This window comes from Cryptomeria japonica, chromosome 5, assembly GCF_030272615.1.
Source record: "Cryptomeria japonica chromosome 5, Sugi_1.0, whole genome shotgun sequence".
Taxonomy (NCBI): Eukaryota; Viridiplantae; Streptophyta; class Pinopsida; order Cupressales; family Cupressaceae; genus Cryptomeria; species Cryptomeria japonica.
Window position 1 is genome coordinate 413,173,939 of NC_081409.1, and position 72,089 is coordinate 413,246,027.

The 72,089-nt window shown below is 35.4% G+C and overlaps 1 protein-coding gene across 12 annotated transcripts; it reads left to right on the forward strand.

The window, feature by feature from the left end:
- The first annotated feature begins 13,232 nt into the window (after positions 1-13,232).
- LOC131076471 (histone-lysine N-methyltransferase, H3 lysine-9 specific SUVH6) lies at positions 13,233-41,004 on the forward strand. 12 transcript variants are annotated; one of them, XM_058013671.2, is made up of 6 exons: positions 15,415-16,083; positions 16,213-16,271; positions 36,634-36,676; positions 36,983-37,077; positions 37,657-40,295; positions 40,450-41,004. In XM_058013671.2, exon 5 carries the CDS (start codon positions 37,683-37,685, stop codon positions 40,254-40,256), a length of 2,574 nt encoding a protein of 857 aa, XP_057869654.2. In that variant the 5' UTR covers positions 15,415-16,083; positions 16,213-16,271; positions 36,634-36,676; positions 36,983-37,077; positions 37,657-37,682; the 3' UTR covers positions 40,257-40,295; positions 40,450-41,004. The 12 variants fall into 12 exon arrangements, with proteins under 12 accessions (XP_057869648.2, XP_057869646.2, XP_057869655.2 ...); XM_058013667.2 differs by having other exon boundaries at positions 36,634-37,077; XM_058013668.2 differs by lacking the exons at positions 36,634-36,676; positions 36,983-37,077 and having other exon boundaries at positions 37,645-40,295.
- The last annotated feature ends 31,085 nt before the right edge of the window (positions 41,005-72,089 follow it).

Below are 72,089 nucleotides of genomic sequence, written 5' to 3' on the forward strand. Positions count from 1 at the left end.
AAGAGAGATGAATTTTCTTTTAAGCACCAAATAGAAGTTTGAGGTTCATTTTATGTACTCCAAAATAAAATGTGAGGTTTATTTTAACTTGTACAAGAAGGGAGAGTGGATTCTTTTTAACCAACTTTTGTTGAAAGAAAGTAAAAAAAGAAACTTAAAGCCTCTAAACTAATTCCTTCCTCTGCACAAAAAAAAGATTAGAACCTACACACAGCCAGTGATCAAAAGTTAGTGTGGGCTTACACAAGCCTAAATTTTGATCTTGGTTACAAATTTTACATTCCTGATCCTGAAATGCCTTGAAATTTGACTAAGTCTGAAATTTGGAGGATCTTCCAAAAACTAGATTTTGCATTATAACTCCTAGAGGTCTGAAACCCCTCTCAAACATCCTGACAATATATATGGAACATAACAACATTTTCTCTTCTCTTTTCTCTTTCTTATACTTAAATGTTATATTCCATATATTTGTCTCCCACAAGCCTAATTTTTAACTTTGCTACAAATTTTTGCCTCTACCAACTCTATGCGCTAAACTATAGAGCAGATGCGCTAAGAAATAATGTCTATGCGCTAGACAATCAGCTAGATGCGCTACTGTGAGGCCTGAATGCACTAAAATATTACTCCTATGCGTTGAAATAACAGAGAGGGATATGCACTAAAAGGAAGATCAAATGCGCTAAAAGATGGTTTCTATGCGCTAATATGTGTCATGGATGCACTAAAGTTTAGCACAGATGCGCTACAGAAAGTTCTGAATGCGCTATTATGATATTTTGGCATGATTTTTGTCTTCTACCTGCATGAAAAACGATGTTATTTTTGGGGACATGCCCCACAGTGGGTGCCAGAAATGTATGCGGGAAAAGCGGTTCAATGAAACTTAAAATGTGAAAATGTTCAAAGGGCTTGTCCACACACCCATGGGACTTCTTGGTGCAAGTTATGGAGTCATGAGGAATGAATCAACTTCCTAAGGAGGGTTCCATGGTTCTCTATCTCACAAGGTCCCTCAATCAAATGCTTTTGCTCTTAGATCACTGAGCAAAGTGACTTAGGGATGACAAATACAAGAACGAGGGATGCTTTAGATTGATTTTAACATGAATGCATCCTATTTATGCATGATTCTACAAATGAGTTAAACTAGATTATAAGATGACAAGGTTAGTAGCAATACTATCCTAACATGATATACTAGTTATATGATTTAAGCTAATGATAATAGAAATGCTCTAAAATGCTTATTAGATTATTCCTATTACAAAGAGAGGTTAGATGCATACTAAAATTGAGTATAAGTGTGATACTAAAAGCTTGGATATATGAAAATGCAGAAATGAGTGCTCTATTTATAAGAAAAATAGGGTAATGGATGGTCAAGATTGGAGGAGTTAATCAAGGGTCGGGATTGAAAGTTATCAATCCATGTTAACAATTTCCACCAATGAAATGGTGACAATTGTCAACATAAGATTGCTTGAGAGGAGAGGTAAGAAGCATGAAATGCTTGAGAAGACCTCATGATTACCTTAGAAGGTAAGGTTAAGGTTAGGTTAGGGTTATCCAATGGATAAAGCTTTTACCCAAAGGGTAAACTCTTGTGCAAGGGTTAAAGGAATAACCATGGTCAAAGCAATGAATGCTTGATGAGACCCCTAAGTTAGAAGAGGGTTGGTTTAGTCAAAAAGTCTCTAACCATGCCACTAAGGGTTAGTTAACCATTAATGGTTTGAAGACTTTGGGGACAAATTTGTAAGAGTCCTTCCAAATTTGGGGTATTCAACGAGTTAGCTTGTTGAAGGCATAAGGCTTTAATGCCTTTTGAAGACTTTACTCCAAATTTGAGAATTGAACTCCTCAAATTTAGGGAAAGGAGATAATTGATGGGCTTAGGTTAATTGATTAGGATTAGATGGGTTCTAGAAGAATTTAGGAAGAGGGTTAGGATGCAAGTGGGAGATGTAGGAAAATGCAAGTGGGTGAGAGATAATAGGATTTAATTAAAATAAAATTACTTTATTTCAATTTGGTTGCAAGTTGGAGATTTAAATAAATTAGATTTATTTAATTGGGGTAAACTATTTAATTAAATGTAAATTTAATTAAAAAGTAGAGAGAAGGGACTTAATTAAGTAAAATTATTTATTCAATCAAATGATAAAAAGGAGTTTAAGTGAATTTAAATAAATAAATTAAATAATTTATTTAATTAAATAGAAGAATGTGGGTGATTTAATTAAATTAGATTTAACTAAATAGAAGAATGAGAATAAAATGAACATTAAATATTCATTTAGGAATATGGTCATTTTTATACGTCTACACTATTTAATTGGTTCAATTTTTTTTATATAAATAATAAATAGTTTAATTTCTTATTATTTGTCATTTGATTGATTTGTATATTTTTACCTTAATTTTTAAATTAAAAATTAATTATGGGATATTACATGAGGAGTAAAAAAATTAATTATGGAATATTACATGAGGAGTTCACTCTAGAGATTTAGTAGTTAATGTAGGCAAAAGGAATTAAAGCAAACCTTTCTCTTCGTGTTTTGGTAAAATTTTCTCTATGTAAATTTAGAGGGTGAGAGCTAGGCTATAAATAAACTCATACTCTCTACACAAAAATTTGTGTGCTGTCTAAAGTAATTAATACAATAAAAAAAAAAACTTGTGAGGAACTAATAAAAATAACTAAACTACATAAAATCTCACTTTAATGCTTAACATTAGAATCATCATTTTCTTTTTAAGTGACATTTCAATTATTATTATAAATTTTTGTTTAAGAAACCTCTATATTGATCTATTTATTAGATGTCTTTTGAAAATAATATTTTCCTTCCTAAATTTGAAAGAGGTTAAAAATAACAATAGAATAGGGAGAGTGGTCTATAGTGGAGTGGGTTCAATAGTGGGGATGGTAGTTGGGCACAATTAGTTCAATAGTGGAGCACAAAAAGTGTCATGTCAATACTTATCCCTAAAAAGATTCTAACAAATTTGAAAAAACAACCAATATGTGATGCCATATCAACACATCAATAAACACGATTTGGTGCACAACTATGAGTTTTACAACACCTTGACAAAAAAGGTATGTGATGTGTCATCATATTTGACCATGTGAGCTTGAAACCAAATTTTTTTAGTAGGGGACTTGACAAGTAAGCAACTGTACAAAATTTAAATAAATATGAAATATCCAAAGTGGATTCTCAAAGTTATGGTTGTCCATTATAAGACCCCCTTCCCTAGTCTTTACCTAATTTTAAAACTGCCCTTAATTTTTTTTTCTATCTTTATAATTAACTTCTATTTTTATTGTTAAAAAGTAATTCGATTGATATAAAATAATATATAATCTCATAAATCCATCAAATATTTTTCCTCTCCATAAAATATATATAGGGGAAATGACCAGTAGTTGAATGCGTTCTAATTCTTGTGATAGAAATTGATTTGATACCCCCATGCTTGTTGATTTAATGTCCAATTTTTGTGCAACATTGCACCAATAGTTGTGACTTTAAAGTTGTTATTGGTGATGATGAGCACCAATATTTGAATAAAATATACCCTTTGTTGTAAAAAGAAACCAATCTTGGGCCCCATTTGCACACCTATAGGTCTCAATTTTTTTTTTGGTTGTTTTGGACACCTTGGCAAAAAGCATGGTGATGTGGCATCATATTTGATGATGTGACCCTGAAACCTTAGTTATAAGTTGTCAAATAAGCTACTCTAAAAAACTAGGAGTGATTTGAAATGTCCACATAAGATTTTGAGAAACATGAAATTAAAATGTTACTCCATATTCCATATTAACGAGTATAACAAAACGTCGGTTCCAATTTGCCGGTAAAAAAAGGCATTGCAACTGACTCCATGATTCACCAGACACGAGTTACAGTGATGACTCATTCGAATATTTTGTACGCCATCCCCTACACTCGACGGTGAGATGTAATTTCACTCCACAGAGGAGGCTTCAAAGTTCAAACATCCTCACACGGGCCTAGGGTTTTGTTTCCCATGAATTTATGATGAACAGATGGTAAAACAACTATCAAGAAGTAATTAGCGAGAATTTATACGAGACTAGAATGCAGTGCAACTATCAAGTTCTAAAATTTGTACCCAGTCTCAATAGGAAACCAACCCGAAAACAGGAAATACTACTAATAAACAAAGTTTATTGCATTACATGCATTGAAGCACGCTGCAGAGTTTTATGGAAATAAGCTAAACAAGGAAATCAGTAAAATTATATAACAATTTAGAAACTGCAGAACACCGGCGTGGAAAGTCGGATCTTTCTGGAAAAGGTTTGTAATAATGTTAAATGGTATAAAGGGAGAATGGCTTTGTTTGTGACAAAAATGGTTATGAAGTGAAAATGCAGTTGGTGTGAATTGGAACGACTTTTTAAGTCTAATTTGTTTGTGCGTTTGCGTTGTAGAGGCAGCTGAAAGAAACTATCGGCATTGCTCTACTCTTGTTTTCTTTAACTTTGATGAAGGTAACTTGCCAATATTTCTTGGAATTTTTCTTCAGTTTTGTTTTCAAACTGCAATGGTGTTATGTTGTTCGTTTCCTCCATTGTGAAATGGAGGCTTTCCGCGTGGACTGAAAATTGCTTCGGTTTAATAAGTCGTTTGATGATCTGTTGCTACTGTCATGTTAGGGTTCATAAGCCACGCCAATTTGAAAATAGTAGCCCTTCTATGATAATTTTGGTTAGTAGGGAAGGGTACTACTACTGGACATAGCTAATTTCGGGCACATAGAACTCTCTGTGTTGAATTTAGAGGGGTTTTTAATTAAATATAATATTTGAGTTTAATTACAAAGTTTCTAATATCTCAAAAACCTAAAACAATATATTGTCCATGTGTTGAATTTAGAGGAGTTTTTTATTAAATACAATATTTGAGTTTTTAATTTGGGTTGTGTATTGGAAGGCGGTGACAAAAAAGAAGTTTAGGGCAATATTTTTTAAAAATAACTTTATTTATTTATTTATTTTACTTGGATTAAATTTATTTTGGAGAGGTTGATTCAATTGAATGAAAAATCAGTTATTTTGATTAAATTTATGGTTGATCATTAGGTTTGTTGCATATAGTTTTGGAATCTAACAATTTTACACAGTTGAATTCAGAAATTATGTCTATAATTTTTTTTTAACAATTTTGCAGTTGTATAATAATCAACTACTAGGTCCTCTCCCCTAGTACAATAATCAGCCAAATAAATATTGATAAAAGAACTGCATAAAATGCAAGAAGTTGTATGCTAAGATAATCCTCCACAGTTCTCCTCCCCAAACAAAAGAGGATCCCTTTTTCTCAATGTAACATGACCTCTGAGTCATATTCAGAGACGCATTCTTTTTAGACTCCTTAGTATTTACTACCTTCCATTACCTATTTTTTTGGGGAGGTGAGAGACTCCTCTTCCTCCATCTCTCTAACCCTTTCCCTTACCATTAAAGTGAAATAATCGAAGAGAGGATCATTCTTACGTTCTAATAACTCTACACATTCTCTGCATTCGCATTTGGCGATTCCAAAAATTTAGCATCTCAACATTGTATTGGCTACTGATTGATCTTCTTCTCTAATTTTGATACCATAATATGTGGCTCTCCTGAAACTTACCTACTTTCTGCACCAAGGTATCCTCTTTTTCTCTGTATTATTTCGGCAAGGGTGTCTGATTAGCTGATGCTAAGGACAAGCATTTTCCACCATATAGATCACATAGAATACCTTTTTGTGTTCTTACGTTTAGCAACGTAATGCCTTACGTGAAAGCACTTTCAACAACAACAAAACAACAAAATATATTTCGAAGTGTAATAGTTGCCAAATTTCTGTTCCTTCCTACTTCCAAGCAAATTTCTTTGAACAAACCCTTAACCATAACAGAAAAACCCTAAAGTTTTTTAGTAAACGGATTGAAGCTTGGAAACCGGGGTTTCAAAATCAAAGCAGCAGAATGCCAAAACCATGACCCTTCTTCTAACAACTTATTGGATTGTTATCTATTAAAGCATGTTAAGAGCCAATTGAGTGGTGGTGGGTCATTTTTCAAAATCTGTTTTAAATATTTCAATTTTTAAAAATTTTTACAGTTGTTTATTTGTCAAGCCTCTTACTTAAAAAAATGGGTTTTAAGTTCATATGGTCAAATATGATGCCACATCACATGCCTTTTTTGCCAAGGTGTCCAAAATGGTCCCAAAAAGAAGTAAGAACCATAGTTGTGCACTAAGTCATGCTTATTAGTATGGTGATGTGGCATCACATAATTGGTTGCTTTTTCAAATTTATTGGAATTTTTTTGGGGATAAGTATCGACATGACATTTTTGACACTTTGTGTTTCACTAATAGACTAATTGTGCCCCACTAATAGATTAATTGTGTCCAACTACTATCCCAACAATTGGACCCCACACCACTATAGGGTCCTCTCCCTTAGGGCTGCAACTATTCTAGCTCCAAAACCGTAGTAGGTTAACACATGTTATACATTGCTGATTTTGCAAACAACGGCTATGATTTTTTTACTTGTCAATAAAGCGGTGTATGAATCAACAGTTTTGGAGCCAGAATAGCTGCGTCCCTCCCTTAGATGTCGCTCTATTATTTGTATGGTCTATGGGTGAAGGTAATGGTGGTTGTGGTTTTCTTGATTCAATTTGTCAAGTTTTTTTTTGACATTGTTAATGAAAATGTTGAATTAGTGTTGTCATTGTCATTCTTGGCTGTGGCTAAACTGGCTCCAAAAAGTCACAATTTCCACATAACACAAAGGTTACTCGAAAATTACAGATCTTGGTTGTGCTCAACAAAACTAGTCGCATCTTTCATTTTTTGGAAAGTGCATAACATGAAGGTTAGTGATCCATTTTGGAACCAGATTAGCCGCGATTGTCATTCTTATTCTTACGTGATCTAGAGGGTCATTCACTTTGATTCTATTTAGTTCATTGTTCATAAAGAGATGGAATGCATATATTATTTATTTTTCCAATTCAATTGCTTCTTAAGGAGTGCATGTTCCTTTACTTGGAGCTTCTCTCTTTGTTATCTTTGTACATTTTATTGTTTTATTAGCCTCAATATTTTTGGTTGTCCTTTAGCTTATTCTTTAGTAAGATTCACTCTCCCTAATTTAATCTAGAATAACATTTGTTAAATCTTCCTTCAATTTAGGGTGTAATGGCTACCTTCATTGAATTGAGGAAGAAGGATGACTTGTTTTATTTGTTTGTTTGTTGAATGTTGTGTGGCATGTGATGAAATTAAAGACTTTCTTTTGTATTGCTTTCTTGATGTTTTTAATTTAAACGATGTGTTTAATGCAATCAAGTTTACATGAATATAAATTTCTTTTTTCATTTTAAGTTGTGATCTAATTATGTACTTTATTAAATATTAAATCATTTTTTTATGAATGCAAAACTACCTAATGACTTTCCTTAATGTAGTTTTCTATATTTTTTATTTTGTTGAGTTTCAATAAATAATGTGAAGTAATCTAATGGAAGTGAAAACACCTAATTTAACAATATTAAAACCGAAATCTATATTTAGTAAAGAAACAATGTAATCATCCTTGAACTAAGAGAAAATGCCAATTTTACTCTCCCAGGAGAGAAAGTGTTTGCTAATTCCTAATATAATTACATTTTCAATGCAAATAAAGAGCTTGCGAAATAACGAGTGGCATCAATGCCTAGCACATGTCCTAAAAAATCCAACATTGTGTTTATCATTCTTTGCAATAGTTGGGCCCTCTGCTTAATTATAGCGATATTAAGAGAATATTGTAGGAATAATGATTGAATCTTAGAATCTTGGATAATAGAAAAAAAAGTTCATGAAGTCTTGTATGAGCTTTAAGATGCTTATGGTTGTTGAAATGCATGAACTTGATCTTGAAAAGGTGATTCATTGGGAATAAGAGCTCCAAGCAAGGATGGAAAGAATGTAACTACAAAAGAAGAGGATGAGCTATTTATAGTTTTAGAATTGACACCATAGGTGGGGTTGGTGGGGAGAGAACTACAAAGTTGGCTAGAAGTTTGATGTAGAGAGAACAAGAGAATGAATTCAAGATCAATGAGGAACCATTGACTAATTAGGAGAAGAAAAATAGTTCAATAGAGTGGTACTATTTCAATTAGACAAGATAAATCTCTATCGAAAGAAAAAATGGAGGTTAACTAGTTAAAAATGAAAAATTAATTAATAAAAGATGACAAGGTCACCCCTTTTAGAAATAGGGTTGCTCTTTTTTTTAGAGTGTTGATCACTTGAGTGATCCTAAAATTTAAGGATAGGTTGCTAAGGAAACTCTAATTTCTTTTGGGTGACCATCTCATTGAGGATTTGAAAAAGGGTTTTTGAACATTGATGAAGTCTTGGAACTTAGTTAAAAGGTTGGACAAGATGGTTGAGGGGCTAAAAATGTTGGAGGATATGTCATTGAGCATGAAACTATTTAGAGAAGTGTAACTCATGCCTTTGAGGGTCACAAGATGTGATCACCAAATCATCATTAGACAACCATGTCGACCCATGCAACTTTGAGCTCTTATAGCAATTGATTAAACTTCTAATGTACCATTGAATTCGATAAATTATAGTTGTCAATATTTTGGTATATTACCATGTAAATGGTTATTATGTTTTGCCAACACATCACTAAAGATATGTGAGAACAAAGATTTTGTGGAACCATCCAAGGTTCATAGACAAGATCAAACTACACCCTTAAGGAAACATGTATAAATAACAATTTGTGCCAATTGTAGAACTTTGACACATGACTTCAAAAAGTAATGTGTTCAAACAAATCACACTGAAAGCCTTTAAATGAAACAAAAATTAACGAGATAAGGGCTTGCACACAAAACACAATAATGAAAATAAGATAATGCATGTAACAAAAAAATTACACATGAAATATAGTGTTGGGTGATGCAATATTGCATTACCATTGAAATGCTCGACCATTAGCTTGCATTTGAAAGGATATCCTAGATGAATGCTCCTATACTATGTAATGAGTTGGATAAAGTAGTTAAAAGGTACAACAAATTATGCATATTTATTTATCCTTCTTTACCTCATTCCTATTTGAAAGGTTAAACTTGGCAACAATTATATGCTACTTTGAAATGGATTAAAATAGGTAAACTATAAATGAAACATACCTTTCTATTCTACATTTTCATGTTTTGAAAGATTAATGTTGATAATCAAATGCATGTTAGTTATTGGGAAAAATGCAAGAAGATGAGTATCAATTTAGGGGAAGTTTTCTCATGAGAAAAATGCCGCTAGGAATGATGATCCAATTTTTTAAAAATGGGGACTTGTTACGCTTTGGGTGCCTGAGCCAAAAATTCACAAAACGAGGCCCCATTTTTTAAAGTATATTTTTTTAAATAACAGGGTCCTATTATGTAAAAAATGTGGCCTCGCTATTTTAAAAATGGGACCCCATTTTCTAAAAGTGTTTTTTTTAAATTCCTACAAACTCATTTTCACACACTAAATAATGGGCACTCATTACATTTAAAATAACGGGGACTCGTTTTAGAACAGGTCCCCATTTTTTAAAATTGAAAACTAAGTCCACCTCGTGCATCTGGTTTCAAGTCAGGATAGGCATGGAAAGCCCAACCCTTAGCCTTGGACCTAAAAGTACAAGGTTTGATCAATGACATAACAAAATATAGACTTTTGGCATATGTCTAATGCCCTTTTTTTAAAGAGTTTTTTTACAAAATTAAAGCCTATTATAAATTACGTTGTGTAGATTCAAAAATGTATTTTTTTAAGGATTTGATTTTTTAAAAATTAATTTGTAATGAATTTGTCTCGAAACTTGAAATGTCAATTTTTTTTTTTTATTTAATAACTTTATTTGTTTTAAGTTTTTTGAAAAACAAATTATATGACATCAATCTATAAAGAATTCTTTTAGATTTTGTTTTTCCAAAAAATGATAAGTTTAGGTCTAATTATAGTGGTCGTACATAAGGGCTTTTTAAAATAGCAATTAAGGTCAATAAAAATTTAATAATTTTTTTTTTTTAAATTACAAAAAATATTTTCATCAATCTTTAGTGTCTTACAAATATTTTTCCAAGTTAATTATTATTTTTGTTTAGGTCAAAATATAGTGGCCATACACGTGCATGGTATGGTCCTAAAACATGCATTTTTAAATAGTGGTTTTTAGAAATCCCTTTTGAAAGCCAATTTCTATCATCTGGGTATTAAAAAATTACATATTTGAAAACTAGACTTTGAGTGTTGCATTTCATATTAGTAACCGTTTTCGAGATTCAGTCTTTAAGTGCTTCAAATTTTTAGGTCAAATGGGGCAAATTCTAAAAATCAATGAAAACACTTCCACTTTTTGGCCAAAAAGTGGACTCAACTTCTTGCACACACCCATTGCATTGGTTAGTATGAATGCTCATACATTTAATCATGCATGCTTAATTAAATGTGCATATGCACTTTTTCTTAGAATGTCTTGGTAGGGTATCACCCTTTGCATCATGTTAAAATCTTATGGAGTGGCTTACTTGTAGCTCGGTGTTACTTCTTTAGGCACCATTCATGTTGGTGTCCATGACTTGTAGTTAGTTTTATCTCATAACATGCCATATGGGGTTGCATGCCTATTATCCATTCATGTTCTTTTATTGCTCATTTTCTCTTGTGCATTTGTTAAAATGTCTCTTCCCACATAATTGTATATAGTAACCTGTAGACATTAGATTGCGATTGATATAATGTTTTGTTTTAAAAAAAGTTAATAGATTTTTCTACTAAATTTTGTCCATGATATTTTTTTAAGCCATATTTGACTTATTGTGTCCTAGCCATTAATCAAATAAATGTTTATTATTTATTTAATTAATTTATCTCACCTTCTGATATATTTTTCCTATTTATATAATTAATTAATTAAATTATATTTATTTAATTAATTTGAATCTATTTTCATCATCAACTCAATAATTAAATAGATTATTTAATATTTATTTAATTAATTTACCTATCACCTTGTAACACGTTTATCTTATTTACTAAATTAATTTTAAATTTATTTATTAATTAAAATTTATTTTCTTCTTCACCTTATTGATTAAATAAATTATTTGTTTAATATTTATTTAATTAATCCATTATCAATCTAGTCAAATCAATTAATTTAATATTATTTAATTAAGTTATCTCTCCACATCACCCTTCTCTAATAATCAATTAAATAATTTTATTATCATTTGATTAATTATTGATAGCCACATGTTTAGCTAATCTTTGTCTAGATTCATTGAATATATACATGTGTCATAAAAGTTAGACTAGTTTTGTATTTCATCCATCCATTTCATACTACACCTTTAAATCTTAACCATTCGCATAAGGATATGGCCTAATGCAATCCTAAACCTAACTCTTATAATCCTCATGTGACACTTTACAACTTTTAATCCAAATTCTAATCCCCATTCAATCCTAACCCTCCATTAACCAATCTATCTGAACCCTTGATTTCACATAAAAATTCTATAAATGAGAGGCATCTCATCTTATTTGCATATCTTCTCTCATCCTATTGTTATGTTGCTACATTTTCATCTGATCTTCCATTATCATATCCTTATGTTATCCATCATTCATCATCTCAATTCTACTATCATGCTTTGGTTTTATAAAAAAACACATTCATACATCAAATGAGCAAATCAAGTCCAAAGCTAGGGTGCACTCTACTTCCACCGAGGGAGAAGGGTTTTAGGTAAAGGTATTGTGTCTGGTTTGCATTATTTTCTATATAGTAAAAAATTATGTAGTGTAAACAAGAAAAAGAAATTCATGTAACCACTTGGTCTAGTAAAAATCTAGGTTATGCTTACAATAAAATAAAAAAATAGCTAAACTACATAGAATCTTACTTTAATAGTCAATATTAGAACCATCATTTTCTTTTTAGACACTCATTTCAATTATTATAATTAATTCATTTAGCTTTTTCCCTCATTTATCTTAACCACTCTTTATTTTATTATTTTCTCTACCTACCCTTCAATCTTAGTTGACCATCTTTTATCCCACCTCTTAATCTCAACCCTTCGTTTTAGGATATTCTCTATATAAGAAGCTTCCTCCTCTCATTTTCTATATAGCAATCTTGGAGCATGCTTACATTCTGCCAAATTGACTTCAGTCTACATCACATCATCACAACCACATTTGTTCGCTATTGAGCTCTCCATTGAGTTCTTGTGCAAGCATACAAATCTAAGAGCAAAATATCAAAATCAAGATCAATGGAGACAAGAGAACAATGAAGATCAAACCCATGTGAATGTGTGAAGGTATCATTTGGTTAATTTTATGATTTTACATGTTTTATGGTTCTTCATTGATGTGTTGTTGAATTTTATTGTAGATCTAGGGTTTTGTAGTTGGAACTAGGGTTTGCAATATTGAATAGTTCAAATTCAACATAAACATTATCCATCATTCATCATCTCAATTTGATTATCATGTTGCTAGTTTTATAAGAACGTTCATACATCAAATGAGCAAATCAAGTGGAGCTAGGGTGCACTCTACTTTAGCTGAGAAAGAAGGGTTTTAGATAAAGATATTGTGTTTGTTTTGCATTATTTTCTATATAGTAAAAATTTAAGTAGTGTAAACAAGAAAAATAAATTCATGTAACCACTCATCTAATAAAAATTTAGGTAATGCTTACAATTAAATAAAAAATAGCTAAATTACATGAAATCTTACTTTAATAGCCAATATTTACAAGTTTTAATCTATACATTATTCTAATTTATTTGATATCTCTTAAAGAGAATTTTTTCTAAATTTTAAAGAGGTGAAGAACAACCATGAAATATTCTCCACCTAATTTTGAAACAACTATTGATTTTTTTTCCATCTTTATAATTAACTTTGTCTTTTATTATTAAAAAGTTGTAACTCGATGGATAAAAATAACCAATATAGTTAATGTAAAGACAAATCCAATCGTTCTATCAAATATTTATTATGTACTCTGTAAAGACGAATATAACTAACGCCAGCTATCATTTGCGGGAAAAGCTGACGACTCCATGATCACTCGAGTCAGAGTCACGAGTCATAAATTCCAGAGAGCTTGGCGTGTATGTACGCCGTCGCGTACAGAACTAATTTGAGTCTCTTTAAAGAATTTCATTCCACTGCCGAATGTCTGTAAGCAGATCAGTATATGACACACGGAAGATCTCAATTAAATAGGGGCCTTGGAGCAGGTGAAGAAGCATGGGACGCAGTGCCCGATGAATGCTTAATGGTGCACTGTACACTGTGCACTGTGCATCGTCATATATATTTTGCCGCCTTCCTTTTTCTCTCGTAACGCAAAATATCCCGGGAAGGGGCCCTTGGGTTTTGTTTTTCATCAATTTACGATGAACAGATGATCGGACTTTGATACGTTTTAGCGAAAATAGGGAAAATTCAAACATTCAAACATTCAAACAAGTCTAGACTGGAGTGCAACTCTCAAGTACTAAAATTGGTCTTGAAAGCATTAAGAGTCCACATTCAACAGCTGTTACCTCGCTGATTTTACAAGGGCATATCTAAAAATAGACATTTGTAATTAAAATGCATTTGACGTTTGTTTGGAAAAATTTGAGGTGGTGTTCATCGTAATTTCCGAAGAAACGGCCCACCGTTTTAAGTTGGGTTTTTGTGGAAAAGGTTTGTAATGATGCTAAATGGTATAAAGTGAGAATGGCTTTGTTTGTGACAAAAAAAGGTTATAATGAAGTGGAGAATGTAGTTGGTGTTGAATTGGAACGGCTTCTTTACGTTTGTTCTTTCTTTGACGTATTTTTAGTTAGTTTTCTTGGAATTGCTTGAGCGTTTGCATTCCAGAGGCAGCTGAGGAAACCATCGGCATTGTTCTACTCTTGTTTTCTTGAACTTTGAACAAGGTAACTTACCAATATTCCTTGGAATTTTACTTTAGTTTTGGTTTAAAGCTGCAATGGCATTACGTTGTTCGTTTCTTCCATTGTGAAATGGAGGCTTTCCGCGTGGATTGAAACTTGCAGCGGTTTATTAAGTCGTCTCCTCTGTTGTTACTGTCATGTTTGGGCTCAGAAGTCACGCAATTGAAGACCGTAATCCTTATTTGATGCCTAATTTTGGTCGGTAGTGTATGATTCGCTTAATTTTGCCTTTTGCCCCCTGTCCGCGCGTCACAAAGCTTCTACGTAGTACTATAAAAGTTTTTACATCTTCGCTTAGCTTTATTTAACCTGAAGATTAATTGAATATTCTTGGAATTTTGCTTCATTTTTGGGTAAGTTTTTACATCTTCGCTTAGCTTTATTTAACCTGGAGATTAATTGAATATTCTTGGAATTTTGCTTCACTTTTGGTTTAAAGCTGCAGTGACGTTACGTTGTTCGTTTCTTCCATTGTGAAATGAAGATTTTCCTGCGTGGACTGAAAATTGCAGCGGTTTAATAAATCGTTTCATCTGTTGTGACTATCATGTTTTGGCTCAGAAGCCCCCCCAATTTGAAGACCTTATTCCTTTTTGCATTGGTAATTTTGGTCACTAGTGTATGGTTTGCTTAACGCCGGAACACTATCACAGCCATTCTTGGATTTCAAATGCTCGTAACCCTACATTCGTATTTGCCTTGACACCCTGTCCGCGCATCACAAGGCTTCTACGCAGTATTATAGAGCTTTACATTTAATCTTCGACGCTTTTCCTGGAATCGTTTGTGCGTTTGCATTCCAGAGGCAGCTGGAGAAACTATCGGCATACGTCTGCTCTTATTTTCTTTAGCTTTAAACAAGGTAAGTTGCCAAATATTTCTTGGAATTTTACTTCAGTTTGGTATAAAGCTGCAATGGTGTTACATTGTTCGTTTCTTCCATTGTGAAATGAAGGCTTTCCGCGTGGACTGAAAATTGCAGCGGTTTAATAAGTCGTTTATTCTGCTGCTACTGTCATGTTTTGGCTCAGAAGCCCCGCCAATTTAAAGACCGTACATTCCTTATTTTATACGTAACGTCGGTCACTAGTGTATGGTTTGCTTAATGCCGGAACATTATTACAGCAAATCGTGGATTTACTTTGCTCGTAATTCTACTGTTCGTATTTGCCTTGCACCGTCTCCGCGCATCACAAAGCTTCTACGTAGTACCATAAAACTTTCCACATCTTCGCTTAGCTTTATTTTCTATTTATTTATCCTAGAGATTAATAGAATCTTATATTTGTTGAGGACTGAATCTTCTTTTTCGAAAGGAACATTACATTACAATTTGCTGGAGGAGCCCTGGCCACTGACAGAGCCGTCGCTCAGGACTCTATGATTCACGAGACTCGAGTCATAATTCCAGAGCTTGGCGTGTATGTACGACGTCCCATACAGAACTTATTTGAGCCCCTTTAAAAAAATTCATCTCAATGTCGAGTGTCTGTAAGCAGATCAATTTATGACGCACGGAAGATCTCAAAAGATTATTATAATGGGCGCCTCCCAGATTGATCCATCCTTAGTCATATATTTGGCGCCCATGTATTTTGCCTCTTCCCGCCGTCCACACTCCCTTTCGTTCCCGTACCAATTTTACGCGAAGCACTCCAAGGAGGCTTTAAACATCCTCCGACGGGTAGGCTGAACCTCGGGCCTCGCTCCCCATGGATTTAAGATGAACACATGGTAGTACTTTGATACGTGTCCGGAAGTAATTAGCGAAAATTAGATCAAAGACTAAACGAAGTGTAAATATCAAGAACTAAAATTGGTCTCGAAAGCGTGCAGAGTCTACATTCAACAGCTGTTACCACCCTGATTTTACAACCAGCATATCTAAAAACTAAACAATTGTACTTTAAAATGTATTTCTTGCTTTTGTTTGGTAAAATTTGAGGTTAATCTGCGTCGAAATTTCCGAAGAAACGGCCCGCCGTAGAAAGTTAGATCTTTCGGGAAAAGGTTTGTAATGATGTCAAATGGTATGAAGTGAGAACGGAGTTGGTGTGAATTGGAATGGCTCTTTACATTTAATCTTTCTTTAGCGGCTTTAGTCAGTTTCCTTAGATTGTTTGTGCGTTTGCATTCCAGAGAGAGCTGAGGAAACCATCGGCATTGCTGTACACTTATTTTCTATAACTTTGAACAAGGTAATTTGCCAATATTTCTTAAAATTTTACTTCAGTTTTGGTTTAAAGCTGCAATGGCGTTACATTTTTCGTTTCTTAAAGTTGTAGCGGTTTAATAGATTTTTGCTTTTGTAGTTACTATCATGTTTTGGCTCAGAAGCCCCGCCAATTTGAAGACCGTAGTCCTTATTTTGTACTTTAACTTTGGCCATTATTGTATGGTTTGCTTAATTCCGAGATACAATTACAGCCATTCTTTAATTTCATATGCTTGTAATACTACTGTTTGTATTTGCCTTGAACCACCAGAAAGCTTTACGTAGTACTATGAAACTTTTCACATCTCTGCTTAGCTTTATTTTTTATTTAACCAGAAGATCAATTGAATCTTAAATTTTATGAGGACTGAATCTTCTTTTTCGAAAGGAGCATTCTATCGAATGAAAAAAAGCTATGTTCGTGATTAGCTTTGTAGCTGCTGATTATTATTTTTCAGATAAGCTAGTACAGTAATCAACCCAAAATATATCGGTAAAAAAGCTGCATGGAAGGCAGGTAGCTGTACGCTAACATAATCTTACGCAATTCTCCCCAGAAGACACATTCTTTTTGGACGTCCTACCTTCTACTAGCTTTCATTCGCTGATATTTTGGGGACGTGAGAGGCTCCCTCCCCTCCACCTCTCTCTCATCATTATCTTATCTGACTTACCTTTGAAGTGAAATAGTCTTCCGATGAAAGAGGATCATGTTCTAAAGTGTCTACTGTCTAATAATTCTGCACATTCTTTTGAGTTTGCATCTGGCAATTCGGAAATTTCTGTATCTCCTCTCTCGTATTGGCTGTAATAGGATCAATCCCTAATCCTTGTGGGGAAGCTTCCTCTAGCAGCATATTTTCTTCCCGATTCTTTGTTTTTCCAACGGATTGATCTTCTTCTCAAATTCAGATAGCATAACATGTGGGTCCCCTGAAATTTACCTTCTTTCAGCCGAAGTATACCCTTTTTGTCAGAATTATTTAGGGCTGGAACCAAAGTGCATCCAACTAGCTGATGCTAAGGACAAGCATTTTCCACCATAAAGATCACTTAAAATTGCCTTTTTGTGTTCTTACATTAAGCATCATTATGTCTTATCTGAAAGCAGCTCCAACAACGATATTTTTTCGAAGTCTAATTTCCTTTCGTACTTTCGAAGTTGAATGCATCAGAAATTGGAGGAGAATACTTGGAAGCCTTACCCATAATGGACTAACCCCAAAGTTTTGGGTAAATGGGTTGAAGCTTAGAAACCATGGTTTCAAAATCAGAGCAGCAGAATGCCAAAACCAAGACCGTTTCTCTAACTGCTTATTGCTGGTATCGAATGAATCAAAATCAACCGCAAAGGAAAGCCTACATGATCTACCAGAAAAGGACGCCAAGTTTGTTCAATTCAATTGTTAAGCACTGGAAGAGACAGGCACAGTGAACTGAATCTTCCAAATTCCAATAAGCCCCACTTCACAGTGATGCCCTTACTCCTTTTGCACTTTCTACACCAGCTCCAGAATTGATGTTTTAGCTATCATGTCTTTGCAATACGTCCCTCTTCTTTCGGAAGCCCTGTTTGCCGCCTTCTCCTGTGTTTTTTTTCATGCGATTTCTGCATAAGATAGAGCTTTTGCTCCTTGGTGTCATTCATCAGGACACAATACTTTTTCACTTTTCTCCCATCCTTCATTCGTTTTGCCAGGTGTTTTCAGGTCAACTTTAATGCCTTCTAGATAATTCTGCTGAAGAGCCCGTAGATCCTCCTCAACAGTATTTTTCTCCTCCACAGCCCCAAATAAGATGCATAGTATATGCCGCATTGGTATCCTTAGGCTGTGCTGCCACACAGCCACCATCTATTGCCAAGTGGCCCATCATTCTGAAAAGAAATTTCAGGGTTCACCTTTATGAACTCTGGCTTCTACTCTCATCTTTTTAAAAAAAATTATTGTTGTTGATTATATACTATATTCTGCGATTACAAAATGAATATTGAGGGAAAATTACCCAAGAGATATAAGTTATAACTGACATATTAAGATGTTTGATGGTGAGCAGAGTTGGAACACCTTCACTGGTGAAATGGAACAAATACAATAATGACAACTTGATGCAGCTCTCCACACACACACTCTCAATCTCAAATTTTTAAAACTGAAATTTAAATATCACACATTGGAAACAAAGGAGCCACAAACAGACTCAAATCAAATCATTTTTCTTAAAAAAATGTTTTACGAACAAAATTCATGGCCACTCATCACGACTAATACCATTGATAAAATAACCAATTTCTTGCCTCGCAAAGCTCAAATATAATTCCAGCTTAGGCTGGGGTCCCATGGAGGGGGGCTTCTTCTGAGATTTTTTAGGAATATTTTGAAGTTGGCCATTCCATTAAATTTGTATTGCACTTAAGCATAAAAGTTTAAGGATTTTGGCAGTCTCATCTTAAGTTTAAATTTAAGAACTCTTAAATTTAAGCAAGCTGGTTATAAATAAATTCCTATTCCTACTTTTTTGGGAAAAGATTCCAAATAATCCTGTAGCAGAAAAATAATTTTTTCATGGGATCACCTCTTCCTTTAAACTTAAGATGAGACTATCCTTAAATTTAGGAGCCTAAAATTTTAAGCAGAAAGTGCAATACAAAATTCATGGGACCCCCAACTTTAAAATATTCCTAAAAAATCTTAGCAGCTGCATCTCTACTTTTTTAGGAAGCCCCCCTCCATGGGACCCAGCCTTATACAGGCAATACTCTGCCTTAACTCTCTTAATGCTGCTTCCTTTCCTCTTGGCAATGACAACACACCTCCTTAGCTAACACCCTTTCTACACAGCTTCACACCCACATTCTTATCTTTACACAACCCACCATTTTCTTTCCTGCACTACCATTCACTACCTATGATGCACATTGGCCACTACCCACACATCTCCATCGGCCCCCTTCCCCTATGATGGCACATTGGCCGCTGCCCACACATCTCCATCGGCCCACTTCCCCTTTTTTTTCCTATGCACCATGTACTCTGTTTTATACTCAGTCAAATTAGTACTTTGACTTCAATGCAGCTAGATTTGCTCTTCTTTTCTGCGTAGCCACTTTTCTGTGCCTTAATGGTTGCTAGCACATGCCCCCTCAAAGATTGGTGCCACTTCCTATTTACCGTTTCAAATGAAATACAAACTAAATTGGCTTTATGCCATTTGGCATAGGTCAGCAAGATGCTAGCAGCGGTTATGGGATTTGGCGTTACACCTGCCAATTCTCTTAAAACCTCCTCTACAAATCCATTTGTGCATGTATCTCCATTCCGTTGAGGCATTCTGTCAATAGTTACGTTTTGGGTCTATGCTTCCACATTTAACATATTTACTGACAAAAAATCCCACTCCGTCATGCATTAATGGATGTCTAGACTTTGTTTCAAAGTTCCCATTTTAGCACGAGCTGGTAGGATGCTCCTACACCTAGTAGAAAGTTTGTGATCATAGGCTCACAAAAGTGGAGTAGAGTGATAGAAACACCCTTTGAGATTGCGAACAATCTAAAAATCCATTTGTGCATGTATCTCCATTCCGTTGAGGCATTCTGTCAATAGTTACGTTTTGGGTCTATGCTTCCACATTTAACATATTTACTCACAAAGCATTTAAAATATAATACCTGACAAAAAATCCCACTCCGTCATGCATTAATGGATGTCCAGACTTTGTTTCAAAGTTCCCATTTTAGCACGAGCTGGTAGGATGCTCCTACACCTAGTAGAAAGTTTGTGAGCATAGGCTCACAAAAGTGGAGTAGAGTGATAGAAACACCCTTTGAGATTGCGAACAATCTGTAGTGAACATCGATGTGACAATTGCACATGAAGCTATTTTTTTTTCTTCTTCCAGCATCTTGCCGGAATTGCTATCACCCTCCTCCCGCAACTTTGTTTACCATTCTTCTCTCCTCTTGTGGATTGACATCCACCATGTGTCGTCCTCCTCTGCCAATGGCTCTCTCCCCTCTTCTTCTTCTTCATGGATTTCAATCCACCATGAACCAACCACCTCCACCAAGTTTCACTTGCACAACCTTTCACAACTTCCACATACAAATACGCAATATCTACATTCCACCTTGTCACTATACCATCCTCTTTTTCACATACTTCAACACACAAATCCATCTCAAATTATTTATTACAAAATTCATAAAAATTTACCTCATTACCTTCTATTGCAACTTTTGCTCCACCTGCAATCAATTTATCCCATTATTTTTCAATCTGAATTAGTAAATCATCTTTTTTGTTTTCACATGTCTCCTCTAAAGGATTCTCTCTTGCTGCAACCTCATTATTCTCACATCCATTTCCATAATAACATCTAGAAAATTTAAAATTTTCATCATTTACCTTCACCATTGCAATTCTTCTTTCACCGTCACTCATCATATCATTCAAACATAAATCAAATTTGGTTTTAACCTCATCAAAATCTGATATTTCTCCTTTCTTTATCGCTTCAACATAATTTTGAGCCTCTTCATATCCATTCATTCCATTCAAATCATTCACATGCAAATTAGAATCATCAATAAAACTCACAAATTGTAAGTTTAACCTATTCTTTTACGGCTGCAACTTGGTTGTTATGTCCTTCAATGGCCTCCATTTCACCCAATTGTTTTGTTGCTGCTGCAACCTCTATATCTTCATCCTCCCTATCTTCTAATAGACATTCCCCAACTCCAAATTCATCAATCTCTTCATATTCATCCTCTTCTTCTTCCTCTGAGTCACATGCATGACAGTTTGCTACTTCTTTCTTTCCTACATTCAAAACGTCCTTAGAATGATAAGGATCGACATCACCCCTTTTGTGATGAAGGGCTCTTCTCTTTTCCAACTCTTCTTCTAGCTCTTTCACCTGCTGCTTCAACTTTGTGAATTCTTCTCTCATTTGATCCCTTATTCTCTCTCCAAATTTCTCAAGTCTAGGAATTGTCAAAATCCGTCTAATGACAAAAGTCATCTTTCTCTTTCTCTTATCCATGCTCAAAGAATCAAAAAACCTTAACACAAATCCTCAAACCCTCATCCCTCTTTTAATGTTCACAAGCATTATTGTAAACTGCCTCCTTCGATGATCTGTTTATAATCACAGGAATCTCAGCTCCTCAAACCCTTTAGAATTTTCTTCTTACCGCTTGCACATTCATTTGCAAGCAAAATCCATAATCTCTCCACCCCCAAGTCTTAGTGCAAACTACCTCCATCGGCGCTTCTGCCTGCACACTCAGGAACTCTTGCTCTGATACCACTTATGCAATACGAAACTCTCCACTCACACAATCTCTAAACATAAATTCAAATATAACACATTGGAAACAAAATAGCCACAAACAGACTCAAATCAATTTTCTTCATTTCATTCAATAAATACAAAATGTTTTACCAACAAAATTCATGGCCACTCATGGTCCAATACGACTACGACTGATACCATTGATAAAATAACCAACTTCTTGCCTCGCAAAGCTCAAATAGAATTCCAGATTATACAGGCAATACTTTGCCTTAACTCTCTTAATGTTGCGTCCTTTCCTCTTGGCAGTGACAACACACACCTTCTTAGTTGACCCCCTTTATACGCAACTTCACACCCACATTCTCATCTTTGCACAACCCACTATTTTCTTTCCTACTCTACCATTCACTACCTATGATGGCATATTGACCGCTACCCACACATCTCCATCAGCCCCGTTCCCCTTTTTTCCTATGCACCATGTACTCTGTTTTAGACTCAGCCAAATCAGTCCTTTGACTTAAACGCAGCTAGATTTTCTCTTCTTTTCTGTGCAACCACTTTTCCTTGCCTTAATGGTTGCTACCACAGGCCCCCTCAAAAATTGATGCTACTTCCTATTTACTATTTCAAATGAAATACATATTAAATCAGCTTTATGCTATTTGGCATAGATAGGCAGGATGCTGGCAGCGGTTATGGGATTTGGCGTTGCACTTGCCAAGTCTCTTAAAACCTCTACAAATCCATTTGTGCATGTATCTCCATTCTGTTGAGGCATTCTGTCAACAGTTACTTTTCAGGTCCATGCTTCCACATTTAGCATATTTACTGACAAAGCATTTAAAATATAATACTTGACAAAAAATCCCATTCCGCCATGCATTGATGGATGTCTAGATTTTGTTTCAAAGTTCCTATTTTAGCACGGGCTGGTTGGATGCTTCTGCATCACAACTCAACCCCAAATTCTTCGTTGCCAGAAACGTAATGGGAGCCTGTTGTTTCTCGTTTCAATGGACGAAACCAGTTTCAACGCTGTGGAAATGAGTTTCTGAGCTGTGCAATGCATTGCCAAACGTTTCTACACAACATGCATAAAGAGTTTGAGTTTTTTCTAATTTTTTACCAAATGTTTCTGCACAGCATGCGTAAGGAATTTGATTTTTTAGTTTTTTCTAAATATTCATCTGAGTTGATTGAGAAGCTATCCATTAGATTTTGGCAGAGATGTTTTCACACACTTTTAAAATAGTAAATTTATAAAATATATTTTTAAATTAGTATCTAATTTTAAAATAAAGTACTTAATATTATTTGCAGTTGGAATGTAGGGAGTTGAAACGAGTACTTGTTAAACATCAATTTTTTGATGATATAGACGAATATCTTTATTTTGATTAAATATCCATGTTTCTTATAAGCAACTTTTAAATATTCCGTTTCTTGTCACATTGCCATTTCCGTTACGATTTTTTGTTTCTTGTTTTTGGCAACATAGCCCAAATTACATGAAAGAACGTTAGGCTTTTTCTTTTCTTTTTAACATCAATAATAGCAAGGAATTGAAAGCAAAGGTGGAGGTAAACAGAAGTTCCTTAACGAGGCGGCAGTGGAGGTAAACAGAAGTTCCTTAACAAGGCGGCATAACTTTGTTTGCAAAAGGAGGGAAGAAATATTTGTTTTTACGGATGTAACACCCAGTTAGCCCCAAACGTATCATTGAGCTGACAAGATCAAAGAAACATCTGAAATCGACTTCGCCATAGTCACTCCATATAAATCATTGCTTCCAGAGGCAATAACTTCTCTGATGATTTATGAAGTCAGATAAAATTTCTTTTTGATGCAGATCTCTCTCTCTCTCTCTCTCTCTCTCTCTCTCTCTCTCTCTCTCTCTCATATATGTATATATATAACATGGTTGATGGAATGGTGTCGCATCCAAAGAGCACACGACCATTAGAGTTGGAATCAAAGTAGCATACTGCCCCAACAAAGCCACCACAACCAAACACCGTTACAATCTATATATAACATGGTTGATGGAATGGTATCACATCCAAAGAGCACACAACCATTAGAGCTTGGAATCAAAGTAGCATACTGCCCCAACAAAGCCACCACAACCAAACACAGTTACAACGTAAACGATGTTCACAAGATCACAAAAGGACATAATCAAGTTGGATAATTTTAAGTTTCTGCTCCTCTACAAATGCCAGACAGTTAATGATTTCAGAGTTACCAGATTTGTTTTTGAGACTGATATGTTGATGCAACCATGACTCGGAGGATCCTCAAAGAGAACAATCTGGATCATGCAGCAAGAGTAACACAATAGAAGCAACACAACATGAAGTAGAAAAAGCGAAATCAGACGTCCGCAACATCATAGATTCATCATTGACTAGCCGACAACATCCGGTTTACATACAGGCTTACAGGCCTAGAACAATTTACACTCCAAAAAACAATCCATCCGGACCTCCAAGAGGTATCCAAATTACATAACATGAATCCTTATCATTCAATCTCTCTCTCTCTTCCCCACAAAGGATCAAATACAACAATACATATAGCATCCGGAACACATTGGGGCCGGCCACAAAAGATGATATTCTCTAAGACGGGAAAATGAAACGTGTAAAATAGGTCGGACCCAAAGCGTGAAGATCTCCTCCGCCAAAGACAATAAGGAAGTGCGGACCACCAAGGAAGGTTGACCAAGGGCCTAAGAACATTGTACAAAGTGCCAATTAGATCCGCAAGCCAAGAAATCACTCCGCAAGAGAAGGAATCTCCAACTAGCCGTTAAGCTCAAAAACTGCTCTAGGAATCAAGAACAACCAATCCGGAAGCAATAACTTGTCGGAAAGGAATCCAAATGAACTAAGAATCTAGAACAAGGAATAAGAACACGTCTGGAAGCCATGAATCTGATCTGCAACGGAAAAGGAACAACTACCAGAGAATGCTAACAAAACACAGAAACTGCAAAATTGAACTGAACAAGAACATAATGAAAGTACATATTTTTGGTTGATCCAAGATTGCTTATAGACCGGGGATGCTCCTGCATCAAACATCCTAGGTAGAAAAAGATGTTCCATGAGAGGCAACTCATGAACATCGAAAAGGATTCAGAATGTAGACCCCATGCTCATTTATGATCGAAATGTCCTCTTTATCTGCAAAGTTCTTCCTCCTTACCCCTTCCGGTAACTCGGCTGAATTCTCCAACTTCTTTTCTACTTCTCCTTGTTTTCCTTGCTTCACACCAGTACTCTGTCTCTTATTACCACCCTCTTTCTGATCTAGTTCTTCCACCAGAATTCATCTTGTCTACTACCATAACTTTAACCTTACTGCCATCTGATACCATCTTGCTAATTGATCCATCCACAAGATCCTTCTTCAGATCCATGCCACCATCTGGTGTAGCTTCTGCAACTCTTCACAAGACTCAAACTCTTTACTTCCTTCTCGTTCTCCTTCAAAGAAACCAAAGTGAACTTCTGCCCATTCTTCTCAATAGTGATCAAGGTTCTTGTATAATCATAGATAGCTCCTTTGTCATACTGCCAAGATCTACCCAACAAAACATGACAAGCATTCATTGACACAATATCACACAAGACTTCACCTTTGAAAGGCCCAATATTAAAATTCACCAAGCACTGCTCTCTCACCTCAACCACATGATCATCTTGTAACCAACTCACCTTGTAAGGACAAGGATGCTCAAGCCTCTTCAAACTAAGCTTCTCTACCATCTCCTCTAATGCCAAATTATCAGTATTTCTAGTATCCACAATAACCTTACAACACTTACCTCTGATTTGCATACAGTTCGGAAAAGATTCTTCCATTGAGTAGGTCCGGTTTCTTCTTTTCTCTGCTCCACCAAGACTTGTCTAAACGTAAGGGATTCTCCCTGCTCCATTGCTATCATGGTCTCATTTGCAACTCCAGCATCCGGTTCCTCACGTGCTATGGAATTCCCTGTCATTCTAGTCTTACTAGAACACTCATAAGATCTATATCCGGTTTCTCCACATTTAAAACATTTGCTCAAGAACTCCCTGGTACTATTGCCATTCCCTTTCCTTTGTGTCTTCTGATCCGGTTCTTTACTCCACTTAGATCTTGATTCTTCTTCGGTAGTTCATTTCTCCATACTGCTACTCATCTGCCCTTTATTCACTGCATACCTCTCTCTGCCCTTAGGGTTATTCTACTGTCTTCTTTTCACTTTATCTTTTGCCTTCAAAGCATATTGGTAAGTCTCCTCCACTGTAAAAATCTTCAGCATACTCATCTCATCTTTTGAATGTTAAATCGAAGTCCATTTATGTATCTAGCCACCTTCTCCTTATCCATCTCTCTATGTCGAGATCTGATCATCACCTTGTAGAATTCCTTAGTATACTCTTTCACACTCATGTCCTTTTGCTTCAAGTTCTGCAACTTCTTGAACAATTCCAACTCATAGTCTCCCGGAATGAATTTAGCTTTCAACCTCACAACCATCTGCTCATCTCACCATTCTCCACTCTATCTCTCTGCAACTCTTTCCACCATAAAACAACATGCCCTTTCAACTTAATTTGTGCCAACCGGACTCTTTGCGAGTCCTTAACATCTTCAAACTTGAAGTAGTCCTCCAATTCTTCGATCCAGTCTATCAAGTCTTCCGACTTCAATGAACCTGAAAAGTTAGAAACCTCAACTTTATGAACTTTGCTTACTTGCGCCACCGCTCTAAGAAATCTTTCTTCTCCCTCATCCACCAATCCTTTAGATTCATCGACCTCAAGCTCTTCTCCTGCCTCTTAATACTCATCGTATGATTCCATATTCCTCCGCAAACCAGCCAACGCATTTTGGATCTCATTCTTGAAATCCTCCATCATCTACTCTACCCTCCAAGGGTTCACCCTTCTCGGCAGCATCTCCTTTGCTCCAGTGCAACTGCCTCAGCTCGGTGATTTGACTACAAAGTTCAATTACCTCTCCGTTGGCGATCTATTGAACACACTTGCAGCTTGCCTCAATTCAGCGATCTATTCACCCAAAGGAATGCCTCAAGGTTCGCAACCAGCTCTGATACCATCTAACGCAGCCATGACCTAGAGGATTGTCAAAGAGAACAATCTGGATCATGCAACAAGAGTAACACAATGGAAGCAACACAACATGAAGTAGAAAATGCGAAATTAGACATCCGCAACATCATAGATTCATCATTGACTAGCTGACAACATCTGGTTTACATACAGGCTTATAGGACTAGAACAACTTACATTCTAGAAAACAATCCATCTGGACCTCCAAGAGGTATCCAAATTACATAACATGAAACCTTATCATTCAATCTCACTCTCTTCCCCACAAAGGATCAAATACAACAGTATATATAGCATCCGGAACACATCCGGGTCGACCACAAAATATTACATTCTCCAAGATAGGAAAATGAAACATGTAAAATAGGTCGGACCTAAAGCGTGAAGATCTCCACCAAAGACAATAAGGAAGTGCGGACCACCAAGGAAGGTCGGCCAAGGGCCTAAGAACATCGTACGAAGTGCCAATTAGATCCGCAAGCCAAGAAATCACTCCGCAAGAGAAGGAATCTCCAACTAGTCGTCAAGCTCAAAAATTGCTCCAGGAACCAAGAACAACCAATTCGGAAGCAATAACTTGTTGGGAAAGAATCCAAATGAACTGAGAATCTAGAATAAGGAATAAGAACATGTCTGGAAGCCATGAATCTGATCCACAATGGAAAAGGAACAACAATCGGAGAATGCTGACAAAACACAAAAACTGCAAAACTGAATTGAACGGGAACATAATGAAAGTAAATATTTTTGGTTGATGCAAGATTGCTCATAGACCAGGGATGCTCCTACATCATACGTTGATGCTCTGAGTGTACATATGAATCTTTGTGGGCTTTCTAATTGACAAGAAAATTGAATTTGTACCATCTTGGCAATAAAGCTTATTGCCCTTCCCACTAGCACTTCCAAGTCCACTCAGGTATGGTTGACCTGAGTGGGCTTTCATTGTTCTTCCCTAGCACTTCCAAGTCCACTCAGGTATGGTTGACCTGCAATACAATTAGCCACAGAAGAGGGCAGGTGCTCTTGGCTTCTACCGCTATTTTTTCCACTAAAATTTCCACCAAGTCCTCAATTCTGATGGAGAGAATAGAAATATTCTGCAACATGCATATTTTATAATCATCAATCTTATCAAATTCTTAAGATATCATGGAACCCACAACTTCATTGGGCTACCAACAAATGACCATTCTTGAGTTCGACAACATATTTATAGGCTGAATTTCTTAGTTTCTTGGAGCTTGGGTTCTCCCTCACCTTCCAACAAATATCAGTTTCATTTTAAATATCCTTGCTTCATCCTTTCTCTTGTGCTTCCAGTGTATTTCCCATGACAGAAAACCATGTGACCACGATTGATGTCTTCCATCTTCTAAGATTCCTGTTTCTCATGCACCACCTATAAAAGAGAGAAATGAGGTGAAACCTCACTACAACAACAATGTGATAGCCCCATGGACAAAGAAGCTTATAATTTTTCTCACTTAGTGCTCTGTCGAAAACCTTAAAACTGTTGAGACATGGACCAGCTAAGACTCGAACCTAGGACCTTCCATACGCTGCTGGAGTGCTCTACCACTGAGCTACTGGCCCCTCTTGGACTAGTCCATCACCGGTCCGGGTGTGGCTTATTTCCAACACCAACACCCCCCCTTAAGCCACACCTCTCGTGTGCTTGGGGCTCCTAGCCTGGACCTGGCTCTGATACCATGTTGAGACATGGACCAGCTAGGACTCAAACCTAGGACCTTCCATACGCTATTGGAGTGCTCTACCACTGAGCTATTGGCCCCTCTTGGACCAGTCCATCATTGGTCCTAGTGTGGCTTATTTCCAACACCAACAACTCCGAGAAGTATGTACTCTATTCAGCACTCACAAATCACGCATCAAACAAAGTGAACTCTTGGGTGATCAACAGTGGCTCATCCAGACACATCACAGGATTCAGAGAAGTACTAGACTCCATGAAAGAGGAGAATGATGAAGAGGTAACCATCGGAGATGACTCCACACACCTTGTCAAAGGAGTTGGAAACTGCACCATCAAACTAAAGTCAGGTGTATCATTACAACTTAGAGGAGTGCTATATGTTCCAGGCATTAAGAGGAATCTTGTCTCAATATTAGCACTGGAGGACAATGAATACAGAGTGACTTTCATGGACAACAAAGTGCTGGCTTGGCCAAAGAACTCATCTATCAAGAAAGCTAATACAATTGGTCAAAGACAAGGCTACTTATATGAGCTATGCACAGAGCCTAACTTAGCCCTAATTCATGAAACTACAAATGCCAATGAAATATGGCATAGAAGACTAGGCCACCTAAATTTTAGAGCTTTATCATCAATGGGAGACCTTGTCACAGGTCTACCTAAGCTAAAGCAATATCATTCAGGGGCATGCACAGGATGTGCCCTAGGTAAAAATACTAAGGGTGCTTTTTCAGAATAGTACTAGGAAAACAAGTAAAAATTTAGAGTTAGTTCATTCTGATGTATGTGGACCTATGTTTGTAAATTCATTGGGGGGATTTCTGTATTATGTAATATTTGTTGATGACTACTCTAGGAAAACCTGGATCTACTTTCTGAAATGTAAAGAATCAGAAGAGATCCTTAATAGGTTAAAGAATTCAAATCACTAACAGAGAACTATTGAGGAAACAAAATTAAAACCCTAAGAACTAATAATGGGGGGTAATACACATCAGAATTGTTTAAAGAGTTTTGTAAAAATTCAGGGAGTAAGAGGGAGTTAACAATACCTTACAACCCTCAACAAAATGGGATAGCAGAAATGAAAAATAGGACAATCGTTGAAGCTGCCAAAGCAATGATTCTTAATCAAAATCTAAATATCAATCTTTGGGCAGAAGCAACTAGCACTGCAGTATATATTCAAAACAGATGTCCTCACTCTCATCTTGAAGACAAGACTCCTGAGGAAGTCTTTACCACCTTAGGATTTTTGGATGCCCTGTCTATATCCATGTACCTAAGGAGAAAAGATTAAAATTAGAGCCCTCTGGAAAAAGGGGAATCTTTGTAGGATACAATGAAACCTCCAAAGCCTACAGGATATACATACCTGGTCAAAAGAATATTGAACTAAGTGGGGATGTGACATTTGAAGAAAACCTAGACTTCAAAAGAGCCCAAAGCTCTCTAGATCCTGAAGTCTATATTCCCAACCCTAGCTTAGATAGAGATCCTACTCCTGAGCTTCAGAGGGAGAACCCTGAGGAAACTATGAGTGAAACTCTAAGTCCACCTAGAGAAAACCTCAAGAAAAGATCACTATGGGCCACCAAAACTGTAGAAGAAGCTCAGAAGTTTGCTGCTCCCTTAGGAACCTTTAGAGAAAGCAAAAGGCCTAATAAATTTACTAGCTATGTTGCCCTTATGAATGACCTCTCTAACGTTGAACCAAACAATGTATCAGATGCACTTGAACATCAACTGTGGAAGGATGCCATGTCTGAAGAGTATCAATCCATTATGAAAAATGATGTTTAGGAGATTGTTCCTAGGCCAATCAAGAAATCTGTGGTTTCATCTAAATGGTTATTCAAAATCAAACATGCTGCAGACGGTAGCATTGAGAAACACAAGGCCAGATTTGTAGCCAGAGGCTTCTCACAAAGGGAGGAAATAGACTATGAAGAAACCTTTGCACCTGTTGCCAGGTACACATTAGTAAGAGTTGTATTAGCCATTGCAGCAGCAAAAAGATGGAAGGTACACCAAATGGATGTTAAGACAACATTTCTAAATGGTGAGATCTCAGAAGAAGTCTACCTAGAGCAACTTGAAGGGTTTGAAATTTATGATGCAGAGTCTCATGTGTGCAGACTCAAGAAAGCTCTCTATGGGCTTAAACAGGCTCCTAGGGCCTGGTATGAAAGAATTGACACCTATCTCTCAGGACTAGGCTTCTCTAAAAATGATGTAGATCCTAACCTCTACTACAAAAGAAATAAAGGTGATATGCTAATGTTGATTTTATATGTTGATGACTTATTAATCACAGGAAATGATCATCTTATAGATCAATGCAAGAATGATCTATCCAAAGAATTTGATATGAAGGACTTAGGGCTCCTTCATTACTTCCTAGGATTGGAAGTATGGCAGAATTCTGACAACATTATACTAAACCAAGGAAAGTACACCTTGGATATTTTGAAGAGATTCAGAATGCAAAATTGTAGACCCATGACCTCTCCTATGGAAACCAACTTACATAAACTTAAAGAAGCAGCAGCAGAGTCACAACCCACTGATCCTACTCTATACAGACAGATGATTGGGTCCCTGATGTACCTGGTAAATACAAGACCAGATATCTGTTATGCAGTTAATGTTCTAAGTCAGTTTATGTGTGAACCGAAGGAGATACACCTGGTTGCAGTGAAACACATTATGAGGTATCTACAAGGTACCCTAAACCTTGGTCTCAAATACGAGAAGGTTAATATAAACCTACATGGATTTACAGATTCAGATTGGGCTGGAAGTGTGACAGACAGGAAAAACACTTCAAGGTGTTGTTTCAGTCTAGGTTCAGCTATGATATCTTGGATCAGCAGGAAGCAGTCTTCTATAGCTCAAAGCTCTACCGAGGCAGAATACATTGCAGCTTCTATGGCTGCCCGAGAGGCAGTATGGCTTAGGAAGTTGCTTGTGGGGTTATTTGGAGAACCTATGAAACCCACTGTTATACACTGTGACAACTAGAGCTGCATAAAACTTTCAGTAAACCCAGTATTTCATGACAGATCCAAGCATATTGAGATTCCATACCACTATGTGTGAGATATGGTAGAAAGGAATGCAATCCAACTGGAATATGTTTGTACAGGAGATCAAACTGTAGACATTCTAACCAAACCCCTTTCCAGAGTAAAGGTTGATCACTTCAGAAAAGGCTTAGGTATGATAGAAAGGTAATTTGCTTTGTAATCTATCTTTGCATTACCTATAAGATGTTTAATGTGTAAACCTCTTTGTCATGTTAGGACAATTTTCGGATTCTATCTCCTGGGTTCACATCTAAGAGGTGACGATCTCTCAAAGATAGTGAACACTTGTATGGGGACATTATAAGGTGACGATCTTGTAATGTCCAAACCAGTTATCATGTTGGATCTCTGGTGTGTCATGGATGTGCCATGATTGTGTTGTGATAAAACATTTGTATGAAGTGTTAGTGCACATATCACAACTTGGATAAGGTGAGAAACTAATCCTTCTCATATGATTATCCTTAAGTATTGCGTGTGTAGGCAATACTGATATCACATGCTTAGGTGATATTCTGTAAATCACAAGATTGATGTGATGTACTTTAGTATCACGTGTTTAGGTGATACTCCATACCATATGACTAGGTGGTATGATTTCCCATGAATTTCTAAAATGATTACTATCAATTGAATTGTGATGCTTGAATATATTGTCTACATTCATCTTACCTAGCTAAGAGGGAGTGTTAACGCATGATAGCTTTGGTAAGATAAATGATTGAATGAGAGACTTCATTAATGAGAGATAAAATGAAGTCTCTCATTCAATCATTTATCATATCGAAAACTATGATAAAACCTTCAAGCAATTAATTCCTCTTTAATAGCCATTCTACATTTGCATTGATAATCATACTATATATTTTGGTTATGTTCACCGATCTATTAAATCTTGTATTTAGATGTATATCAATTAACATAAATAATATTAAATAAATGATTAAATGAAAAACACCGATTAAATATCGGGTTGCATATAATATATCGGGCTGCATATATTATCGGGTTGCATATGATATATTGGGTGACAATATAACATCACCGATAGTTATCGGTGTGTTAGTCTACACCGATAGTTATCGGTTGTTAAGGCTAACACACCGATAACTATCGGCTGTTAGCATTAAGCCAACACCGATAGATATCGGTTGTAATACTACTCCCACCGATTGGCATTAACGTGGAACATACATTTGCTTAGTATAAACAAAGAGCCACGATCAAATAATGTCTTGATTGGTCATGACCGATCAAAGCATTGCTTGATTGTGCCTCATTGTTACATACTTATATTGAGTGGCATTTGTGAGATAGGACATAGAAAATATTGAATGCTCCTCTCACCTGCCACAAACAAGAAGATAGTCAGATATATACATAAGGAAATAATAAAATTAGTCAATAGAATATAACTTGCATATTGAATGTAAATTGAACATCATTTACAAAAACTAAAAGATCTTTTTATAGGACAACATGTCAATTAAGGTTTTCTATAATCTTGCAAGTTTTTAGGATATTATATGACAGCTATATTGAAATTTGTTATGAGATCGTAAGCTAAAACTACTATTCACTAGTTGTAACAAAACTTGATCTGAAATTGGATCCAGTTTGTTTGCAACTCTGTGGCAACGTTATCACAGCTCAAAGGACATTTGTGTTGCAGGAACAATTCAATATTTTGTCAAAATCTGAATATTGTTATATACTTCTCAAATAACTATGCAATTTAGAAAAGTAGTACAGCACCTTGTTTTGAGTTTGTATGCAAAAGTTGCCGCTTTTAAAAAATGGAGGACAAAAAAAGATTCATGACAAGAAAAAGACTGTCCCATTTTGTCTTTTCCATCAAGAGGAGATGAAAAGGCACACTTTGTCCATTCCATTTCTAAGAGGAGATGAAAAGTCGCTCTTCTCTTGTAATTTGTGAAGGCAGGAAGCAACTAGCTAAAGACATGAAGGGGGCTGGATGAAATAAAATGAAGTTTGAGAACTCATGAGTGATCTTAGGCACCAATTTTTTTTGTGTTAGGCTAATTGTGTGCCTGAGAGCCCTCAGATTGAATTTACCCTTAAAGTTGTCGATTTTAATTTTTTAAGTGATTTGTAGCTTACATTTGTTGGAGTTTTCTACCAGATGTGGGTTCCTCCAAGGTAAATCCTTTGTCTTCTTAATTGTGCATCGTCTTTTTTCTAATAAACACTTGGAAAGTTAAGTTATTAATTGGAAAGTTTACGACTGCTATTTCTGTAAGTTGATAACTGTTGTATGAATATCCATCCTAGTTCATGGATAAGAATTTCTGTAAAGAAGATCACACCAGGTGCTATTTGGCAATTGTTTTTATTAAATTTTCTTATGAAAACTTGTAGGGTCTCCAGCTTGCAGGAAGTTCGCAAGTAAAAATAAAAACCGGCTTCTTTTTAATAGTTTAATATTCCAAGTTTGTATTGTTGCATATTTTTAATAATTCATGGTCAAACTTGTACAGTAAATATGGGACTGGGAACCTTCTGCATGGGTCTGTTCCAATCATAATCACTGTTGATGAATCCTATGCCACCACAAGCTCTAGATTGACATTCATTCATCAGAAACGTTGTTCCTGTCAATTCCAAATTATTGATTCAAACTAGTTACTAAACACAGTTTTTTCTAGAGTCTTTCAACTCAAGATTATATCATCATTCACGTCTTAAAATCTTTGCTAACACTTCAAAGGATGACTATTGTGTATATTCCAAATGGCAAGATTAGAAATTACTTTAAAATAATACATCTAAATGAAAACCAACACAAACAACAAAATCACTACTATCAAGAACTTAATACAACACAGGGAAATATGGGAAACTAATCTTGGATGGGAAGAACTATAAATTCTTAATTAGCCTTATGTTTTGTCAAATTGCTTTCTAGGGATAGAGTCCTCTATAGAGTTCCTACACAAGAACATACCATACATTTAGTAGAGTGTACGATTAGGAAATGGATTGTTACTTCCATTATGGAACTGAGTGGAAATGTAATTCCATTATAATTCGAACTTCCACAGAAACATGATAGCGTATATGTAATTATAATCATGAATCTTTAACCTCCAACTTAAAAGGAGAATAGCATATACCTTCAGTTTGGATGTGGAGAGTTAAATTCATAGAACTTTCATATGAAAATAAAGCAAGCTTAATTCATTTCTTGACTTGTAGGGAAATGACAATTTTCTTCACCTTCACCTAGCACTGAAGGTTTTGTAAATATTGAAGTGTTTTCTTTGGCTTCTATTTTCCTTTTCAATTTTTATTGGAGTACATATCACAAGGTTCTTTTCTTGTCATTTTTTGTCTGTAAGCTGCCATCAAAGGTAATTTATTTCACATCTAGAGATAACAGGAGATATTTGTACAAGGTCAGAAATAAGACCAAAGATGAAGAAATTTTCATGGAATTTTGAACAATGCATGTGCATAGAGGCATACAAGATCAGAGGAAAAGGGCTATCCAAAAATTAGTGAAGAGTCGTTATTGTTAGTGAACTAGTTGTGATGAGTTGTTTTCAATAACCATGAACGTGTTGAAAACTAAGAATCATTACTAGAAACATTAATGGAAAAGAGTCAAGGGTAGCCTCAAATGTCAATGAGAAACTTTTAAGTGGAAGTGGCAGTCTTTTTTTCATGGAATTTTGAACAATGCATGTGCATAGAGGCATACAAGATCAGAGGAAAAGGGCTATCCAAAAATTACTGAAGAGTCGTTATTGTTAGTGAACTAGTTGTGATGAGTTGTTTTCAATAACCATGAACGTGTTGAAAACTAAGAATCATTACTAGAAACATTAATGGAAAAGAGTCAAGGGTAGCCTCAAATGTCAATGAGAAACTTTTAAGTGGAAGTGGCAGTCTTTTTTTCCGAGGTTATTTTTTCAAGAATATGTGCTATGGTGATTCTGCTTTGATGGAGCTTTTTATAAACAGAGGAAACCAGAGTGTTTAGAAGAACTGAAAAGTTGATTGCGTAGATGTTTGTATGCAGTTATATTATATTGGTAAAATAAGAAGAGCCCATTTGACTGCTTAAAAAATTTATATGATAACATTTTAAACCACATTTGTACTGTTTTATAGTCAACAAAGCACTTGGTAAAATAAAAAATACTCAAATAGCATCTACAGTATTTGAAGTTCATACTCCTTTTAGAATATCCAGTCAATTATTAATCCAATCAAGGAGTACAAAAACCAGGGAAAAAATCAGTACCACCAACTACTTTCCTTGCTGACGTCAATGTTAAATTTCTCATTCTAGCAATCAAAATTCACCCAGATTATACCCTTCATTTAGAAATATTGTTTGATCAGTTTATGGAAAGTTCTTATTTCATGTTTTATGTTTCATATCGATCTTATGTTTTCATGGTGGTCCTTTCACGTCCACGTATAATTTGTTTGAATATTGTAATCTTCACTTGTGTCTTTTTCTTATGGTCCCCATTGACTTACAAACATGTATTACACTTTTGGGCTACCTTTTCTCTTATATTGGTACCTTGTACCATATATACGTCCTACATGAATTAGTAAGCTACGCGTAAGATTAATATTATACTATATGGATGTGCCTTGACTAAATTGGTCTATTCACTTTTCATGTGTAGGAATGGTGTATGAATAGAGTGCACTACTCACCATTTCATCCATTCAATCCATCTTAATTTGATCATTTCTTTATTCAAAGTTTTTTGTGCCCAAGGGCTCTTCAATCTTTTCATATGTTTTATGTACATATAAAAGGTTTGGCAAAAGGGCGTTATTGTGTCCATTTGCATTCTTCTCTTCATTTAGGAGTAATTCAGTTCTGTGACTGTAATTAAGTCATAGTAGCATTATACTTACACAGTAACAGAATTGCAAACCGATAGTATAAATGGAATTCAATTACATGAGTTAAATGGGAAAAACATGGAAATAAAAAATAGGACTCATAAATGAATTTTATGGGATTTATGCATTTTACCCCTCTAATTTTCATTTGATCATTTTTTTGGCGGTTTGACCTGGTTTTTGACTGGTGTTGACCAGCTTTTTTGACTGAATTAGGGTTGCCGATTCTTTCCGGTAAGGGAAACTTGCTCAGTGGCAGGTACTTGTGGTTAACCTTGGGTTTTTCCTGCTTTCTGCTTCTATGATTTGAGTTGAGAAACATTACTTTATTCCTATCATGTATGGTTATCGAGTTCTTAATGGTATCGGAGTGGGAGTGAAATTCTCAATATCAATTTAGGAGAATTTTGCTGCTGGGACATGTATAGTCGAATTTCACAAATTTGCCCACAGATCTAGAAAATTTGCAAACAAATAGCAGGGGTTCATTATGTCTACCAAAATAATTGTGTATTTAGAAAAGTATTTATTTGCATTAATTTTGACATTTTTTTGGCTGTTGCAGGGTTGTCTTGATTTTCAGCAGATCAAAATTTTTGCATTTGGATTTCAATTGAGACTGCTCTTGAACGTTGGAAAGTTGGCTTAGAGATTTACACAGTTATATGTTCTTTGATACCTTTCAAACCATTCTTCTTTGTTTCTATGCATCTTAATACCCATATATGATAGTTTTACATCTTCAAGAGAAGTATTGCTTCCATATTTTGGATATGATAATACATTATGGATGTGCATGTGCTCTCATTAAATTGCGTTGCCGTGCTGCTTGTGTTTGCATACACTCTGTAGTCTCTACACATGTTTGTTTTAGTCGTAGTGTTTATTTGATATTTCTTATGTATGTTGTTATGAAGAATTTGGTTTTAGTGTACTTAGGAATCTGCCTGAGTTGTACTATATTTTAGGTCTCTTACCAATGAGTACTAACTGAGAAAGAAGGTCCATTAACTTACACGGATGTTCCGTAGACTATTAGTGAAGTTTATGATAGTTTAGTTAAATCTCTTTTTTGCTTGTATAATTTCAATAAGCTTTTGGTCATCCTTATCTAGTTTATTCTTGCAAATCAATGACTTTTCTGGTCATTTTATTGCAAGTTCATCTTGATACTAGTGTTCTTTGCATCTGTATTGTTAGTTGAACGTTTGCTTACCATGTTCATAGGAATCATTATAGGTTGTATATGTTCCGGCTGACCTGAAATGATGGACGGATATTCACCATCGAGAGACTATGAAGTAGCTATGGAGAAACAAGCTCAGCTTAACTTGCATGACAGTTTGGAGGGATTTGATCGCTTGCACTGTAATACAGCAGGTAACAAGAATAGTACTATAAATGAAATTCATGTTTCTAAGCTTAAGAAGGCAAAGCCATCTGCAATACGTGATTTTCCTCCTGGTTGTGGGCGTTACACATCTACATTTGCAAATTTTTCTCTTGGAAATTCAGATTTTCAGAAGAATAACAATGTTGTGTCACCAGTATCTCCATCATCTTCTCTTGAATGTCAAAATGCATTTTCATCTCTTCAAATGCCGACTTGTTCTCCCAAAAGTTTTGTATCTGCAGTGAAACATCCCACCCGGCCTGTCTCTGCTTATCGAGACTTTCCTGTTGGTTGTGGGAGAAATGCTCCTCTAATCACCAAGGGGGAGTGCCATAAATCTGTTTCAGCTACTGTTGTTGCACCTTTGATCAAAAGAGACTTTCATACGTCAGGAGCTGAATTTGGCAGTCAGAAACTAATTTTTGACAAAATCTATTATCCAAGGAAGAGGAGGACTGCAATTGCAAAGCAAGAAAAGTATGGTAAAAGGGAAAAAGAAAAACTGCTGCCATCTGGACAATTCTTCAAAGAATCACACCATCTCAGTCAATTGTCTCGAGTCAAATACAAGAGCTTTCAAACTTGCAAGGTGGCCACCAAAACAAGGGATGTCAATCAGTTAGCAACAATGGTGAAGAGGGATGACACCTACAAGTCTGGAAGATTCACTTTGCCAAGGTTGTCTACATTTGGAAATTCATTTAATAAGGTTGCAAGGAAGCCTCACGAGCTTCCTTTGAGGACGGTCACTACCTCAGCACAACTAACTTCAACTGAGATTGTATGCACGGTCCCCAAAATATTGCCATTGAAATCTGTGGAAACTGCAGATCCTTTGGATCAAAATCCACCAACACGTGGAAAGGTTAGAGAAACCTTGCAATTATTTCAGGTTCTTTGCAGGAAACTAATACATGATGAGGAAGCTGGTGTCGAAAACTCTTCTCTAAATGGTACTCGTTTTCGTGCAGATCTAAAAGCTGCCAAGATTTTGAAGGATAATAACTTGTATGTCAACATGGGAAAACAAATTGTGGGTGAGGTCCCAGGGTTGGAAGTTGGAGACCAGTTCCATTATAGGATTGAGCTTTGCATTGTGGGTCTTCATCGCCAGATACAGGCTGGAATTGACTTCTTGAAACAAAAAAATGTGCAGGTGGCTACCAGCATTGTGGCATCAGGAGGTTACGAAGACGATCTTGACGGTGGGGATATGTTGATTTACACAGGACAGGGTGGAAACAACTACTGTGGAGACAAACGGCAAACTGAGGACCAGAAACTTGAACGGGGTAATTTGGCTCTGAAAAACAGCATAGACCTGAAAATACCTGTACGAGTAATTCGAGGAATAAAGCAAAAGCATTCTGGAAATGAAGGGCACAAAGAAAGCTGGAAGAACAAGGTAAGTGTCCTCTATACTTATGATGGACTTTATGATGTGGAGAAATATTGGAGTGATAGAGGAGCATCTGGGTACTCTGTATTTAAATTTCTTCTAAGAAGACAATTAGGTCAACCAAAGCTGGGATTTGAATTAGTGCAATTTGTTGGAAAACCATCTAAATATACAATTGAAGAAGGTCTTCGTATTAAGGACATTTCGGAAGGCAAAGAGAGAAAAGCCATTTGTGTTGTAAATACTAGGGATGAAGAAAATGGTCCACCACCGTTTGTGTACACAACTGAAGTGCTTTATTCAAGTTGGTGTCAGCCTATGCCTCAAAGAGGCTGTGATTGTAGAAATGGATGCTCAGATTCCACAAAATGTCTTTGTGCTTTTAAAAATGGTGGGCAATTTCCATTTAACTTCGACGGTGCTATTGTATTTGCTAAGCCTATCGTATATGAATGTGGTCCATCATGTAGTTGCCCTCCAAATTGCTACAATAGAGTTAGTCAACGTGGTATTCGATTTCAGCTTGAGGTGTTTAAGACTGATAAGAGAGGTTGGGGAGTCAGATCAGCAGACTCTATACCTTCTGGTAGCTTTATTTGTGAGTACACAGGTGAGCTACTTTCAGATATGGAAGCTGAGAAGCGGATTGATAATGATGAGTATCTCTTTGATATAGGAAGGACCAGCAAGAAGGATCAATCTCGTTGGCCTGGGCTTTCTAGTGTTATGCCTGAATCGGAGTGTAGTCCAGCTTGCGATACGGTGGAAGATGTGGGATTTACCATCGATGCAGCTAAGTATGGAAGTGTTGGGAGATTCATCAATCACAGTTGTTCTCCAAATCTATATGCACAGAATGTGCTTTACGACCATGATGATAGAAGGTTACCCCACCTTATGCTCTTTGCTGCAGAGAACATTCCTCCAATGCGGGAGCTTTTTTATCATTACAACTATACCGTGGATCAGGTGTATGATCAAAATGGAAAGATTAAAAAGAAATTTTGCTATTGTGGATCTTCAGAATGTACCGGGAGAATGTATTGAGGACTCACAGCTCCCATCCAATCACAGGCTTTTCTCAAGGTATGGATTGAATCTTCTGTCCATGATCGTATTTTTTATAGCTTGACTAGAAGAAGGTTATAATGGACGTGCATCTACATGTATATCATACTTACGCTCTTGTAGGATTGCATTTTCAATCCCTTTTAACTAATATTGTATTTTGTATTGTTAGGTGCACAAGTAACCATATTTTTGGTGTCCGAAGTTTTGTGTTTTCTATAATTTCTTGCAGTCCCCGCTGTATCAAGGAAGATTTTCTCCTCTTGGCTGAACTTCTTTCCATCTTTTCCTCAGATGAAGGTTAATTCATTTTGAAGATGTGTACCGAGGTGACAACAAGTTTGATATAGATGTCTTCTGCAGAGTATTAATTTTTGCTGAATTTATACCTTTTAATTCTGGGAAGGTTCCCCGTAATGGCGAAGCTTTCTTCATCGGTGCGTCTTTACCATGGACCAGGTAGATGATTCTCTTTTCATCAAAACGAAGAAATCTTGTGTCCTCATGTTTGGGGACTACCACTTAAATATTTGATTTTGTCGAAGTGTTTATTAAATGTGCCCATTAATATTGCCGTTGTGATTTGCAAGTTTACTTCAAATTATCTTATGGTAATTTGATTGGACAGAATATAAGAGCCACCAAGATGATCCAATTTTTTAAGCCAATATTTTGGCTTCTAATTTTCACTTAGATGATATATATATATATATATTTTTTAAGCATAGTTGAAAATATGAATACAATCCCACGTTTAAAATTACTAATACTAAATTTTATAATTATAATTTATAGTACATATATTTTTTAAAATTAGATTTCTATTTTTTCAATATTTAAAAAAATCATAATTCGTTTTTAATCACTTTAATATCTAAAAATAGTTTAGTACTTTTTTAATCATGAATTTAGATTAGTTAATCATATAGGTCATGTTGATGGGTGTTTTATGACCATACCAACACAGAATAAAAATGTCAACAACACTTTATCCTCTCTTGAGCAAAATCACATTTTAGGCTAAGATTGTAAAAGTTCATAAAAGTGATTCCAAAGTTCTTATGTGAACTTGCAACTTAATGATGGATATAGCTTGTTTGGTATGATGTGTGTTGGTAATCCAAGGGGGACTTACACTTTTGTTGTTCTTCACTTCTCTTGCTGTTATTTGGAACTTCATCATCAAATATTGCAAGATTATGATGCTTCTTCCTTAAACAGACTTAATTGGAACTGAAAAAGGACAAAAAGGGAAAAGGTTAAGAAGTTCTAATCTACTCCTAGAGACAATGAGAGTAATGGATCATGCTCCAATGAACGAATTCCTAGTAACCAAGTTTTGCTTTGCCTTGCTTAGCAACAACTCCATGAGAAATGGTGCAATCTTTTAGGGATTAAGCAAAAAGTTTTCATATCACAATGAACACCATCATAACAAACCATGTACATTCCATGATAAAAGGTTAAGCATCCATATAAAAAAGGTTCAAGCTAACTTTACACTTCAAAGAGAAATCATCTAAGTGCAAAAGTACGTGTTGACAATATTACATTATAAGGATATTGAGAAGGTTGTTGATGATTATGGACATAATTGATTAAAGATGTTTTACTATCTTGATATTATTATTTTGTCATTGATGTCAAGAAATTGATTTTCTAATTCAGTATGATGTTTCCATATCTTGAGAAGTATGGTATGAAGATTATAAAGAAGTCGTTAAAGATACATGAAAGAATATGATGAATAAGGGGATAAGTTATTCAATGGGCAACTACTATCGAGTTAGATAATGATGAGATCTTGATGTTTTAGATTGTTTTAACATCATATATATGTTGTAAAATGTAAAGGTTAATACTATACTATGTTATCAAGCAAAGAACCTAGTCGGTAAGCCTTAAGGAACCTAGTTGGTAAACCCTAAAGTTATTGTAGTCGGTTAATAAAGATAATGTCTACCGAGTGAAGTTTAGTATTCACCGAGTTGTAACCGAGTTATAACATAATGCATTAAATGTTTACATGTGATATTTAATGAAAGAAGCTGATGAGCTGGAGCGGATCAATGATTGGCAAGTCATGGAAGAAGTTTGTTAAACGAATCTAAGGCAATGGAAAGTCGGCAGGAAGATCTACAGCTCAGATTGAACCACATTACCCTAACACAAGTTCCAAGGTGAATGTGCAAGTTCCAAGGCGGGGTAAAACGTTTTCAGATCGAAAGATACAATGAACCTGGACAAGATTGAAGATCTGATGGCTATGATTGATCATGGGAAATGTGATCAAGGAAATTAAGCGGTTAGAAGATTGTTTATAAATAGGAAACTGTTGATAAACAATGTATGTGGGCAAGTGTATGCACATGGATGCTACATAGTAATTATCGAGCACAGAAGCTTGAAGACCTGTTAGAATAACAGAGTATTGATGCCCAACAGATAGACAAGATTAGTTCTATGTCTAGATTGTATTGAACAAATAGGAATCTACTTTAGTATTTTAAATGTGAAGTTGCAGACAGATTGTATTACTGTTATTTTGTGAAAGCGACAAGAAATCTCTTAACCAAGTGGACTTAACAGTCTTATATGTAAATCCTCTAACAAGGTGACATTCTAATTGAGTGTTTGAAATCCTTTGACAAGGTCACTTCTAACAAAGTGAAGATCCTAACAGATCTGAGGGAAATCCCTTAACCGGGTCACATCTAGCAATGTGTTTGTAATCTTTAACAGGATTTGCTTTTAACCGAGCATACTCTAGAAGAGTATATTTCTTAGTGGGTCCGAAATCCCACAGTGTTTTTTTCCCTATTTGGGTTTCCATGTTAAATCTGGTGTTATGAGGTTTATATTGTTCATATGCTTTTGAGTTTGCATGTTTGATAGTTTTTGGTTATATGACTGATATATATGTTACTGAGGTTGAATCTGATGTTTTTATGGATGATTAAGTTTGTATGATTCACCCCCCCTCTCATCTTGTTGGCTATTGGATCTGTACTTATATTAAGTATCAGAACTATCAATTGGTATCAGAGCTTTGGACTCCGAAATGAAAGTTTAAAGGCACTTGAGTTAAAGATCCAAAGATGTATAAGAGGGATGCACCTAAGCTGAATAAGTCAAGTTTCTCTACATGGCATAAAAGGATGAAGCTACATCTATCAGGAGTTGGAGAATATGCTATATACTATCTGGAGAATGATTTTGTTGCATCGAGCACCTATCCATTGACTATGGAAGAGATAAAGGCAAAGCAAGAACATATTCAAGCAATGATTGAAATAACATCTGCATTGACCGATTCAGAGTTTAATGATCTAGAAGGCTGCAATGATGCAAAGGCAATGTGGACTAAGCTCATATCTGTATATGGAGGAGATGAACATGTTCAAAGAGCAAAAGTAGATAGTTTAAGAGGACAACTTGAATCTATGAGGATGAATGAAGGTGTAAACATAACCCAGTACAGTACAAGACTAAAGGAGATTGTAAATCAAATCAAAGGAGCAGGAGGAACTATGGAAGAAAAGGATGTGACAAGTAAGTTGTTAAGAACCCTTCTACCTGCCTATGCAATCAGAGTCTCTGCAATCAATGAATTGAGGTTTGTACCTAATATGCCAGTTTCCTTGGATGCTACTATTGGTAAGCTACATGCATTTGAGTTAAGTAATTTTGATAACAGTGGGTCATCGGTAAATAAAGTTGAATCTGCATTTAGTTCTTTTCATTTGAATGAATCTAATGATTACAATGAAAGAAAGTATAAGTACTCTGAAGGAGATCACAGTGGAGCAAGTGAAAGATTTCGGAAGAACATGGAGGAGGTACACAAACTATATGAAGAAATCAGAAAGCAAGAAGACTTTGAAGCACTATTGGCCAAAAGGTTACCGAGAGGCAAAGGTAAGTATAAAGGAAAACTACCTTTGAAATGTTTCAATTGTGATAAGATTGGACATATGGCTTCTAATTGTCCGGACAAAGATTTCACTGAAAAGAGAGATTACCGAGATGACAGACAGAAAGATAATCATTACAGAGGACACCGAAACTTCAGAAGAAGAGATAGAAAGACATGCTTAATTGCTGACGAGGAATCTGACGATGATAAATCAGATGAGACTGATATAGAGGAAGTTGTTTATGTGGCTATCAAGGATGGATCGGATGAAGAAAGGTATGAAGAAAAAACCCTAATATCTCACATAAACACTAATGATTCTTGGATTATAGATAGTGGATGCTCACATCATATGACAGGATATAAACACAAGTTTGTTATGTTAGAAGATTATGATGGAGGCTATGTTAGATTTGGTAATGATGCACCATGTCCGGTGAGAGGTAAATGATCCATAACACTTCTTGATAAAGCAAGGTGCAATGATGTTTATTGGGTTGAAGGTTTGAAATATAATCTGTTGAGTGTAGCACAACTAAACAACACAGGTTACCGAATAGAATTTTAGAAAGGAATTGTCAAAGTTCATGAGAAGAATGGAAATTTAGTTGCTATCGGGACACAAACAAAAGGTAATACATTTCACCTTGACTCAACTCAAAATAAGTGTTTGCATGCAAAGATTGATAATACCTGGTTATGGCATAAAAAGGTTTTGTCATGTTAATTTTGATAATTTGATCAAGATAAGTAAGAAGCACAGAGTAAGAGGTTTACCAAGTCTTGAAAAACTTGAGAATGCTATGTGTTGAGGATGCCAGATAGGTAAAATGACAAGATCAAGCTTTACAAGTAAGTCCTACACTTCTAAGGGAATTTTAGATCTTGTGCACATTGATCTTTATGGTCCTATGAAAGTTCAAAGTTATTATGGTGATAAATATTTCATATTATTTGTTGATGATTATTCAAGGATGATGTTAGTAATGTTTTTAAAAGAAAAATTAGAAGCTTTTCAAATGTTTAAATGGTACAAGGCTAGAGTTGAAAATAAAACAGGAAGACAACTGAAATGTCTTATAGATCAGATAGAGGAGGAGAGTTCACATCTGATGAGTTCAACCTATTTTGCAATGATCATGGTATTAAAAGACAAGTCTCCGCACCGAGAACTCCACAGCAGAATGGAATAGCTGAAAGAAGAAACAGATCTATTGTGGATTGTGCTAGAACACTGATGATTGAAAAGAAGGTTCCACAAACATTTTGGAGAGAAGCAATAAACACAACTGTTTACACCTTGAACCGAGTTCAATTGAAGAAAGGTACTTTGAAGACACCTTATGAAATCTGGTATGGCAAGAAACCTAATGTAAGTTATTTTAAGATCTTTGGAAGTAAATGCTATGTTCATAAAGATGATAGAAATGACAAGTTTGATCAGAAAAAGTGAAGCATGAACATTTCTAGGATATTCTTCTAGAAGCAAAACATTTAAATGTCTGATCAAATCATCTAACAAAATAGTAGAAAGTGCAAATGTGAAAATTGATGAATTTGCAGAAAGTAATAATGAAGGGAATTCCAAAGAACTGGAAGACTATGATGAATTTGTCTATGTGCAACCGAGAAGTTCTGCTGAGATAACTGTTGAAGAAAATGAAGAAAATATCCAGTTACCGAGTGATGAAGAAGATCATACAGAGCCTACCGAGCCTGTATTAGCTAAGTATGTCAGAAGGCACCATGCACCAAGTCAGATTATAGGAGATAAGGATGATCCAGTGATGACAAGGAACAAACTGAGACAAAACACATGTTTCATATCTGAATTTGAACCGAGAATAGTGAAAGAGGCATTTAACAGTGAAGATTGGATAAATGCTATGACAGAAGAGATTGATCAAATAAAAAAGAATGACACATGGACACTGGTCCCAAGACCGAAGGACAAAAATGTAATCGGTACAAAGTGGATCTTCAGAAACAAGCTAAATGAAAAAGGTGAGGTCATTTGGAACAAAGCAAGATTAGTTTGCGAAGGTTATGCCCAAGAAGAAGGAATTGATTATGGTGAGACTTTTGCACCTGTTGCTAGACTTGAAGGAGTAAGAACATTGTTGGCATATGCTGCTTTCAAGAACTTCAAGGTATATCAAATGGATGTCAAATCTGCATTTCTGAATGGAATATTAGAAGAAGTTTTCATTGAACAACCTGAAGGATTTGTTGAAGACAATAATAAAGATCAGGTATGTAAATTGAACAAAGCTTTATATGGTCTGAAACAAGCACCTAGAGCATGGTATGAGAGATTGCACTCTTATTTGATTAAGATTGGTTTTATAAGGACAAGTGAGAACAACAACATGTACATGAAGAATGATGAAAATGGAATACTAATCTCAGCCATATTTGTTGATGATATTATATTTTTTGGAAATGACTCTTTATGCAAGAACTTTGTAAATGAAATGAGCAAAGAATTTGAGATGTCATTAATCGGTGAGATAAAGTATTTAATAGGTTTACAGCTACTGCAAATGAAAAATGAGATTTTTATTACTCAATCCAAGTACATAAAGGAAATCTTGAAGAAATTTGGAATTGAGGATTCAAAACCAGTAAGTACTCCTATGACTACCAACTGTAAACTATCAAAGAATGATGAATTTGCATCTGTTGATGAGACACTCTACCGATCCATGATTGGAAAACTACAATATGTTGTTCACAGCAGGCCAGATATAGCACATGCAGTAGGTATTGTTGCAAGATTCTCTGCAGATCCTAAGGAAATGCACATGACGACAATCAATTTTTTTTTCAGATACTTAAAAGGCACTGAAGATTATGGCTTAGCATATCAGAAAGGAAATGACTTTGATTTAAAAGTTTATACTGATGCTGATTTGGCAGACAACATTGGTGATAGAAAAAGCACAAGTGGAGGAGCTTTCTTCTTAGGAGAAAGACTAGTGAGCTGGCTTAGCAAGAAACAAGGATGTGTTTCTCAGTCAACAACCGAAGCTGAATATGTTGCAACAGCACTGAATTGTACCAACATTGCATGGATCAAACAACTGTTAGAAGGTATAAATGAGAAAGTTACCGAGCCAGTAATTATATTCTGTGACAATACTAGTGCCATTAATATTTCAAAGAATCCTGTTATGCACTCTAAGACAAAGCACATATCTATCAAATATCATTATCTTAGAGAAGAAGCTCAAGAGAAGAAAGTGGTGTTGGAATATGTTAACACAAAGGAGCAAATAGCTGATATCTTCACCAAACCACTACCAAAGGACACTTTTGAATATCTCAGAAGTAAGTTAGGGGTCCTACCCCTATCTTTTACTCACTGACCGAGTTCGGTGAAAGCATCACTTCGATGAATCTATTGAATATCTTTTGGGGAGTTGATGCTGGAGTGATACACTTTAGAATGTTTTTCTGAAAGTGTATTGGAAGTAATACTGGAATAATACAGAGAATGATACAGGGAACAAGAATTGAAGACAAATGCTCTGATCGAGACTCAGTTGATACACAACAATAGGAAATAACTTCTTACATAAACAAATTATGTTTTAGTTTTTTTTTTTTTTTTTTGGCATTGTTGTCAAAGGGGGAGAAGACCTACTTAAGGGAGAGAAGACTTAAAGAGGAGAAGACCTACCAAGGGGGAGAAGACTTAGAATATATGGGAGAAGACTGAGAGAAGACTACAGATTGAAATAAAGACTGAAAACAGAAGAGAAGTTTGATGTATGGGGGAGAGCATTTCAAGCGTTTCAGAATCGCAGCAATCCAAATTTTTTAAAGGTCAAATCAATTGGTTTTTCCATCAATGCCAAAGGGGGAGATTGTGGGCAATATTACATTATAAGGATATTGAGAAGGTTGTTGATGATTATGGACATAACTGATTAAAGATGTTTTACTATCTTGATATTATTATTTTGTCATTGATGTCAAGAAATTGATTTTCTAATTCAGTATGATGTTGCCATATCTTGAGAAGTATGATATGAAGATTATAAAGAAGTCAGTAAAGACACAGGAAAGAATATGATGAATAAGGGGCTAAGTTATTCAATGGGCAACTACTACTGAGTTAGACAATGATGAGATCCTGATGTTTTAGATTGTTTTAACATCATACATATGTTGTAAAATGTAAAGGTTAATACTATACTATGTTATCAAGCAAAGAACCTAGTCGGTAAACCCCAAGGAACCTAGTCGGTAAACCCCAAGGAACCTAGTCGGTAAACCCTAAGGTTATCGCAGTCGGTTAATAAAGACAGAATGTCTACCGAGTGAAGTTTAGTATTCACCGAGTTGTAACCGAGCTATAACAGAATGCATTAAATGTTTACATGTGATATTTAATGAAAGAAGCTGATGAGCTGGAGTGGATCAATGATTGGCAAGCCATGGAAGAAGTTTGTTAAATGAATCTAAGGCAATGGAAAGTCAGCAGGAAGATCTACAGCTCAGATTGAACCGCATTACCCTAACACAAGTTCCAAGGTGAATGTGCAAGTTTTAAGGTGGGGTAAAACGTTTTCAGATCGGAAGATATAATGAACGTGGACAAGATTGAAGATCTGATGGCTATGATTGATCATGGGAAATGTGATCAAGGAGATTAAGCGATTAGAAGATTGTTTATAAATAGGAAATTGTTGATAAACAATGTATGCGGGCAAGTGTATGCACAGGGATGCTGCATAGTGATTACGGAGCACAAAAGCTTGAAGACCTGTTAGAATAACAGAGTATTGATGCCCAACAGATAGACAAGATTAATTCTATGTCTAGATTGTATTGAACAAATAGGAATCTGCTTTAGCATTTTAGATGTGAAGTTGCAGATAGATTGTATTACTGTTATTTTGTGAAAGCGATAGGAAATCTCTTAACCGAGTGGACTTAACAGTCTTATATGTAAATCCTCTAACAAGGTGACATTCTGATTGAGTGTTTGAAATCCTTTGACAAGGTCACTTCTAACAAAGTGAAGATCCTAATAGATCTGAGGGAAATCCCTTAACTGGGTCACATCTAGCAATGTGTTTGTAATTTTTAATAGGATTTGCTTTTAACCGAGCATACTCTAGAAGAGTATATTTCTTAGTGGGTTCGAAATCCCATAGTGGTTTTTCCTTATTTGGGTTTCCACGTTAAATCTGGTGTTATGAGGTTTATATTGTTCATATGCTTTTGAGTTTGCATGTTTGACAGTTTTTGGTTATATGATTGATATATATGTTACTGAGGTTGAATCTGATGTTTTTATGGATGATTAAGTTTGTATGATTCACCCCCCCCCATCTTGTTGGCTATTGGATTTGTACTTATATTAAGTATCAGAACTATCAGTACGAACCATTGAAATTCATCAAACATTGTCACACTCTCCTTTAACATCAATGTATTTCTAACAATTTAAGAAATTGGAAGAACACCATTCAACAAGTTGAAATAAACATGAGTCCACCTTATCTTCAATGAAATCAAATTTTGTTTCTCCAATTCTGACAACGTCTTCTCCTTCTCCTACTCTATTTCTACTCCAAAGAGCAAGACCTCTCAATTTTTAATGAGCTATCTAATAATTATAAATGAGAAGGCATGGACCTTTTATGGAGATCCTTCCATAAATGAATGACCAAGATTGATTTGCGATAAAGAGCTGAGATTACAAGATGGAACCCTAATTAGGGTTTCAAAGTAAGCGACCACCTTTTATGCAAAAAGACCTAGAGTAAAGAACCAATAACAGATGTCAACTAAGTATCAAAGAACTCATCATCTAGAAGTAAGCATCCCTTATCTCTCTTTATTGGCAAATTTAATGAACTTAGACATCACTATCTCGAGTTCATCCATAGATACACTTGGATTAGTCTCATGCTTGTACTCCATGATTGTTGTATCCTTTTCACATTGACTAAGAGTCTTCTCACATGCTGGCTTGAGTACTTGAATCTTGTTCATGAAACTGAAGAATATGAAAATGTCATCTAGGTGACTCCCTAAGAAAGAACTCGTGTCCTTGAAAAGGTGTTCCTTGATCTTACTCTTCAAATTATCTGTAGTCATTTCCTTATCTCCCATTTCTTGTGTAAACAATGCCTCCATCGAGGAGAGGATTTTTGTCTGAATTTCTTTAAGTATTCTCCTTAGCCAGGCTGATTCTTCATTTGATTTCTTGAGGGCTTCATTTCCCCATACTTGGATTCAAGAATTCACCTTCTTATAATGGATTGGACTTTCTTGTCGAAGATTCTATCATTCTTGAAATCTTTCACAATTGAACTTTTTGACCTTTGATTTTGGATTTCTTGAGGAAATTCTTCCTTCTATATTTGCACTTGAACTTTGATCTTTGAAGTGAACCTTGGGGTCTGGAACTAGATTGCCTTGAAGCCTAAATGTTTGGAGTTTGAATGTACTTGATGTTTAGAATCAAAATTCTTCCTACATGAGCTTCGTGAGATTGGATTTTGTCTTGAACTTGTATGTCATGAATTGGATCTACTCATCTTGGACCTCCATGCCTCTTGATGTCCTAATGTTGCCTTTGGATTGGATAGATGAATCCTTGACGTTTTATCATTTTTTGACACTTTGGAGATGGACGCATTTGGAGCTTGGAGAAGGAAGTTCTCCATACTAATTCAAATTTTTGAGTTTCCATTTCTAAGGAATCCTTGACGCATATCAATCTTGGAGGAGGATTTGTCAATACTTAGCAAAATTTATCATATCTTCCTATCCTAGAGATAGGCACATTTGGAGACTTGAGAAGGAATGTTCCTTGGTGAAATTTCATCCTTCCTTGCCATAATGAAGCTGGGTGCAATTGGGAGGTCCTAAAGGATTTCCACACCTTAGTAGAAATTTCAAAATTTCATGGTTGAGGAATGTTTGGGTGTGTTTTGGACTTGAAGGAGGAATTCTTTTATACTTCCATTTTTTCACTTTTCAACCTTCACTTGAATGATATGACTTTATTTGCATATAATCCTTCCTTTGATAATGCAAGGATAACCATCCATATCCAAGTTACATGAATAAGTCAGCTATAAATACAAATCATCAACCTTATTGACAAGGTCGGCTAAACCCTAAACCCATAAACCCATAATTACAAAAATTACATCACGCGATGCCACCAGACCAATATTATGATTTACATTACATAGCATGGACTTAAATCAAGTATTCAAACAATTATATCCGTTGGACATTTCGCTAAGAGCAAAATCCAACATGCTTCACCAACCAGTAGAAACCCTCAGTGAAATAACATAAAGTTTAACCGGATCTAAATATGACCATCATAACAACATGCCATCCAATGCAAAGTCGCCAAATACTCGGAACACGATCAAGAAACACCTTCATCATGATAGAGATTGATTCTATAAGCCGAACCCAAAATCCACTGACCAAGTCACCAAATAATGCATATCGGTAAAGCTAATCGAGATAGCAGAGGCAAGCTGGTAAAGCCAGAAACTAGCTGGTACTGGTAAATGCAAAAAACGATAACAATCAAAGCACCAAATCATGAACCGACAAAATATAGCAAGTATGTAACCAACCAGAATAAGCACCCAAAACCGAATCCAGAGATTTGATCATACTAGATCAGAATCACAGCCAAAACCAAGAAGATCACTAAGACTAACCGGGATAGATCCAATCGAGCTAGTCTCCAATCGGGATATAGTGTTGACATCAATGACAACACTTAACCAAAACCAACATATTGCCAACAATTTCCCCCTTTGGCATTGATGGCAACACCGAATGTGAAAAACATCCAAGTGCCAAAGAATGCCAACAATCTCCCTCAAAGATATGACTGATTTTCACATGAATACCACCTCTCCCCCTTTGACATCAATGACAAAGGACAGATACTAGACCAAGAATACTGAACCAAACAGCTGACTACTCCTCTTGAGTAGTAGCACCATCTTCATCAATCCAAATCAAATAAAAAATCTGATAAGCTTATCGGATTGATGCATTCCTGCATCTCTAAGTCTCTTCCGGAGGGTTGGTAACCCCCAATTGATCTCTGAGAAATTCAAAAGTGTCTTTAGGCAATGGTTTAGTTAGAATATCTACAATTTGCTCCTTAGTAGGCACATAAACCAATCTGACTTCCTTTGCTTCAATATTTTCCTTCAAGAAATTATACCTTATAGAAATGTGTTTTGATTTGGAATGAAATATCGGATTCTTTGACATATCAATAGCAACAATATTATCACAGTGAATAAGAATAGGCTCATCATAACTTACCCTTATATCTTTTAACATTTGTTTCGTCCATAAAATCTGAGTACAGTTGGTAGCAGTAGCTACATATTCCGCTTCAGCTGTAGACAATGAAGTACATGATTGTTTCTTACTAAGCCATGAAACCAACTTCTTCCCGAGAAAGAATGCACCTCAGTAGTGCTCTTCCGGTCATCCACATCTCCTACCCAATCATAATCTGTATATGCACATAATGTGAAGTCATCATTCTTCGGATACCATAACCCGAAGTCTGTTATACCTGCCAAATATCTAAATATCTTCTTGACAACAATATCATGAGTTTCTCTAGGATCTGCCTGAAATCTAGAAGCAAAACAAACAACATTCATTATATCAGGTCTAGTTTGAGTTAGGTACAACAAACCACCTATCATTGATTTGTATCTGTTTGGATTCACTTTAGGGGATTCATCATCCTCAAACAATTTGCAACCGGTTATCATAGGAGTACCGACAGGTTTAAAATTCCGGAGTCCAAATTTCTTAAGTAACTCCTTCACATACTTAGTTTGACAAATGAAAATACCTTTATCAGTTTGAGTAATCCACAAACCTAAGAAAAAATTCATCTCACCAATCATAGACATTTCAAATTCATTTTTCATATCATTAGCAAATTTCATGCATAGACCTTCTTCTCCTCCAAAAATGATATCATCCACATTTAAACTTCAATAATCAATATGTCATCATGTTCAATTTTGTAATATAAGTTACTATCAACATTATCTTTATCGAAACCAAGCTTTGAAAGATACTTATCCAATCTAGCATACCATGCTCTAGGGACCTGTTTTAGTCCATATAAAGCTTTCTTCAATTTGCAAACTATGTCTTTGTCTTCTGATAAGGAAAATCCATCAAGTTACTCAATGTAAACTTCCTCTTCAAGATCTCCATTAAAAAATGCACATTTAACATCCATCTGATATACTTTGTAATTTTTGTGTGCATCATAAGCAAGAAAAAGTCTTACTGCACTTCAATTCTAGCAACCGGGGCATAAGTATCTCCATAATCAATTCCCTCTTCCTGTGAATAACCTTTGCAAACCAATCTAGCCTTGTTCCTTACAACTTGACCTTCTGTTGGGTCTCAAATCAACAGATTGGATAGGTTCTAAGGAAATGCCAATTCCTATGATCAAACCCTCCAATTGACTTGGCCAACTTATAGAGTGAACCTATCTAGTTTCTAACTCTCTCACTTTAGGTTCTGCAGGACCTAGGCGGGTATACCTACTCACTAGTTGTTCCTTCAACTAATACTTTTTATAGCAGATTTAGTGTCTTAATTTGATATCTCCTAGTCTCAGAATGGCATAAGTTCCTAGAATGGAGATATAGTAGATGAGTTCAAGATTGTTGTTGTAGAAGCTATTCGATCTATGTTTCCTAATTACTTCTGTTGCTTTAAAATAACAAATGATGAAATATAATGATGAGTGTAATCTGTATTTGACCAGTGCCTTCTTTGCTGTTTGGGGTACAGAGTCATTGTACTTTCTTTAGGACTTATGGTGCGAGCCTGTGAGACAGTTTTTTAGTCCATCCCTTTATGGATCTGTCAGTTATTATTTCTTTTGAAACCAGTCAAATGCTTATATTGTATGTTGATTGAATGAATTTAACCCTACCTTTAAGGGACCAATCAATGAAGTACTGCGAGGAACAATTACAATTCGCAAGCAAAACTTTTGTTTCAACCTTATAACATGAAGCACAAATTTGATTTCAAGAATATGAATAACCTTATCACTTTAGATAATATCACAGACGATTGCCAAAACAAAGTGAAATAATCCACAACACATACGCAAAGAAAAACAACAGTTCATAGCATGTATTCCATCGAAGTTTGTAAAACTTACAGGCTATCATGCATCGCCATCTTCTTATTATGTCTTTTTTGTCTTATTACATATTACAAAAACCATTCTCATATATATATGGGAACGAAAGTTATTCATGAAAAGACACGTCTTTTCGAAATGCTAATCATTAGTTTGAACGTCTCTAACAAACTTAAGCAAAAAGAGATTAAGAATTCCTAAATGATGAATATAATCATCATCTTTAAAGGTTTTGATTTTAACACTCTGTTTCTTTAATTCTTCTCCTTGCGACAGATACTTGAATATCATCTGGTTGACGGTAGGGGCCATGTCTTTACTTCGATCCATTTCTGACAAAGCCCAATCTTTGACGCTGATAAGCTCATTCTGCAAATCCTCCAGGGATATAACTTCTCCTTCTTTATAGACCAAGGGCATTCCAATAGGTCTCCCATCATCCAATTCCTTAAGATCTTTTCTCAACGTATCTTCGAGTTTAACATGATTCTCCATGTACGCTATCCCTTCAATCTTCTCCTCTGGCGTCATCGTATCAGCACTATTTAGCACTTCGTGCAATCGTGCTTTTAATCTCTCATGCTCTGTCATCCTGATATCGACTACATCTTTAATGTTAATCTCGCCAGTGTCCACATTCATCTCTGCTTCAAAACCAAGAGGATAATCTTCTCTAGGGGAATCAGCAGGGATACTACTAGCAGTTGATTTTGGTGACATATGAGCCAATGGTTGACTATCCTTCTCAGTGTTGATAAAATGAAGGAATTGTGGGGGCACTCTATGCATGATTTCTACTTCATGTTGAAGTAGCTTTTTGGCTATTTCCAGAGGATCTTGGAGGTTTCCAAGTAGATCTCCATCTATCATCCCCCTTGCCCTTTTCCATTTGAAGGCCTCCCAAGTTATCTCACTCCTTTCTTTCAAAACCCTGGCCTCCTCTCTTTCAAGGTTTAGTTCTTTTCCTTTCCTACTCTTTTTAGAAGAAGAAGAAGAAGGTTCCATGATTTCAGCAAATACGAGAGACAACACTTACTTGGAAAAACGTCTAGCTCTTCTGATTGTCGTTCACGAATCTTCGCAAGTTCTTCGCAATTTTCAGTCTCTTGGCATCAATCTGGCTCCTCTGAAAATTCGATCAGTTTAGCTGTAATCGTATGGGCAACTTGTGCATAGTTAATGTCTCTGCGTCTACAACGGCTACTCAAGTGTTTAAACTTAATTGCAGATGTGACATTCTTCACTTGGGCCTTTAATTCTTTCGCGGGAAGTACAGTTCGACCAAAATGATCGTAATTCAAGTTTTCGATGAAACCCTTGTCTTCGGCCGAGCGTTTTGATCTTTCATCGAAAGCCCATTCTCCTCGATATTACCTTTTCAGTGAGTAACCCATGTCGAGAAGCCATTTTCAAGACTCATCGAAATCATCTTTTCATCGATAAACTTTCTGTCGAAATCATATTTCGATGAGTTTCGTTCTTCGGTGAAAGCTTGTGCAAGCTCTTCGAAAGTCTCACTCCTTCGATATTCCCTTTATCGATGAAACACTTCAGTTTTTGTTCGATATAATGCTGTCGATGAGATCTGCATTTCGATGAATGCTTTATGATTTCCTTCGGCAATTGTTTCTCCTCGAAACCACTTTTTGCATGTTGCTTTTCACTTTTCGATGAAACTTGGGCATCGATGAGTGGCTTCCTTTATTTACCGAAAGTGATATTCCGCCAAAGACCTTTTGCATAGTGCTTTACACGTCATGCTCTATTTCGATGAAAGCACTCTTTCGATGAAACTCCTTTTGAAATGCTCGATACAATTTCTTGGCCGAAAATCTTTTAGTCTTTCACGCTTATGGAAATATATATTTTTTTATATTTCAAATATAGTGTTCAACACCTTCCTCATTCAATTTATTCCTAAAAACCCATTTAGTTCCAATAATGTTCTTGTCTTTAGGTCTAGGTACTAGTTCCCATGTCTTATTATTTTCAATCTGATTTAGTTCCTCTTCCATTGCTTTTATCCAGTTTTCGTCCTTACTTTCTTCAATAAATGATTCCAGTTCAATTTGAGAAATTAAACATGCCTCTTTAGCAACTAACCTTCTCCTAGTCATCACACCTTTCCTTTTATCTCCAATGATTTGATCTTCAAAATGATTTAGTGTAACATACCTGGGAGTCTTTGAATTTTCTTGATTTTTCAACTCATTTTGCTGTTCAATTATCACTGTTGAATTTTCTGATGCTACTGGAGTAACAGGTTCACTGTTTTGAATTGATTCTTGCATTAGCAGTTCAGGTTTGATAATTCATCTACCGATCCATAATTAAATGATCAGATTTGATTACTACCATGCTCATCCACCTTGACATTTATGCTCTCCATTATCCTATTCAATCTTTTGTTATAACATCTGTATGCTTTGCTCTTAGTAGAATAACCCAAAAAAATTCCTTCATCACTTCTAGGATCAAACTTTCCTAATTCATCATCTCTTCTAATGTAACATTTGCTTCCAAAAATTTTGAAATATTTGACAGTAGGAGTATGACCAAACCATAATTCATAAGGAGTCTTACCGGTATCACCTTTTTGTGTACTCAGTTGAAAGTATATACCGTTGTATTGACAACTTCCCTCCTATAGATATCAGGTAATCTAGCTTTTCTCATCATTGTCCTTGCTGCATCCAAAATTGTTTTGATCTTTCTTTCCACTAATCTATTCTGATGTGGAGTCCTTCGGGCAAAAAGTTGTCTCCTAATACCATTCCTTTCATACAAGTTGTTGAACTCATCAGATGTAAACTCACTGCCATCATCTGATCTTAAGCATTTTATGTTCAGTCTTGTCTCAGTCTCAACCATAGCTTTAAAGATTTTGAATTTCTCAAAAGCTTCAGATTTCTTTTTAAAAAATGCTACCCACATCATTCTAGAATAGTCATCAATAAGTAACATAAAATATCTATCACCTTGAAAGCTTTTAGTCCTTATCAGTCCACACAAATTAGTATGAATAAGATCAATAACTTCATTAGATTTATCATATATACTCCTGAAAGAAGTTCTAACTTGCTTACCCATTTGACATTCTCTACATACCAGATTATGAGGTTTAACAATCTTGGACAAATCTCTAACAACCGGTATTGAACCGATCTTCACTATGCAATCAAAATTTATATGACACATCCTCTTATGCCATAACCAACTTTTGTCAATCTGAGCAATCAAGCAAGCCTTCTCACTCGAGTTCAAATGAAAGATATTTCCATTGGTTTGAGCTCCGGAAGCAAACTCCAATCCAAATCTATTGATGATCTTACATTTTCCATCCTTGAATTGCAAATGAAATCCTCTATCCACCATCTGATTAAAAGATTATGCTTTAAGCCTTCAACATAATAAACATTATCAGTATTAGTCTTACCATCCAATGATATTGTTCATTTTCCTTTGATCCTACATGCCTTGTTGTCTCCAAATCTGACCAATCCACCATCAAATTTTTGCAATGATAAAAACTCTCTTGTCACCAGTCATGTGATGCAAGTATCCATTTTCTATGACCCATTCATCCTTCTCTTCAATTTTTGCAGCTAAAGCTTTTTCTTCAGTATGAGTTGTTTCAATGATAGATTCTGGAGAATCATCCTTAATAGCAATAAAGACCCAATCTTTTCCGAATGAGGCACCATTACTAGATCCACTCATAGGTTTATCATCACCATCGTCAAAAATACCAAAATCATCATCACCAACATAATAACATGATTTATCCTTATTCCTTCTGAATCTATGTCTGTTCTGATATTCAGGATTAGGCTTATAATTCCTCACAAACCTTTCATGATTCCTAGCAGCTCTTTCAGGGCATCTAGAAGCAAAATGACCAATCTTATTGCATGAAAAACATTTAAAAGTGACTTTTCCTTCATACTTACTTCCAGCTGGTCCTTTAGGAATTCTTCTAACAATCAAAGTTTCCAGCTCTTCAAGTTCACTTTCTTCTCTCTCAATTTCCTCCATCTCCTCAGCATACATCTCCTTCCAATCTATCTTCTGCTTACCATATTCTTTAAATGCAGTCTCAGTTTTAGCAACACTCCAATTACCAAGTTCTTGAAGTTCAAAAGCATTCAATTTCCCAAGTAACGTATATCTGGTCACAGGGGTACTTGACATTGTTCGGAGTTCATTGATAGCAGTAACCTTCATCTTATAAGGCAGAGGTAGAACTCTTAGAACTTTTGACAACATCTCATCCCCACTAACCGTTCTGTTGCAACATTTGATACCCATGACAATCTGTAGTACCCCTGCCCTAATCAATTTCTAATCTCGGTTTAATCTTGGAGATTTCAGGTACAACGCCGCATGAGCGCGAGGTTCGTCTTCACCTGGATGTGCAGGTTTGAGTGTACCTCTTTAATCCTTAGAGTTGGATTAGGTGGTCGTAAGACCCTAGTTGACCATAGTCGTGTTCAAGTGAGCACTGTTAGTCGTTGTCGGTATTCCCTTTTGGTTGGGTTTGTGAGTCGTCAGTCTGATTGACTTTCTTGGTTTGCGTGCTTGGTGTGTATGGTTAAATTGATTAATTAGTCCTTAGTATTTAATTTGATTAAATATGGGTTTGTGCATTAAAGATTAATGGACTAAATTAATCGGGATTTCTTTATGTGAATTATCATTGATTTGAATTGCTCGATTTAAATTGGGAGCAAGTTCAATTAAATACTTAATTTTAATATTAAATTTGTTATGTTTATGCTGTTGAAAAAGAAAGATTTAATTTTAATTGAAATAGAATTAATTTTATTTTCTTGGCATTTTGGAATAGAAAAGTTAAATTGAATTAATTGAGAAAATCAATTTTGAATTGAAAAGCAATTTAATTTGTTGATATAGTTGGAAAATAATAATTTTTGGGAATTATTTTTAAATAAAAATTTTAATTCAAAAAAAAAAATGAAATTTTGGTCAACTCTTCCTTATAATCTAGACTTTTGGAAAATTTTGGGGGATTGATATTTTTGGAAAAATGTTTGTTGGAAAAATATTGTTGGGATGAAATTTGGGGGTTTTGGAAGGAGGAGGAATTCTTGAGCTTGCAGGTTGGGCTCTTCAGTAAATCTCTTCCAGGATTGCGTATGAAGGTAGGATTCTAAATTGTTTTCTTGTTGCCAAAAGAATTTACTGTTCTGGTTGAAAGAAATGAATTTGTTATTGAAGAATCGGTTTGATTGATTAATAGAGTAGAATGGAAATAAGATCTTGAATTATCCCTCCTTGATTTCATTCCTTGTTTTCAAATCAATTTCTGGTTTGCTAAGAATGATTTAAAATTAAATAAAATTGAAATTTAGTTGGGGATTTGGTAGATTAGATGTTAAATTTGTGAAGATCAATCTTGTTTGACCAATATGCTGTTGGTTTTGGAGAAATTTTCCCCTTTCCTGATCTGGGTATTTTTAAAAGGATTGCAAATGGGTGAATAAAAATAAAAATTTATTATTCTTTAGTCTCTGGGAGACTGTTTTTTTTTTAAACTGTGTGCTGCACAGTGATCATTTAAAAAAAAATAAAAAAAAAATAAAATTAAAAAACTGGAAACCCCAACCACGTAGGAAAGTTCCCCACCACGTGGAGGGGTGCTGCATGTCCAATGGGCAACAACGCTTTCCATGGGAAGCTGCGTGCTCCCTTGGGAACAACAACTCTCCCATGGGGGTTGCGTGCTCCCATTGGGAGGCAGCGTGAGCTCCCAAGGGGGGGGCCCACGTGGGTACCCTCCCCCATATTAAAATGCTTTTCTTTTAAGTTTTAAAAATGTTTTTTTTTTATGTATTTTTTTTTATTATTAAAAAAAAAAATGCTTATAATATTTTAATATTATTTAATGTTTAATATTTTAATTAAGTTTTTTGATTATTATAAATATTGGCATTTAATTAAAAATTCAAGTATGAGTTGTTATTGATTTATTGTATAATGTAAAAAAAAATACAATAGTTAATATTCAAAACTCATCTTATTTTAATGCATATTTTGGTAATTAAATACTTAATTTGTCACTTTGGTATTAATTATTAATTTGTTATATTTAATCAATCGCGGATTATTAAATATATTCATTAATTAATAGTTAATTTTTGTAATTTTCTTTATATGCTCAAGGAAACAATTTGTTAATCTGGGAATGGATTTTCTTTATTTGGCTTCCCTAAATATGTATATTTCCTTGATCTGTATAGTGTAAATTGGTTCTAGAAAAGACAAATGTGTAGGATTTATTTTGAACCAGTACGTCAATGATGATGTTAATTGAAGATTAAATATCTTAATTAATTGGTTAATGGTTGTTTAAATTATATTCTTGTGAAATTGGTTAAAGAACTCGTTATGGCGTATTTTTGTATGTTCGATGCAATGAACCTTAGAGAGTTAGAAAACCAAGGACAACCTGTATTTAAATGAGGTAGATAACTGCAATCTATTATAGATCATGTAGAAAACTTGATCGACTTTTAATGTTTAGATCAATTCAGAAAAGATTGTATCTCCTGAATATTACCTATGCGAGTTTAATTCCTGTATTCGCTTTTGCTTATGTAATGGCAAGTCGTGCTTGTTTGATAGGACCCTGTCGTATGGATTGATTTGGGGTACCTGTATCAGTCCTCGGTCCCGAGTTGACTGTTGTATTGTGGTGGTGTCATAGTTGGTCATATCTTTTGTGTGGGTGTCGAATGATGATTCATGTTTGACCAGATGGTTGTTCCCTCCTTCTTGAACTCCGTTCGTTTGACTATGTGTATTCCTTGGTTTTTGAGTTCGTTCGAGTTTAGTCTAGTGTCGTATGGGAAAGTGGTTTTCGATTGGGGGCCGCACCCAAAGTGGCTGCTGGGTAACCCATCGAAAGTGAGTCTAATAAGTGATAACCTAACAGTAGACTAGAGTGTAATCTCTAAGTAAGATAATTGTGCCTCACACATGGGACGAGTGCTTACACAGACTCGACATGCTATGAGAAGGCCTGAAATGGCAAACCATCATCCTTGTTTTCACGAGAGGATGTGTGGGTCCACATGAGGCTTGGATGGGCCGGAGGCTCGGATTAGGTTGCCAGGGTAACCCAGTGTATGGGGCCGGGACCTATGAAGACCTGCCATGGTAACCATACCAGGTTGTGTGATGACACTTGTCCCTACGTTCGCTAGTGTGTTATCATTTTGTCCTGTTAGGAGCACGTTGTGGGTCGCCCTATTGTCTTTGCCCTTGTGAGTATCGGTTTCATGTTAGACCTTGGGTGGTGATGACTCAGTTTTGTGGATGCCCTCCTGGACTTTTGTTTTAGCTTTGATTATGTTCAGCTGGATCCTTTCCTTTTCAGGGATCATTTATGTATTAATTGACCGATGCGATCACTTGTATATTGTTTATGTTTCGCCTTGATGACCGGATTGTAATGGTGTAACCTCTTGTATTCTTAACTTTATTATTTATCAGAGGGGTCTTGCAGTTGAGCAGACCCGGAGATGTAGCCCTTTAGGGGTGAACTCCGAGATCATTATGGTGTTATGTGATGTTATTCTCTTATGTTTCCCTTATTCAACTTTATCATGTATGAATAGCTTATGTTAGAATGTATAAGTGGATAAGATGGAATTAACTTTAAATGCTTATATGCAGTCCTTTCTTGAATGCCATTTTGATCGAATGCATAAGTGGTTTAGATGAGATTCATCGTAGATGCATGTATGCAATCGTCTTTTAAAATGTAATAAATTGGAGTATGAAAGAATGTAACTTAGAGTAATGGAACATCTTCAGTTGTTGTTAAGGAAATTAAGTATGCTTGAAAAGATCTCATAAGTTTATGATGAAATTCTAGTGTGTTAGAATATTAGATGTAAGGCTTGTATTTTTATGAAAAGCTTGAATGAAGATTATGAATAGATCTTAATGGATGAATCTTTGCTTGTGATTTATATTTCCATCTTCTGAAAGAAATTATCCTGATTAAGAATTATCTCGTTATTAAGATAATCAGCTTATTGGATTAATCGTGTGAGTTAAGTGAATTGTGAAATTTAAGTAATCTCGTTGGGAAACTCTTTAGGTGTTAGTTGATGTCTTCCGCTATGTAATCTGAATCTTTGATATCTTGTTGTATCTTAATGTTGTGTAACTTTAAAAAAAAATAAAATTATTGCACTCTATTCATGTGTTTTGGCTTATCCCTTCGGGGTTTCCTGGCGGGGCATTACATTTGGTATCAGAGCCCATATTGCAAACACTTGGATCTCTGGCGTCGCGTGTGCCCTCTATTGGTGTGAGGTGTATCGACCTTATGTGTATGCTTGTCCTCCTTTTGCATGTGAGTGATTGAGCAGACCTTAACTTGTGTGTTCACACCTTGTTTTCACCTTCTTGATGTTGGTGTTAGAGTGTTTATATGTGCATTGTGTGCTTATTGATGTCTTGGTCTACGATTACTCATATTTTGAAAGAGAGTCGTATGAACCTTCCCTTATTGAGTGTTGTACTCTTTAGACTAATCCATTTGGGTTGGTCAGTGCTTGTTTGGAATCTGAAAGTGCGAATTGTGTTTGTTTAAGATTATGATCTAGCTTAGTGTTGTCCATTTGAAAGACTAGTATGGCAAATATGGAATGCTGATTTTGTAGAAAATTGAATGATTATCACCCTTCCTTCTATCTCTCTTTCTAGAAATTAAAATGTTTGGGATGTGTGTAATTATCTCTGATTTGAGTTTTTGTATTTTGCGAGAGAAAGGTTGTGACTTCTTGAGCCCTTGTTTGAGCCTCATGATGATTATGTGTTTTTAAATAATCAAAGGGCTTTGGGTTTGAAAGTTAATATTGGCTATTGGGAGAAAATTGTATGTGTGCATTTAAAGTATTCTCCATGTGTTTTCTAGGAGTAACATAATTAAATTCTATCTTAGTAAGGTGCATTAATATGCAAATAGTTGAATTATGTGAAACTGCTTGGTTTGTAGAAGTATTACAAGGAGCATGTTATTGTAGCTTCGAGAGAGTATTAATGTGTTCCCCGAAAGATTGTTTTATGTGTGGCATTAAACTAGTTTGATTGAGGATCTATTTTAGCAAATGCTCCATTGAACTTGCTTTTGGATATATGTAATTACCTTAATGTGTTAGAAAGTGCGAATGAAAAGCTTGTTTGATGTGTATGCATTAATATGTTTTATTTGGGTGATAGCTCCTTGCTTACCTTTGATCGTAATGTGATTTTCTATAATAGGTTGCAAATTATGACATGTGTCTGTATTGTATTAAGAATAGTGAGTGTTCTTAAGAGGTCTGGTATTATCGAAAAGATTGCCTGTTTTGATCTCTGTTGGTTGGAAAACTAGAACATCCTGTTGCAACCATAATTATTGGAAGTGTTTTGTTAGGCAGATTGTCATCCTTCTAAACGGTAGTGAAATGAAAATCGTGCAATTGAAATGATAGGCTTATAGTGAGAAATTTGATATCATAGTGTGATTTTGTTGATCTGGTGTCTTTGTAGGAAATAGTTTGGTTATCAAACTCTCTTTCCCTTCTCTTTGCCTAATCATAAGATTTTTAGAAATGGTATTAAAGAATGCATTGATTTAAATAGAATGTTTATAAAACATGTGAAATTGTATGTTGCTTTTGGGTTTCTTATGGAAAGATGAAAGTCTTAAGCTTTAGAAATGAATTTGCATAGTTAGTAATTTGGTTACGAATGCTTAGTGAAATTCGAGAAAGATATAGGAATGATGTTATTTCCTTATGTTATTGTGAATTGTTAATAATTTCAGTACTTGTATCTAGAGTAAACTTGATTCAGTTATTTATGTAGAAAGCATAATTAAAATCTTCCTTGAATAGATGTTAGCGTACTAAAAAGTACTCCCCGTAAATGTGACTAAACCAGTACTGGTGTAATTGTGTGTATTGTAAGAAACCAGTGCTTATTATATGTACCCATGGATTGGTGAAGTAATCAACCATGGAGGATATGTTGCTTATGAGTATGGAAAACCATACTGTTTATGTGATGTTGCTTATTTGTTTCCCTACTGAATACCAAACCTCGGGTTGTGGGTAATTTAGTATGTTAAGGGGTAGTATTAGAAGTAACCGTTCCTTGAATAGTATGGATTGGCGTACAAGTAATGTTGGTGCGAAGTGACTTTAGCTTCTCTACTTCAAGGAATGATATAGTTGTACTATTAAACTGTATCAAAGGTGTACTCAATACTTTCCCTTTTGATGAATCTATTTATAGGTTTATATGTGACAGCCTATTCCTCTCCTTTATTTGAGCATTTTCGATGGTGATTTTTGTGTATAGTGATGGTGTGATTTGGAGGATCCTTTGCCTTGAATGTGGAACTTGATGCAGTTGCCATCAGATCTCCTCAAGCGGTTAAGCTTCTATAGAGAGGACCACGCTCTGATACCAATTGTTGGAATGATCTGATACCGACAGTAAACTGAGAGGGTGGGGTGGGAGAGGGTGAATCGGTTTATTCACAAGTACAATAATTAATTCAATTATAAACCTTATACCGGAGCACAACACACAACACTGATAATTTGACATGGAAAACCTGAAAAGGGAAAAATCATGGTGGGAAACCCTACCCACAATAAGATGAATACTCTGAAGTAGTATTATGAATAATTACAATGGGGTTTGGACTTGCAGAAAGGTCAACAACTTAGAGTGCATTGCTCATGACAAAGGGAAGTCTTACTAACTTACATAAACATCGAACTATAATCCTGAAAGAAATGAACTGTGAAAGTAGCATCTACTAATGCTTGATACAGTTCCGGTTAAACACTGATGTCTAATCAGCAATACAAAACCTTTCCAACCTTCACTTGAATGATATGACTTTATTCGCACATAATACTTCCTCTGATAATGCAGACAAAACCATCCATCCCATTGATATCCAAGTTACATGAATAAGTCACCTATAAATGCATGTCATCAACCTTATTGACAAGGTCAGCTAAACCCTAAACCCATAAATCCATAATTACAAAAATTACATCACACGATTGCACTAGACCAATATTATGATTTACATTACATAGCATGGATCTAAATCAAGTATTGAAACAATTATATCCATTGGAGATTCCGCTAAGACCAAAATCCAACACGCTTCACCAACTGGTAGAAACCCTCGGTGAAATAACATAAAGTTTAACCGGATCCAAATAGGACCATCATAACAACATGTCATCCAATGCAAAGTCACCAAATACTCAGAACATGATCAAGAGACACCTTCAACATGATAATGACCGATTCCATAAGCCATACCCAAAATCCACTGACCAAGTCACCAAATAATGCATACCGGTAAAGCCAGAAACTAGTCGGTACCGATAAATACCCCAAAGCGATAACAACCAAAGAACCAAATTATGAACCAACAGAATATAGAAAGTATGTAACCAACTAGAATAAGCACCCAAAACCGAATCCAAAGATCTGATCATACCGGATCAGAATCACAACCAAAACCAAGAAGATCACCAATACTCACTGGGATAGATCCAATCGGGATAGTCTCCAACTGGGATATATTGTTGACATCAATGACAACACTTAACCAAAACCAACATATTGCCAATATGGAGTGGTAGAGAAGTATTTTTGTCCTCGCGGAAAATTCCTCCTCGGAGTGGATTTTTCACTCTTGGGTGCACTTTTGGCCTAGAGGAGGATTTTTCCTTTTCGTCAAATTCCTCCTTCGCTAAGAATTTCCACTTTTGGGTGCACTTTAGGTTGGAGGAGTATTTTTCCTTTTCGCCAAATTCCTCCTTCGTTGAGAATTTCCACTCTTGGGTTCACTTTTGGTTTGGATGAGGATTTTTCTTTTCCTTAAAATTCCTCAGTCACTGAGAATTTACACTCCTAGGTGCACTTTTGGGCTGAAGAAGAATTTTTCCTTTTCACGAAATTTCTCCTTCACCGAGAATTTCCACTCCTAGGTGCACTTTTGGGCTAGAGGAGGATTTTTCTTTTTCGCCAAATTCCTCCTTCGCTGAGAATTTGCACTCCTCGGTGGACTTTTGGGTTGGAGGAGGATTTTTCCTTTTCGCCAAATTCCTCATTCGTTGAGAATTTCCATTCTTGGGTGCACTTTTGGGCTAGAGGAGGGTTTTTCTTTTTCACCAAATTCCTTTTTCGCTGAGAATTTCCACTCCTGGGTGCACTTTTGGTCTAGAGGATTTTTCCTTTTCACCAAATTCCTTCTGCACTGACTTTTTATGCTCTGCATTTCATATTTGTTCTTCTAGACTTAAATATGGACACGTGTTCCACTTGCAGTTAACGTCCATTTGTTTCTAAAAATATAAAGTTTTGTGCAAACGCAAAATTAGGCCAATTGGGGCCATAGTGAAACTTTCTAAAAATAGAATGTTCTTAGAAAATGCTCAAATTTTATTGGGAGGCCCTTTTAAGGATAAAGTTATGCCAAAATGCAAAATTAGACCAAATGGGGTCATAGTGAAACTTTCTCAAAATAGACTTTTTAAAAATAGAAAGTTCTCAGAAAATGCTCAAATTTTACTGGTGGCTTCTTTGAAGGATTCTCTTTCATTTTCTCATATCATTTTTTTAGGTTTATCTTGACACTAAGCCAAATGTCCATCATTCCCTTCTTCTGACTATGCATTCTTTGTTCTATTATTGTAATCTCTTCTTTGGACAATGATATCACCTACTCAACGATGTCCTCTCAGCATCCAAAGCCTTGCTTTCCATAATATACCTGAAGAAAGACAAGGAACATTGTGAAGTACAATCATCAATCAAGTTCATAGTTAGCAAAATGCAAATTTTGAAGGATAAAGCAATAAACATAATGCATTTCTCAATACATTAAAACCCTTATTCTCGACTTGATGACAATATTAAGATGGTATCCTATCTAGGCTATATATTCCTTAATAATTCATTCCCTAATTAGTTACTTCACTACTTCCAAAGGTCATAATCTAGACCAACAAGACCTTATAACTCATTCCTTAGTGTCGAGAGATGACTTAGACTGCAAAAGACTTGGTTTATTAAGCGAAAAGAGGGCGTCCCCATTTGCAATGGGGCGAGGTGTGAAAATGTCACAACAGGTCAAAAGGCTAAAATTAGAATGGAAAGTTTGCATGCTATTAAAAAAACTCATTAATAATACTAAAGAAGGATCAATGAAGGATAAATGCTCCCACAATGTTTTCACTTGTGGTGTGTTTAAGGGAGAGACATTGGGAGTTCATGTTCGGATTGTCATTAGTTATGTAAATTATGTATTCATTGTAATCAACATTATCTCTTGTAAAGTAATAATATTATATGAATATTTACATTTATTACTTTGAATTATCTATTAATATTGAAAACGAAATATAAAAATGAATAACTATATAATTTTAGCTAGTTATCATTTTAAATGATTTCCTATACTAATAACAAATAAATTAAACATAAACTAAGCTACTCACTTTCAATTACAAATATAAAAAAACAAGTACTTGCCACTACGTGGGACTTGTTGAAGATTTGTTTGTTTTGGAGTCTGTATCTTTTCTTTGTTGTATATTAATCTAGGACATTTTTAAAGTTGCTGAATATGGATTGAACTTTTATGGCTTTTGTGTTATCATGATGCTCCATTACAGTAGGGTTGTAGTTGGTCAGTATGTTTTTAACAAGCAATGTGGTCGTTAAGCACTTGTGACCTAACAATAGCTTTGCAATTTTCTATAGCTATTTATTTTCATTAGCATGGCTCCTTCCACGTCTTAATGCAACACATATTTTAAATAGAAAACTTGAATTTTTGGAGGTCGAGAATTAGGACATGCAAAAATGTAGAGTATTTGATTTCGTAACTTGGTTTTTAACTTGATTTTGTTGATGTCCATGATGTCTCAAGTCATTAATCCTTACACTTGAGGAATAATTCATTTCTCTTTCATTTGTATGAGCATAAATTTACAATGAGTAATGTGTCAAATTTAAGAAATTTTTAAAGGTGTTCCTAAACATTGCTTACATGAATTTAGATAGTAGAATATAAAAAAGAACACCTTACAATATTTAACAAATTGTTAGATTAGTCTCATGATTTGGAATTCAAAATTGAGTTGTAAACACTAGTAGGTTAAGGAATAACTAGGTTATTTGATTCCAAGATAATTATCTAAGTTGCTAACACTAAAATTTTAGTTGTGTGACGAGTTAGCTTCAAACATATCTGGCTTCTACCTCCCCTATATATATATATATATATATATATATATATATATATATATATAAGAGAGAGAGAGAGAGAGAGAGAGAGAGAGAGAGAGAGAGAGAGATCCACATTTAACTTTTTTCTAGTCCAAACTCATTGAAATATAGGTTATTTATTGAAGTGTTTTATTTATTTATTATCATGGATAATTTATGTAAAAGTGACTTATTTCCTTGACTTAAATTAAATAAAATCTATCCAATAATGTCATATAATACTGTCAAAAGCCATATGGACATAGAATGTCACATATCCTTAATTAAAAGCACATGCCCAAATGTCATATAGGCATACATCAAAGGAAACAAATCACGAGTTTCCTTTGATTGTTGAGTGGATGGAGATGTATATGATGCAAGCATATTTCGAGTGTGCTCACTCATCCTTCTCTCTAGACTTTTTTGGAGCTCGAGCTGATAAAACAAAAACTATAGACATTAATATATATTAAAATTGAATTTTAGAGGTTGGTCCTATTAAATTTTATTCCTCTTAATGTGATATTTTTTTTAATGGGTTTTCCTCCTAGTTTGCATGTTTAGATTAGTGAACCCCCATTCCTCGTCATTACATTTTGGTGAACCTATCTTGTATATTTCATAATTTTTAATATATTTGCTTAGATTTGATTGTTATTGCATATCATTTTCATATTTAGAGGCACCCATTATTCAGTCTATCATTAATATAGTGCATTTTTCTTAGTTAAGTGGTTAATAGATTATTCGAATGGGAAATTACATTGTTTAATCAATTATTTTGCTTGCATTATCAATTGTATAAGAGGCATTGTGGGTTCAAATCCATTTCATTTGTTTGTCCCTCAATGTATGAGTTTCATGACCATTTCTCTCAAATCCAATATTTCGATGAGATCAAGTTATGGATTTATGACTTCCCAAAGTTTAAATATTAAAGGTATTGAGCCTGATTTGACTAACCTATTCCATGGAAACTTGGGTGTGTTGAACACAATGCAAGACTGAGAGGAGGGTTGAATCAGCCTGAACCCAAAAACACTTACATACTAATCTTGAAATTTTAAACCACAAGCATATAATCTTAGCAAAATAAATCATGAAAGTATAAAGAACAACAAATACATGAACACCAAATTTACATGGAAAACCTAGCCAGGAACAAACCACAATGAGAATCAAACTCACAATATTAATATAATCTATTAAAATGTTGCCTTCGACACACGTTTCTCTTGATAGGGATTGCATAACTAAAGCGCACAACCTTGGGACAAGATACAGATGGCTTGCAATATTGAAACACACTATTTTAGGGAAATATATAGAAAGCTACCAAGAGACTCACTATCTCTCGGTAGAGAAAGGAATAGCTAAATTGGAATGAACAAGAGTATCTGATCATGAAATTGACCTTGAATCACTATCTCAAGTGTTCAATGTCATGAAAAACTCTTCTAACTTCAATTACAATATTTGAACACTATCACACTAAGAATATCATCATCAAATCCCTTCACAAAAATCTTTTGCACATCTCCAATACCAAATCTGCTTGTAGATCATTTATACCTTTTGCACATCAACTCACACATCTTCCACACCCTCACTCATACATCCACACTCATTTATATACTGAGATTAATCATCAAAACCCTTAAGTAAGTCGACCATATATAGAATATGAAGCAGTCACTAGTGAGGAGGGACCTCAAGGGCATCAGTCTAGACCAGTCAGCAAGAGTAAACACAACGGAAACACATAGATATGATGAAGGTAATGCAAAACATATAATTTTATTGCATGAAACTCGATTACATCCAACCGATAACAACCAGGTTACAACATACCGACACACAAACCTGGTAGAATAGGTCACAACTGAGACCTGGAATCGAAAGATCTATCTTGTAGGCAGGCACGTCTATCTATCTGATACTCTAATTGATTCTAATTTAATAAATTCTAAAGCATGATTTTATATATATATATATATATATATATCGATCCAAAGGATCCAATCGACCCAAAAGGGATCAAAACCCAAAGAACAAGATGTAACATGCAAGATGTAACAAGCTTCAGAATGGTTTCCGGTAGATCACCATAATAGATTTTAGGCAACTGGTAACAAGAAACTATCATAAAAATCGGTAGTGATATCTTACCAGTAAATGATCCAAATGAGATGCGTTTTGAAAGCGAGAAAGATGATCAAGTCTTCAAGTAGAATCCAACTCCACAGGATCCGGTGAGACAAAACTGGAACACACAAAAAGAAAACTAAAACTGCAAACAAAACAAAAAGAAAAATATTTTTGGTTGATGCAAGATTGCGGTGAACCGGGGATGCTCCTCCATCAGACATCCAGGCTTAATGAAAAAAAAAGTGAGCCTCTCCCTTTGCTGGGTTTAGAGGGAAACCAAGGCGATCTACCTCTGCTTGATAAATCCAAGATGAATCTTCAACTAGTATGCTCTTCCACTTCACAAGATATTATTTGTACCCACTGTTCTAGGTAATATACCCAATCCTATTGTCCAAAACCTCTTCAATCTGATCTCGTTCCTTCTAGGGCAATTGTTTCTCCAAGTCTGCAACACTGTCCTAACTGAATTTTGGTTCATGGTGCTCATGAAGATCTGCAATGTTGAATATAGGCCAAATACTTAGACTATCCGGTAGCTTCACTTCATATGCATTTCCAGAACTGAAATTTCTCAAAATCTTAAAGGGTCCAAACTTCTTCATCTACAACTTTTTATAAGTTCCAACCGAGAATCTCTCTTTTTCTTAAGTATACCATCACTTCATGGTGAACTTCAAATTCCTTGTCTCCTCTTCTCATTTGCCTTCTCCTTATATTTTTTGTTCATGTCTTCCAAATATTGTTTAACCTGAATATGCAATGCTTCCATGTGATCTGCAAAATATTCTGCTTCTGAACTCTTCCAATCTTCACTGCTAATGTCTCTCAATTATGCTATTCCTCTAGGATGCACTCTAGTAACAATCTCAAAAGGTTTTTTTCCGATACTTCTATTCACTGAATTGTTATAGGCAAACTCTGCTTGTGCAAAAGGATTAAATCCCAACTTCCAGTTTTATCTCCCACTAAACATCTCAACATGTTTCCCAAAATCCAGTTAACTACTTCTGTCTGTCCATCAGTTCGTGGATGAAAAGTAGAACTGAACTTCAAATATGTCTTCATCTTCTTCTAAAGTATTCTCGAAAAATAGCCAACAAACTTAGTGTCTCTGTCTGAAACTATGCTCTTAGGTAATCCATGCAATCTCACGACTTCCTTGAAAATTAGGTTTGCTACATGCTTGATGCATTTGATGTTTTCTTACAAGGTA

Bases quoted from the DNA above. Each gene is read 5' to 3' on its own strand.
- LOC131076471 (XM_058013665.2), top strand. From the start codon at position 37,683: ATGATGGACGGATATTCACCATCGAGAGACTATGAAGTAGCTATGGAG.